At 43.5% G+C, this 54,523-nt stretch overlaps 2 protein-coding genes across 2 annotated transcripts; one reads left to right on the top strand and one right to left on the bottom strand.

Moving 5' to 3' along the window:
* Window positions 1-10,452: 10,452 nt before the first annotated feature.
* Window positions 10,453-25,859, top strand: LOC116517114 (matrix metalloproteinase-17-like). The gene is made up of 9 exons (XM_032229900.1): window positions 10,453-10,507; window positions 12,424-12,601; window positions 13,232-13,515; window positions 15,328-15,504; window positions 18,312-18,402; window positions 19,857-19,939; window positions 20,908-21,060; window positions 23,897-24,154; window positions 25,198-25,859. The coding sequence occupies exons 1-9, from the start codon at window positions 10,468-10,470 to the stop codon at window positions 25,488-25,490; spliced, it is 1,557 nt and encodes a 518-aa protein (XP_032085791.1). The 5' UTR covers window positions 10,453-10,467; the 3' UTR covers window positions 25,491-25,859.
* A 701-nt stretch (window positions 25,860-26,560) lies between these two features.
* On the bottom strand, window positions 26,561-38,069 carry CAPG (capping actin protein, gelsolin like). Its single transcript, XM_032229559.1, has 10 exons — window positions 37,910-38,069; window positions 36,518-36,552; window positions 34,405-34,577; window positions 33,771-33,925; window positions 32,700-32,867; window positions 31,718-31,867; window positions 31,065-31,157; window positions 29,477-29,609; window positions 27,566-27,654; window positions 26,561-27,328 (listed from the first exon to the last, which is right to left on the bottom strand). The coding sequence occupies exons 2-10, from the start codon at window positions 36,538-36,540 to the stop codon at window positions 27,263-27,265; spliced, it is 1,050 nt and encodes a 349-aa protein (XP_032085450.1). The 5' UTR covers window positions 36,541-36,552; window positions 37,910-38,069; the 3' UTR covers window positions 26,561-27,262.
* Window positions 38,070-54,523: the final 16,454 nt, after the last annotated feature.

Here is a 54,523-nt window from a genome sequence, read left to right as displayed (position 1 = left end):
AACGGGGCGAGAAATCCACCCCTGGTCTCACTCATCAAGGTTATGGTTGTCCCAAAGGTGCAAAAGTTTCCAAAAGCAACTGGACTTCGTTTCTCTTTGAAGACATTTGGTTTCTCATCCAAGAAGCTTCCGGCCTGCTTGATTTGCAATATCAAAACGTTTTGAGGGAGGCGAAGTTGCAAAGACCTTTTATGGACCTACATGTTCAAATAAGAAAATGCATATCTTGAATATGAATTTCCCTCCTCCTCCTCCTCCTTCAGAAACCGCAAGAACACTGCCTGCCTTTTCATGAGCGCCAGAAATCTCTTCCATTAAGTGTCCTGGGACCAAACATTGGAGAGTTTTTGCCAAGGGACTCCGATGTGGTTCATCCTTTCTGCACCCCATTGAGATCTGCTTCTGGAGTTTGTTAATGGGGCACTGTTAGCCTTGACACCCACTGCACCCACAGGGTGATATTATGGGTGCCATGGGTGTGACTCATCTTAACGCATGTGTTCTGGGCATGCTGCCACCTCTGTCCATTCAAGACACCCTTCTGCTAAATTTATTTTCAGCAATGTTTGGCCCATAATAATGAGAAGAGCTGCCCTGCTACCAACAAGACTAGAACTTCCCTGTGATGACCTGTCTCAGAATGCTCTCAGCTGGGTACCAAGAGAATGTTGAAGATTGAAGCTCACCCCTTCCTGGTGGTGCTTCCCTGCAGCTTTTTATTTAAACGAAAATGAGCAATCAGACTTCATAAGACTCAGAAGTGGGTAAAAGCTGAGGTGGCAAAATGTTAGTGAGGATGCCATGGCAGAGACTCCATTTCAGACCTCCCATTTCGGAGGTTTCCACCCTTCGTTTTTCTCTTGCTACATCCGTGGGGCAGGTCCCCCCAGATGCCAAAATCCGTGACCCGTCAAAACCGCGGTCCACAAAAGCGCGATCGACGAAAGCGCGCATTTGACGTCATCACAGCGCGACGAAAAAAATTAAAAATTGAAATAAAAATTAAATTAAAGCAAGCCGATTCACATAAAGGTAAGGGTTAGGGTTAGGTTAAGGGTTAGGGTTAGGTTTAGAGCGTTAGGGTTACGTTTAGCGTTAGGTTAAGGGTTAGCGTTAGGTTTAGCGTTACGTTAACGGTTAGGTTTAGGGTTAGATTTAGGGTTAGGTTAAGGGTTAGGTTTAGGGTTAGGTTTAGGGTTAGGTTTGGGGGGGTTAGGGTAAGGTTTTCGCTTTATTTTTACATTTTTTGATCACAGCGCGATGTTTTCGTCGCACTGTGATGACGTCAAATGCACGCTTTCGTCGACCGCGATTTTGTCGTCCGCGGTTTTGTGGTGGAACCGCCAAAATCATTCCGGAGCTCTTAATTTTACAAATTCGTTTTGCTGCCTTGAACAGCATCCATCCTTCCAATCATTTGAAGTAGGAACCACCCTTCGGAAGGGGTTGCCTCCATGTGTGGGGTACAGGGGCAGTTACTGCCCTCTTCTCCAGGTTTTTACTGCAGGTCTGCAATTGATTTGCTTCAAAAGCCCTTTGAAACCAGCCCCAGGGAGGAGGTGGGAGTGCGTGCCTGTGAATATCCTGTTTTCCATTGTGTGATCCTCTTTCCAGTGGTCTGCAGACTTCCCAGCTTCCCACGCTTTCATTAAATCTCAAGAAAAGACATTGGGGCGAGACACCTCCCATGGGGCTTTTTAAGCAATAGCGGTACTATCATTAAGGGGGTGCCCTACTTAAGAGGCTTTTGGGGAACATCTGCTATGGGGGAAAATTTGGGAACATTCACCCCATTTCTCTGCCTGTGTATTTTATGGAGAATTTTGGAAGGCCAGCTGAGTCCAAGTTCATTAGAAATGGTTTTACCTGGCAAAGGAACTGGGATTCATTGCCAGAACACAGCTTTTAATTTTTTCAGAGTTTTCTTCATTTGGCAGCGTTTGAATTGTTGGTTGTATTAAATACACTCCAAAAAAAAAAACACCAGCCATTTTCAGTATCCAAATTTATAATTGTACAACATTTGGGGACCAGAACCCACAATTTGTTAGAGATAGTCCTTGACTTACAATAGTTGGTTTAGTGACCGTTCGAAGTTACAACAGCACTGAAAAAAGTGAGCTATGAGCATTTTCCAAATTCACTTAACAACTTCCTTGCTAACTTAACAACTGTGGCAATTAAAATGGGGCAAAATTCATTTAACAACTGCCTCGCTTAGCAACAGAAATTTTGAGCTCCCATACCTGCATTAGATTTTTTTTTTTTATCCTTTATTCGTAAGTAGCTCAAAGTTGATAAAAGTTTCTTTGTAAGTAACCCACGTTGTGCCCAGAACTAGAGAAGATTCGATTGGAAGTGAACACCAACATATTTAGTTCCTCCACAGTCTGCCTGCTGTGAGGGTGGCTTTTCCCCCTCACCCCCTCTGCCCACCCCACTGCAGAGATCTGAGTGAGAAATAAGAGCCTCATAGTCTGTGTAACCATGGACACCAGCTCCAGTCTAGCTGGTCACAGCCGTCTCCCAACAGATTAATGGCCTCATTGTCGATCAGCATTGTTCTGCTTGGAGCTTACAGAGGCCCCGGTTGACCCCATCACCCAAAATAGCCATTCTGGACTCATCGCTTCCTAAGGGGATGCATCCTAGTGAAGTCTCTCCAGGGCCCAATTGCCTCTGCTTGGAGGTTAGCGGGCGTGGCCTTTAGCTGAAAGGAATGAAAGGACAAGCAAGATCCTTTATGATAAAGGCTGATTATCAAGTTGCAGGTCGAAAACAAGGATGGGGACCAACTATTGTGGAAAAGCAGACAGAACATTTGCTTTAGTGTTTCAGACCAAGACAAGGAAGAAAAGGAGAATCTGGGCAGCCAGTGAAGTTCAGATGAACTCCTGGATGAATGATGGAAAGAATTGTAGATAGAAAACTCAGTTGAGTTTAGAACCGAAAAGGTTCTGAAGGCAAGTCCTTTATTTTCTATGATATTAAGTTTTGAAAATGTAAAACTGTGTAGGAAGTTATCACCCAGCCCTCTCCCAGAAAAATGAAATACCCTAGGAAATATTGAAAAGGCAGAATATTTCTCTGTATGTGAAAAGGAAGAAACATGTTTTAAAAGACAGAATAGCTCCCTGTAGCTTCCTGCCGATCCCCACTTTGTCAATGGGCCATTAAGAAGGCCAAGCTAGTCAACCTTACATAATAAAGAGCTCTCCCCTTCAGCTCCAGGGAGATAGGATTAAGGCCTGATAATATTGGCCCTTTACCCAGCTCACCACATGGCATCTGAGAACTCAACCAAACCTGGATTCAAAACACAGCCTAGAGAGTTGCCCCTGCATGGCTCCATGGGAGACTGACAACCAATCAGAACACAAGCTCAAGATCAAAGGCCAGAGAGGGCATAAAACCAGGGACTCAGCATCTCAGTCCTGCCCTTCTCTCTTCTCCACCAACATTGAAGCATATGATCACCTTTTTTGTTCAGAACTCAAGCCATGTGGTCCTGTCCACCAATAAACCATCTTTCCAAGCAGCCTCCATGTCTCCAGTGTCTTTTTCCCCACTTGGAGCCAAACCCAGAAGGACATTTCTTTCAACAACTGGATGCACACAAATGCATGTGATCCCCAGTTCCATTGATTTCCAGTTCTTCAGAACCATGAATGTCTCAGGCCCACCCATCCTTTTGTCTATGGAGATTCTTCGTCATCCAGGTCATGGAATTTAAATACGAAGTGGCTTGAACACATTACCTGGATAATATTAGTTTGCATTGTTATAGAATCACCTTAAAGAAATGTTCTTATCTGGATAAAAGAATGTGGGTTCCAAAGGTGCTTTTTCAAGAGGCAACTGGATTTTGTTTTTTCCTTCAAGATGTTTTATTTCGTATACAAGAAGCTTCTTCAGAACTGAAGACGTTTCTTGGATGAGAAGCGAAATGTCTTCAAGGGGGAAAAAAAACAAGGAAGTCTCTTGAAAGGATGGGACACCCATCCTTTCTTTCAAACAAGAACATTTCCTTAAGGTGACTCTAACAATAGAAAGTAATATTATCCAGCCACTTCATATTTTAATTCCAGAAACTGAACACTCTCCTTCTTTTCCATTTTGAAGGCCGAAAAATTGAACATGGCTTTACGGAGGATCTTTTCTTGATGGTTTCCTCCAAATCTATCATTTTAAACCAATTGACAGCTTCATTTGGGCCTCTTCTCATTTCCATGGCTGTTGTTTTATTTATATAAATGATATGTAAAATTATCTCCCCTCAACCTAACAAGCCTCCAGAGACTTCAAGGGACTACATAGCCTTAAGGCTGAGAATTCATAACTCAAGACTGCTGGGTTGGGGACAGCAGAAGGAGAATATTCTGTTAGTTTTCCACTTCAATACATCAGTTGGCAAACTTTTTTTTTTAAAAAAAGCCGGATGCATTTGAGAGTCAAAGGCTTTTCCCATGCCAACAGCTAAATCATAAAGCACTTTGCAGGGAGGGGTGTTAAGCTGCCCCCCCTTTTCTTAGGGAGGATGTTCTCCTCTCCCAGTTTTTTTTTAATCTAGCAGAAAAGGTTGTACAATGCATTATTCTCTCCATCAGGGTCCCCTTCCAAATTCCATCACATTTTTGTTCCAGTGTCCAAGAAGACAGGAATGCACGTATGAGAATGCATAGAAGAAGAACAAGCAAGGAATAAAATAAAACTATTTTTAAAATCCTGCCCCTGCTTCCTAATGGCCAAATACATGAGATGCAGTGGTATTGGGAGGAGGTCGTGGGGACCAATCCTCAGCTCCCCACTGCTGTAGGCAACTCCTCCCTCCAGGGACACGCCCTCCTGCTCCCCCCTCTGCTGCCCCTCCCTGATGGATGGAAGAGACAAAGTTCTTGGTTAGATGGACGCCTTTGGGGAGCGGAGTCTTGCATCAGGTAGGTCAAATGCAGCAGGTCTGTAGCAAGTTGCCAAATGAGGTGGAGGGGTGTCTACGGGTGGGGATGCCGTCAGTGTTGTGGTCAAAGAAGGGGGCTCTTGAGTGAGTTACCAAATGCACAGGTGGACTGTTGAGAAAAAGAGGAACCATGTGGGTTTGGAAAACCAAGAGGGAGGGGGAGGGCTGGTTCTCTGAAGAGATCCAAGAGGGGAGAGGGGGTGTAAGTCTAAGCATGTTGTACAAAGTCACAAGTCCTTAAGTGCATGTGCTGCACATTCAGCAGGAGAAGGAAGGGAAGAAGAAGGAAGGAAGGAAAGGAAAGGAAAGAAGGAAAGGAAGAGGGAGGGAGGAAGTAAAGGAAGATAGGAAGGAAGGAAAGGAAGGAAGGAAAGGAAGGAAGGAAAGGAGGGAAGAAGGAAAGGAAGGAAGATTGTGAGTTGAGGGAAGGGGAATTAGAAAGATGGTCAGCAGCCAGAGGAACAGTGGAGAATAAAACAAAAAGTTTGCAAGTTGCTTGTTAACTTGGTCAAAAACAGATTAGAGGAATTGCACCCCTGACAGTCCCAGCAGAGCAAGGTGGGATGTGGATTCTTTTAGTCCTCTGGGAAAGATAAGTTTGTCAAAGGACACCTCCCTGCCCTAAAGAGAATCACTGCTGGTCTCTGCTTCCCGCCTCCCCTCCTGCCCCACCCCAGTCTCTTCTAAGGAAAAGTAGAACTGGAGCAAAGCTGCTCTTGGGGACTTGCTCTTCGGAGGATATTTGGACCGGTAAGTAGAAGCCCTCCTTCTTCAAAGCCAAAGATGGGAGAACATCACCTTCCCTCCTTCCTTGTAATTGCCAGCCTTTTTAGAAATGGGAGAGGCACTTTGGAAAATGGAGAGAAGGGGAGCCGGGTCTTGTTGAAATGTAAGCAGAATGGTCTTTTTTTTTTTAAAAAAAAAAGTTAATTTGTACATTTAAAAAACACTAGATAATTTCTGCCTGCTTGTTGTGTTAAACCAAACGCATGCTGTATTATCGTTTTGTGCCTTAGAGAGATTGCAAAATGTATGGACTTGGAAAGTCAGAATGACGGTGACAGGAATTAAAGACTGACATCGGTTTGAGGAGATGCAGACGGCTTCTGTTCCCTTGGAAGGTAGCCAGACCGACATCCTTGAGCCACTTTAACACAGCAGGCTCTCTAGCAGACAGGAATACAAGAGCACAGGCGGGATGTTTGGGCACAGCTGATGAATGAGGTGTTCCATTACTAAAGTGACAGTTTTAATTTAAGTCTCCTTTTACCCTTGTAGAAAATTGGGGATGTGGAGTCTGCATATTACAAAGAATTGGCTATCAGAGATTGCTTCCCCAGAGGGCAGGAATGGCATTGAATTTAAATCTGTAGTACCTCTCATGCCTACAAGAGAATAATTCCTCTCTTTGTAAACTTCATTCTGCTTTCCTTTCCTCTCCTCTCCCCTTTTCCCTTCCCCTTCCCTCCACAAATACATTACATAGCCCTTCCTCGTCTCCCCCCCACAACAAAATCCCTATAAAGCAGGGATATCCACGGTGGGGAGGGACAGATCACAAAAGAATCAAGATGCCACCTGCAGGATTCACCCCACCCTTTTCTATATGCCCCTGAAAGGGATGGGCTTCTAATGCACAAGCTGAACATCTTGCTCCCACCCCCCACCCCTGCTCCATAGATATTCCTTTTGTAAGCTAGCCATCTCCCAAAAGTCTAAAGAAATGGCTCTCTAGGTCAGAATTCTTTCAGCTATTATGACTTCCCTTTCTGGGTTGATTTTCCTTCTGGGTGACTGAGCAGAATGAAGCTCTGGGCTACAAACACTCTCTTTTGTATGTTTTTAAAAGATTGCTTAGGAAGCAGCACATACGCTCATTTTCGATTGAAAAACTCTATAAAGAAATAGAAGCAAAGTTGAAACTCAAAAGAAGCACCCGTTGGCCTATCAGCGCCCCTGGTTTCACTTTGCTTGGCTTTGCCTTGGATAATGATGCTGAGCGGGGTATACAAGGGTGGGCTAGTCACGGAGAGGGCACAAATTGGGTGCCATCATCTTGAAAACATGTAGCACTCATGCTCCACCACAAACGCTAAAGGCCAGGGGTACACCAGAGCCGTGACCCGACAAATGCGCGCACGACAAAAGTGTGGCGATAAAATCGCGGCGATAAAATCGCGACGTCATACACGCGCCCACAACAACGTGCCGACAAAACCGCGCCCACAAAAGCGCGATTTAAGTTAAGGTAATGGAAGCGCGATTTAAGTTAAGGTAAGGGTTAGGGTTAGGGTTAGGGTTAGGTTCAGGGTTAGGTTTAGGGTTAGGTTCAGGGTTAGGTTCAGGGTTAGATTTAGGGTTAGGTTCAGGGTTAGGGTTAGGTTTAGGGTTAGGTTCAGGGTTAGGTTACTTATTACTTGTTTGTTGAAGGCGCACTTTTGTCAGCGTGCTGTTGGCGCGTTTCTGCGCTCATTCATTGGCGCGATTTTGAACTCGCGGTTTTCTCACCATGGTTTCATCGGTCGCGGTTTTGTTGAGCGCGCATTTGTCAGGGAACTCACCAGAGCAATCTTTCTTAGATGAGTCTGTGTTTTCCATTGTAAAACAGCAGTTATATTTTCATCTATTTGTGTTTTCCGGCAGCAATGTTTTCAGTCAATCCTTGTGCTAGATAGTAAACTGTTCTGACCCCCCTCATCCCACACCAACACACACTCCGAGCCAAAGATAAGTTACGGCATTTAATTAACAGACAGACAGGTCCTTGGCAGCAAACCGGCACAGGCAATCTTGGGCAGCAATCCAGCACAGATAAGGCTTGGCAGCAATCCAGCCTGCCAAGCTCACAAATATGTTCTCCGACATTCGTTCCTGTGTTGACTTCTGCAAGAGGGGCGTGTGCACAAGCAGTCTTTTTATAGTCTGGAGAGGAGCCTAATGACCACCAGCTGAGTGCAATTACCTCCTGTAACTGCGCAACTGTTCCTTATGCCTATTAGCTCTCCGGTGCCGGGCATCCAGGAACAACTCACTGCTGGCATCCGGCTCACTCTCCCTTGCCTCCTCCCCACTGGTCCAAGGCTCAGGTGCCTCTTGGTGGCCAACCAGCCTCTCTGCGCCCTGCTCGGAGTCAGAACCCTGTCCAGGGTCCTCCACATCCTCGAGAGCCGACTCATAGGGCCCCTCGCTGTCGGAGTCTGGTGGCAGCTCCAATGGCTCCTGCTGGGCCACAACAGTAAACATTGGCTAGCTGCTAAAGCAAACATCCAAGCAAATGTCCTTGCACTTCAGCCATATTTCTTTCTTGCAGATTACCTGTTTCCTGCCATTTGTTTTGCTGACAAGCATTTCTCGGCCACCTTGGTCATAGGAAATCAACCTGAAAGAAGAACTTAAATGGCCTCATTAGTGAGATAGCTTCTTGAAATTCTGCAGAAGGGTCTGCAGAGTGGGGTCAACAAAGTCAAAATGGTGGGTGGTGATTGGCTCAAAGTCACCCAACCATCTTTCATGCTTAAGGCGGGACTAGAACTCCTGGTTTCTCAGGCAGCAACTTAACCACTACACCGCTGGCCTCTCTCGGCTGCACTGAATTCCTTGGGTAAAATAGAAGAAGTAGTTTCAAAAGAGATCTTGCTAGGAAGAAGATCAAATCAAACCTCAAATGATTAGTTAGGAAGGTTCTCACTTAGTTTTGCCATTGGCTAGTGATATAATAGAAGTTTTGGGTCAAATACAAAAAAAAAAACCCCACACCAATTCATGGAACAAACCTTCCTTGATCTCATTCTGAAACTGGAGTTGATTACATTTGGTTTTTCCTCCCCAGATAAAATAAACCAGGGAGGGAAAAAGGAATCCTTTTTTTTAAATTTTGTCCAGAATTGGAAGAGGTGGTGAACGCACCAAAACAGTGAGCAACACCTGGATGGAGGCTGGAAAAGTCTGTTTTCCTAAGAAATATCACAGGCAGCTTCAGCAACAGCATCTGGAGGAAAAGCAAAAGACAAAGCCACCTGCCACCTCTCTACACTGGCTTCTCTTCTTTCTGTTGCTGCCATCTTCCTCATCCTGCCTCGGTCCTGCTCCCATGCCCACCAACGAGAGTGGAGAAATCACCGTAAGTCAAACCTGAAGCGACTGAAACCTGGGGAGTTGTAGCATCCCAACCTTGGCAAATTTAAGACATCTGGACTTCAACTCCCAACATTTCCCATCCAGCTGCAGGAGTCGAAGCCCATACATTTTTAAGTTGTCAAGGTTGAGAAAACCTGTTCTAAAAAAATGGGTGCTCCTCAGGGGTGGGTTTCAAAAATTGTTCAAACCTACTCTGTGGGTGTGGCCTCCTTTGTGGGAGTGGCTTGCCGCCCATGTGACTGGATGGGAGTGGCTTGCCGCCTATGTGATCGGATATGAAGATGCCAACGACACTTGTCAGAACCACCTTAAACTACCTCACACACAGCACTGGCATGCATAAGAATATGATGTAAACTTGTTTTTTAAAAGGCATCTTTGGTTTGCGTTAAAACAACTTCAACACACGCAATGTTCTGATTGCACCAAAAACACAGTAGTCATCCTTACCTTTCACAGAGGCACTGAGTTTTATAAATATGAGCATGATAGTGTAGAATAATCATATCCAAGGACCAGTGGTGGGTTTCAAAATTTTTTGGAAGCTCTTCTGTAGGTGTGGCCTGCTTTCCGGGTCCACTGGTGGAACCTCTTCTAACCGGTTCGGTAGATTTGACGAACTGGTTCTACCGAATAGGTGCGAACTGGTAGGAACCCACCTCTGGTGCTCGTACAATGTGGAAAAGCCAAGCCAGCTTTGTGCTTCATCTCTTCTCAAGGTGGTTTGGGAACATTGATTAGAGTGTTTCTCAACCTCAGGAACTTTAAATATGGACTTCAACTCCCAGAATTCCCTAAACGCCAGACTTTCTGGGGAATTCTGGAAACTGAAGTGTATCTGTCTCAAGGTTGCTGGGACTGAGAATCACAGGGTTAAGAGAGTTGGCTTTCATTAAAAGTAGTGAGATTTTTCTCCCTTGAGAGCATCTTAAAATCAAATTAAAAGCCCAGTTGTTTGATAAATTAAAAACCTGGCATCTCACATATTAAATGGAAACTCTAAGAAATGAAAAATCAACAACTTTGTACAGAAAAGCATTCCAAAAACCTGGCTAAATCTTTCAAGGGCTTGGGCAAAATGCAGAACCTGCAATTTTGCAGCTAGGTATTTGAGAATTGGCCCCCTTTAATTTAGTGGTTTTTCTTCTGTGTAGGCAAAATAGCAGTATAAAACGGGAACAAATTAGTTTAGAGAGGCCCAGTTTAAGAAATGTATAATTCTCAGGAGTATAGGTGAGGATTATAGTACCTCATGTTTGCTATTGATTCTCTTTGTTTAGGAGTGGTTGATACATTATGGATACCTTCCACCAGCTGATCCTACTACAGGCCAACTACAAACTTGGGAAGCTGTGACAACAGCCCTTCATGTGATGCAACGTTTTGCTGGCATTGCAGAAACTGGGATTCTAGGTATAATGAAACCGAGAGATGTTAGTATTTTGCTTGTTCTCCTTGGGGATCCATGGTTTTGCAATGGATCTCTCTATCAACCCATAAATGAGAGAGGACAGTCCAACCTTCTGAACTTCAGTGAAAGATAGCAATAGCAGTTAGACTTATATACCGCTTCATAGGGCTTTCAGCCCTCTCTAAGCGGTTTACAGAGTCAGCATATTGCCCCCAAAGTCTGGGTCCTCATTTCACCCACCTCAGAAGGATGGAAGGCTGAGTCAACCTTGAGCCGGTGAGATTAGAACCGCTGAACTGCAGATAACAGTCAGCTGAAGTGGCCTGCAGTATTGCACCCTAACCACTGCGCCACCATGCTATGGTGGCACCCTTGAGAGACCCAGACACTTCCTGAATATATTCAGTGAAGAAGGAGGACTGAGTTTATACTTCTAGACAAAATTACAATAGTGGGTTTTCCATGGTGGGTTCTAAAATGAAATAAAATGAGGGAAACTATCCGGAAAAAATTATATGCATTAGTCTGTTAAGAAACAGATATCTTTGCCAGCTGTGACTCCATGGGGTGTAGTATTAATGCCTCGCCTAGGATTAGGGTTCATGTTTCATATACTGCTTTACATTTTCAGAATGTATTGATTTATTATTAATGTAAAAACTGCTGGTGACCTTCTACCACTGCACCATAGAGAGTGTTTTAACTTACTGCACCTGTATATGGTTTGCCAATTGCACAGAGGCAGATTGGACAGGGCTCCAAAGGGTTAATACCATTGCCCAGAGGATCATGGATTGCCCTCTCCCCTCTTTGGAAGAGCTTTATAGCTCCCACTGCCTTAAGAAAGTTCAAAACTTTCTTCAAGATCCATCTCATCCTGGGCCCCCCCTTTTTTTAACTATTACCATCTGGCAGACGGTACAGGATAATAAAAACAAGGACAAATAGGCTGAAAAGCAGCTTCTATCCCAGGGCAGTAGCTGTGTTGAATTCTACTGTATAGTGCAATATTAATGCAATATCGGGTTTTCAATTTCAATTATATAGCTTGTGAAGGATGTGTGTTTATGTTTTTATGTTTTTATTTTTATAGTTATAATGTACACTGAAGATGGCATTTAATTTCATTGTATGATGTGCAATGACAATAAACTAAGCTAAACTAAGCTAAACTAAACCAAACCAAACCAAACCAAACCAAACCAAACCAAACTAATTAAATTTATATGCCACCCATCTCACGGCTGGAGGTGACTCTGCAGAATCAGTGCATTTCAGGTCAAAGGACCCTTTGATGCCATCAGAGATTTAGGTTTCAGCCTTTATGCTAATGAAACTGGCCCCAACATTGCCTGTTTCAGTGGTGGGTTTCAAAAATTGTTCTAGCCTACTCTGTGGGCTTGCCGCCCATGTGACCGGATGTGAAGATGCCGACGACACTTGTCAGAACCACCTTAAATTACCTCACACACAGCACTGGCATGCATAAGAATATGATGTAAACTTGTTTTTTAAAAGGCATCTTTGGTTTCCGTTAAAACAACTTCAACACACGCAATGTTCTGATTGCACCACAAACGCAGTAGTCATCCTTACCTTTCACAGAGGCGCTGAGTTTTATAAATATGAGCATGATAGTGTAGAATAATCATATCCAAGGACCAGTGGTGGGTTTCAAATTTTTTTGGAACCTCTTCTGTAGGTGTGGCCTGCTTTCCAGGTCCACTGGTGGAACCTCTTCTAACCAGTTCGGTAGATTTGACCAACTGGTTCTACCGAATAGATGCAAACTGGTAGGAACCCACCTCTGGCCTGTTTCCAAGAAATTGAGGCAAGGCAAGATGAAAGAGACAGGGCAAGGACCGAAAGTTTAAATTTTTCTGAGCTTTTTCCGTTCTCTTCCCTTGAATTCTTGCAGATGATGCCACAAGGAGTCTGATCCGGATGCCCCGCTGTGCCTTACCTGATATTATGCCCAACTCCCCCCCAGAGCTTTCTTTAAAAGAGAGTGCAAGGAAGAAGCGATGGCAAAGGAGAAAAAGTCGGGGGAGGCCCAGTGCTGGTTCAGTTTGGACTAAAAGAAACATCTCCTGGAAGTAGGTATACACATGTAGGCCTAATGCAATGTTTCTCAACCTTGGCAACATTAAGAAGGGTGGATTCCAACTCCCAGCATCCCCCAGCCAGCATAACTGGAGTTAAAGTCCACCCATCTTAAAGTTGCCAAGGTTGAGCAACACTAACTTGGTGGGAAATTAGATCGAGAAAAGAATTGTACCTTGTAAAAACACCGTCGTTCAGTGCCAGCGTTCAGACAACTAGGCTAACATGGAAATGGGTAGCTTCTGGTTTATTGTGATTAGACGAACCTAGCAATGGAGTCTGTTAGCTAAGTGAATCCGGGCATCTTGTTAAGCCTTTATAAAGTCTATTTGTTTTGAGTGAAGTGTGTTATGGGAAGCCAAGTATTGTGTTTCATTAAACCTAGTTTAGGATACAATCCAATATTTTGACTACTCCACCAGAGTGGCACAGCATGATTAAAAGGTTCTTGAAGGAACCAGTTTTCTGGATTTGCAGAATGCCCTTCACCATAAATGAAGCAAATGTCCTTGGTTGACACTACATTCTCAGTCCCCCCCAAAACTAAACTTCAATTTAGTATGCTTTAGGAAAGCAAATTGTATTCCTGTTGCTTTCACCTGCAGATTTTATTTTTCTCATAGGGTGAAGAGCTACCCCCAAAGAGCTCGTCTCAGCCGAGAGACGATGCGAGTATTGATCTATTATGCCCTAAAGGTTTGGAGTGAAGCTATACCATTAACCTTTCATGAGGTTGGCGGCCACACTGCTGACATCTCTGTGGAGTTCCTCCAGCTGGATCACCATGACAGTTATCCTTTTGATGGACCTGGTGGGATGGTGGCCCATGCTTTCTTTCCTGGAGACCCCCAGAGGGCTGGCACTGTCCATTTTGATGGGGATGAAGAATGGACTTTCCGCTCACCAGGTGATTTGATTTTCAGGAGTAGTGGAGGAGTTAAGAACTGTAAACCTGTTCAAGTGTTTGCCTGACTGCCATGGAAGGCTCACATTGGATGTAGAATGAGGGCATGCATAGAATCCTGCCCTTGTCTTCTCATATTACAGCACTTTTATCTAATGGTCTGAAGGTCAACTATACTAGCCTTGGCTTGAATGTGAGTACACCCTCTGAGGGACCTGAAGGCTGCATGTCCTTTTCTCCCCCCATGCTGACCTCTCTATGAGTTCAAGTGAATGCCAAAAAGGAGCTACAATGAACTGAGGAGGAGGAGGCTTTGCTGAATTTGTGACATAGAGGTAGGGCAACTGTTCTGACCCCCTCCTCCGTCCAGTAATGAATGCTGAGACAAGCTTAACTGGAATGTCCTTTAATAGCAAAACCTCGGTGGCTGAAAGCCAAGCAAAACAAACAGATAAGGACCTTGGCAGCAACTCAGACAAACTCAGGCAGCAATAAACACAGATAAGGCTTGGCAGCAATCCAGCCTGCCAAGCTCCCAGTACTGTCCTCCAACATTCAATCCTGCGTTGACTTCTGCAAAGACAGCCGTGTGCACAAGTAGCTTTTTATAGTCTGGAGAAGAGCCTAATGACCACCAGCTGAGTATAATCACCTCCTGTAATTGCGTAATTGTTCCTGATGCCTAGTAGCTCTTCGATGGCGTGCATCCAGGAACAACTCACTGCTGGCCTCCGGCTCACTCTCCCTTGTCTCCTCCTCACTGGTCCAAGGCTGAGGTGCCTCCTGTGGCCAACCAGCCTCTCTGCACCCTACTCGGAGTCAGAACCCTGTCCAGGGTCCTCCACATTCTCCAGAGCCGACTCAGAGCGCCCCTCGCTGTCGGAGTCTGGTGGCAGCTCCAACGGCTCCTGCTGGGCTGCAACAGGCAACCATCAAACGGGGGGGGAAAAGGAACAGTAAAGGCAACATACACATTCCCTAATGCATTTTATGATGTGATGTAAACACATATCATTTATGATATGATGATCTCCTCACTATTTCATCTTTTTGGATAGCGCTCTTTCACCCTAGCCCAAGAAGAATTTGTCTTTCTGATTTCATGTGGGGAAGATTTGGTGGAAACCAGTGTTGAAAAACAAAAAGTGAAAATGAAACTATTGTGTTAGTCTGGCCCATTTGACTTTTCCTCCATCCACTAAGCAGGCTGAGAATCTTGTATCCAAAGATTCACCCTCTGACGCAACCGGGTCCCGTCATCTAGGATGGAGACCTAGGTTTAACTTTTAGGGCAAATCCAGTTCTCTGCTCTGGAGGACCTAATGGCTGAAATTTGAGAACCGTAGGAGAGGAGAATCTATGGAGTTTCTCAGTCATCCAGGTTAAAGTTGTTTCAAAAGTTCTTTTTCAAAAGGTAACTGGGATTTCTTTGTTTTTTCTTGAAGACGTTTCACTTCTCACCCAAGAAGCTTCTTCAGCTTCTTCACCCAAGTACTGAAAACATTTCTTGGATGAGAAACAAAACACCTTCAAGGAAAAACAAAGGAAGCCCAGGTATAGGAGCCATTTTAAGAGGAGGCAGCTATTATGCATAGGTACTTTTTTTATTCCTAATCTGGACTGAGCATTGTTCACAGCTCTCAAGATGCCATCAAAGATTCAACAAAGTGTGGACACATTACTTTGTAGGAAATGATTGGACAGGATTATATTTTTGCTGTCCTTCTGATTCTGTGCTGTGCTATTTGTGATTCCTTCTCTTATTTTGTAGACTCAGTCTGGATGCTCAACCAGTGATTTTTTATTGTTTGACAGATGACTTTGGCACCGACCTTTTTGCTGTAGCCATTCATGAGTTTGGGCACAGTCTTGGCTTAGTACATTCATCTTCCAAGCACTCAATTATGTACCCATATTACCGAGGACCGGTAGGAGACCCATTGCAATACCAGCTGCATATGGAGGATCATGCTGAAATCCAGAAGTTTTACGGTAAGTGCAATGACATGGCATTTTAAATAATCAATAAGATCGCACAGATTAGGCCTCCTCCGGATTCCATCTGCCAGCCAATGTCGGCTGGCGACCCCCCGAGGAAGGGCCTTCTCTGTAGCTGCTCCGGCCTTATGGAACGGTTCCACCACAAAACCGCGTTCGACTAAAGCGCGCTCAACGAAACCGCGTAGCTGACGTCATCACAGTGCGACAAAAAAAGCACGCTGCGACCGCTAAAGCTAAAATTAAACCCTAAACCTAAACCTAACCCCCCTAAACCTAATCCTAAACCTAATCCTAAACCTAACCCTTAACCTAACCCTAAACCTAACCCTTAACCTAACGCTTAACCTAACGCTAACCCTTAACCTAACCCTAAACCTAACCCTAACGCTTAACCTAACCCTAACCCTAACCCTAACCCTAACCCTTAACCTAACCCTAAACCTAACCCTAAACCTAACCCTTACCTTAACGTGAATCGGCTTGCTTTCAAAGCGCTATTTAAAGCGCCCTTTTTTCTCCGCAGTCGCTGTTGTCGCCCTGCTGATGACGTCAGCGACGCAGTTTAATCGGGCGCGCTTTAGTGGAGTGCGGTTTTGTCGTGCCACGTATGGAACGATCTCCCCGTGGAGATCCAGACCCTTACTACTCTCCCGGCCTTCCGCAAAGCAATTAAGACCTGGCTCTTCCAGCAGGCCTGGGGCTGTTGATTTATCCAGCCCCATTTTATGTTATGAATGTTGTGTGATTTTAATGTTTGTACTTTTTAATTTTTATATGTTCCCCTCCCTTCTTTTTCTGTAAGCCGCCCTGAGTCTTTTGAGAGTGGGCGGCATACAAGTCCTAATAAACTCACAAAAACAAACTCATGGCTGGGGGGGGGGGAGTTTCAACCTATTCTCAACCTGAAGGAAGAACAAGAAGCAATGGAGGGAAACTAATTAAGGAGAGAAGCAACCTAGAACTAAGGAGAAATTTCCTAACAGTGAGAACAATTAATCAGTGGAATAACTGTACCTATAGAAATTGCTCCATCACTGGAGGTTTTAAAAAGAGATTGGACAATCATTTGTCTGAAATAATACAGGTTGTCCTTCTTGAGCAGGGGATTGGACTAGAAAACCTCCCAGGTCCCTTTCAATTCTGTCATTCTGCCTTCTGAGTTAAGACCTTGCCCGAGTCCTTTGGATCAGGCAGACTTTCTCGACTTGGTCAAATAGATGCAATGGACTTTAACTCCTATTAATATCCACCAGCAACAGGCTTGACATCTAAGAACTCAGATAAAATACAAACCCAAAATCTTTCTACTGGGAATAATCAAAGGGAAATATACAAAGAAAATAAAGTACATATTAACACATATGCTAACTACAGCTAGAACAGCATTTGCCCAATGCTGGAAACAAAATAATACTCCCTCGGATGAATTAGTGATTAAAAAAACTTTGGATTGTGCAGAGATGGACAAATTAACACTGAAATTAAAAGATAAGAGTCGGAATATTATGAAATTTGGAACAATTGGTATAAATGGTTGCAAAACAGGAACAAAATTAATTAAGCCAAAAAACAATATATATAAATATATATAGAACTGTGTATAAAGGTGGGTAAATATAGAAGCGAAATATTATATACTTGTACAGGTATGATGACATAACAATGTTGATGTAATGACTGTAAGGTGTTGTAGAAGGGAAAAAATAATTTTAAAAAATCTGTCGTTAAGAACTCTGATAAAGACCAGATAAAGGAGATGTACTGCAATTTGTTTTAAAAAAAATTAAAAAATCTTATGAGAATAGCTAACTCTGAAGGTATTGCTTTGCGTATACAACCCACTCTTTAATCTGTGGATGGTGAAATGGTGAACAAGAACTGTGTGGTTCCCCCCCCACCCCACTACTTTTAATGTAAATTCATTATTTTAATATCCTTGATTCATATAATAATTAGTTATGAAGTAATAGAATGAATAATATTCATACTCATTATCAAAGTTGTTTGTAAGGTCAATCAACCAAGTTCCCATATTTGCTGTAGAATCACATTCAAATAGACAGTGGCTCATCACTCTATGTAAACATGTCGCTATCAGTTCTGGAATGGGTCCACCGCTTTTAATGAGGGACTGTGTGTTTGTGTATGAATGTGGGGTGTGGAGTGTCTGTATTTGACCAAGCAGATTGACAAAGTTCAATAGCCTTCAGTCTAATTTGCATTGGCCTTCTTTTCAACATTTGTCTGAACTGTCTATTCCAGGGCTGGGTTCCTGCCAGTTCTAACCTCTTCTATAGAAGAGGTTCCACAAATCTACAGTGCCGTTTAGAACCGGTTCCAGCTCCCTCCTGCCACCCGTCCGCACATCATCAAGATGAAGAGCGAGAGGAGGAATTCTGGGAGTTGAAGTCCACAAGTCTTAAAGCTGTCAAGTTTGAACACCCATGATTTTTTTTTTCTAAAGGGTTAGGGATGCAAGGGCCTTGTAACTTGACAGCTTTAAGACTTGCGTGCTTCAAATGCCAACATTTTGGTTGCTAAGCAAGAGCGTTGTTAAGTGAGTTTCACCACATTTTACAAGTTGGCCATGCCTACCCAGTCACATGGCTGGCAAGCCACTCCCACCCAGTCACATGGCCAGCAAGCCACTCCCATAAAGCAGGCAACACCTACAGAAGCGGTTCTAAAAAAATTTGAAACCCACCACCGGCTCTGTTCCCATTTTCTTCAATGTCTGCTATCAAAATTCTTCATTTCCCTTAATACATTTCCTTTGTTTCTCTCCTTTTTTTAACCAGGGAGTAAAGTTTTGCATTCTACAGAGAAGCATGACGTAACCACTCCATTGCCAGGCCTTCTCTCCTTATCACAGAGTTTCCCTGCAGTCAGGTTAGGTGACCAGTCTTTATACTGTTCATTTGAGAAGGGTAAACCAAGGTATATTTTTGATAGCTTCTGCACGGATCTGTTGGATGATCCCAGCTTCGGCTCCTCTGCAGCATCGGGTAAAAGATTCTATAGAAAGATGTAGATTAGACTTATGCATCATGTTAAGCACTGGATTGTCTGACCATGATCTATTGAACAAGCAACAATTATCGGGTTTTAGACAGCACGCTAAGTCCTAACCCAGCCATAATTTAGAAACCACAATGGTCTGCATATCTATGCACCATTTCTCTGTATCTTAAATATTTCTGTGATTGTAGGCACTAATGTTACAATTCTTTGCCTCAAATGTGTTTTACTATAGTTAATACGGGGCTAATTTGTAGAGATTCAGAGGTAACAGTGAAGTTACCTAGTTATTTATACTAGAGCTGTCAAGTAGGGCGACCAATAGGAATGCTTAGAGAGCCCGCGCTCAGCCAGCCATGCCTTAGCCAATCAGGCGCGGCTGAGCTGTTGCCGGCTGCCAGTCGTAAATCGAGGACTTGCGGCCAGTCGTAAGTAGAGGACTCAGCACTTATTTATAAATAAAAGTTGCTATCATTGTTAATATGGTCAATAACTTCTGTCTTTGTCTAACAAAGCAGTTTATATTTAAGCAAATGACACTTCCTAATGCCAGGATAGCATATTATATTAGATTAAGACTGAAGAAATCAGGTTATAATCCCAATTTAGCCATGATGCTCACAAAGGCACTTATACGGTGGGCATATGACCCTCTTTTGAGTTTGATATTTCAGCTTAATAAGCCAAGATGTAAGTAAGGTATTCTGACCACCGAAATAGGGTTTTGTTTTTCCATCCATTATGGCAAACAAACTAGGAAACCAAGCACTAAACATATTTTCTCCTTTGGTTAAAAAATGGGGTCTAGACCTGACTAATGATACCAGAACAAGCCTAGCTATTAAATCTGAAGCTGTTGAAGCCAAAGTGCTTTGAATGAAAGAGGGAACTAGTCAAATTCAGGTGAGATGCAGAAATGACTTCTGCCACTCAGCCTGATTCAATGTTGGGGGAAGGATAATGTGGGAATGTGATATTCATGTATTCTGCCTTGGTTTGTCTAGAGCAGTGTTTCTCAACCATGGCGACTTTAAGTCCTGTGGACCTCAACTCCCAGAATCCCCCAGCCAGCTGTGCTTAAAGTCGCCAAGGACTTAAAGTCGCCAAGGTTGAGAAACACTGCTCTAGAGGGAGATTTAATGGATACACTCAAAATCTACTTCATAATAGAACAATACACATTACTACGTTGGGGTAAAATGTATTTTCACGCTGCTGACGACACCTCCTTTTCCCTCTCAAATGAAACCAACACAGCGTTTGGGAATCCCGCTGTCTAAGTTGTTGTTTTACCTCCTCACCCCCTCCCAATATCCTTGTTCCAGACCAGGAAAAGGATTTCCTGACCGATGTACCTCCAACATCGATGCTGTTGCTCAGATCCGAGGAGAAACGTTTTTTTTCAAAGGTTAGTTACCTTGAAGCAACTTCTTCTTCTCAGGGGGCACAAGAGAGGCACAAAAGTGCTGTTGTGGGGTGGGGTGCTGAGCACACAGTCAAGGGATTCAGGGTTAGCCTCCTCTTTTTCATATTAACAGACAGGGCAAAACCATGTCTGCCATACCATACCTGTTCTGAACCCCCTTGTTTCACACCAAAGCACACTCCGAGCCAGATATAAATTACAGCATTTAATTAACAGACAGACAGGTCCTTGGCAGCAACACAGCACAGACAAGCTTGGGCAGCAATAAAAACAGATAAGGCTTGGCAGCAATCCAGCCTGCCAAGCTCATACAAAGTTCTCCGACATTCGATTCTGTGTTGACTTCTGCAAAGAGGGCCGTGTGCACAAGTAGCCTTTTTATAGTCTGGAGAGGAGCCTAATGACCACCAGCTGAGTACAATCACCTCCTGTAATTGCGTAATTGTTCCTGACGCCTAGTAGCTCTTTGATGGCGTGCATCCAGGAACAACTCACTACTGGCTTCCGGCTCACTTTCCCTTGTCTCCTCCACACTGGTCCAGGGCTCAGGTGCCTCCTTGTGGCCAACCAGCCTCTCTGCACCCTGCTCGGAGTCGGAACCCTGTCCATGGTCCTCCACATCCTCCAAAGCCGACTCATAGGGCCCCTCGCTGTCGGAATCTGGTGGCAGCTCCAACGGCACCTGCTGGGCCACAACACATATCTAATTTTTTTAAACTTCAATCTTGTCTTCACTGACTTGCCTTTTTTAAAAGGAGCCCCAAACACCCCGTCTTTCTAATTCCTTTGATTATCTTTTTGTAATTCTCCCTTATCCTTTTTGAATGCCTTCCATGGGATCATATTCATTCACGCCATGCCCCAAAACACCTGCCAGGAAAGGTGGTCACCTTTTAGATGGAAATTAATCTTCTCCTCTTTTTTCCCCCCCATTCCTGCACTGGCGGCAGATCGGTACTTCTGGCGCCTGTCCCAGAGTCGGCATCTCACTTCTCCCCAACCGGCTGTGATCCCTCGTTTCTGGCGAGGGCTTCCTTCTGCTCTGCGCAAAGTGGACGCTGTTTATGAGAGACCTGCAGATCATCGCATCCTCTTCTTCAGTGGTGAGAAGATCACAAGTGAAAAGTGAGCTGGTCGAAGGCGGTAGGATGTCCTGTTCCAGTAAAATGCGACATGCTTTTGAGCCCATGGCTCCGGCAGATGTACGCAGTGCAGGACCAAGCACAGAAGAAGCGGACTTATTTAATTACTTTAAAGCAATTTGTGTGATTTTCAAACACAAAACACACACTCGTCGACTTTATAATCAACTGCAGGCCCAGACAAAACCTGCGGAATAAGAAGTGATTTGTTGTTTCATCTCACCTGCAAGTAGTCCTTGCTAGCTTAGTGGCCTTTTGAAACCTCACCCCGAAAATGATGGTTATAATCCGTTTGTTTGCAGTGTCCTGTAATCATGGTAACCTTGATTTACAATATTTTTGCTGGGAAATTGTGTTTACTTTTTCTTTCAGGCAAAAAAATGGTCTCTAGCGAACAACGGACTTCCTTTATAACCGCTGCACTCATTTAACAACTGCCACAAAAAAAGGTCATAAAATTGAGCCCAGTTACCTGCTTAAGGACATAAAGTCATAAAATTGAGCCCAGTTACCTGCTTAAGGACATAAAGTCATAAAATTGAGCCCAGTTACCTGCTTAAGGACATAAAGTCATAAAATTGAGCCCAGTTACCTGCTTAAGGACATAAGGTCATAAAATTGAGCACAGTTATCTGCTTAAGGACATAAGGTCATAAAATTGAGCCCAGTTACCTGCTTAAGGACATAAGGTCATAAAATTGAGCACAGTTATCTGCTTAAGGACATAAGGTCATAAAATTGAGCACAGTTATCTGCTTAAGGACATAAGGTCATAAAATTGAGCCCAGTTACCTGCTTAAGGACATAAGGTCATAAAATTGAGCCCAGTTACCTGCTTAAGGACATAAGGTCATAAAATTGAGCCCAGTTACCTGCTTAAGGACATAAGGTCACAAAATTGAGCCCAGTTACCTGCTTAAGGACATAATGTCATAAAATTGAGCCCAGTTACCTGCTTAAGGACATAAGGTCATAAAATTGAGCCCAGTTACCTGCTTAAGGACATAAGGTCATAAAATTGAGCCCAGTTACCTGCTTAAGGACATAAGGTCATAAAATTGAGCCCAGTTACCTGCTTAAGGACATAAGGTCATAAAATTGAGCCCAGTTACCTGCTTAAGGACATAAGGTCATACAATTGAGCCCAGTTACCTGCTTAAGGACATAAGGTCATACAATTGAGCCCAGTTACCTGCTTAAGGACATAATGTCATAAAATTGAGCCCAGTTACCTGCTTAAGGACATAATGTCATAAAAGTGAGCCCAGTTACCTACTTAAGGACATAAGGTCATAAAAGTGAGCCCAGTTACCTGCTTAAGGACCTGTCAGGGTTGCTTTGCAAGTTGACAGGACCATCATGATCAGTGGTGGGTTCCAGATCCCGGTGCAACCGGTACGGTGCAGTGGGGCCCAGCGTCCTCCATATGCATATGCACAGCACACGCGCACATGCGTCCTTACCTCCGCGACGCCTCCATGATGCTCCAGCTGCTCGGCGGAGCATTGCGCAGGTGTCGTACACTTCATGCGCAGAAGTGGAAGCGCCAAAGAGCTCAAATACAGGTAAGGAGCTTGGGCGGGTGGATGGGACCTCTGGAGCACCGTACCTAAACGGTACCCGGTGCTCCCGGCAGGCACCAGTACACCCATACAGGGGCGTACCACCTGCAACCCACCACTGACCATGATGTACAACAGTAATTGCAGGCTCAATTGTGGTTGTAAGTCGAGGACTACCTGCCCAGCATCTTTTGACTAAAGCCTGGTCGATCAGTTCCACTGAGAGGTACCACCAATAAGAGGCTCCAGTGCTGCCCCCCTTTCAAATTCTTCTAAAAATGAAAAACCTTTGCATCAGTGGGAGGTGGCACCACTAATCAATGAGGGCGAGGGGTACCATATTCCCTTGAACTGGCACTGCCCACCAGCAAATTACCATATTCTCAATTCATCTTCTATTTGCTGCTCTAAGCCAAAGGATTTAACTGCTCCCTCAACCCTTCCAGTTGCTGTCAATCTGACCCATCTCTTTTGAGACAAACGAGTATATGAGAGAGAGAGACCGCCTCCTGCCGATTACCTCCCATAGACCGATTAGATCTCACAGGTTAGGTCTCCTCCGGATTCCATCTGCCAGCCAATGTCGGCTGGCGACTCCCCAGGGGAGAGCCTTCTCTGTTGCAGCTCCAGCCCTCTGGAATGACCTCCCCGTGGAGATCCAGACCCTTACTACCCACCCGGCCTTCCGCAAAGCCACCAAGTCCCGGCTGCTCCAGCAGGCCGGGGGGCTTGTGAAACATCCAGCCCCACGGAAACTGTGAATGTTGCCTTTTTTTAAAGTGTTGTCTTTGTCTATTTATCCCCCTTCCCCTGTCTATTGTGAGCCGCCCGGAGTCCTTCGGGAGTGGGCGGCATACAAGACAAATAAACTAAACTAAACTATATTTTCATAGTTGAACCTTCCTCAAACTGTGTGTTTTCCAGAAACAGGACTTCAGCCTATCGGGTAATGCAGAGACATCTGAGAGGCGAAGACCATACTGCCAAAAAGCATCTTGCTTGGGGGGGAAATTATAGAAATGTAGATGCTAGGCTGATTATTTGCTTTGTGCTTATTATCTCCTTCTCGTTTTTGTTATTTAAATGAGGCCAGGAGCCTAGTGGCATTAAGGGAGATTATTTCAAGTTTCTATTGCATAGGGCAGGCAATCCTGAATTCATGGTTTCAATAACAAGTTATTTCTGTTGTTCATACCATTCTTTCTCACTCTCTCTCTCTCCTTTTCTGATTCAAGGACCTCTCTACTGGGTGTTCAAGGACAATGGTGTGGAGGAGGGTTATCCTCGCCCAATCACCGACTTTGGTTTGCCCCAAGGGGGCATCAGTGGTGCTTTCTCCTGGCCTTCAGACCACAAAACCTATTTCTTCAAGGGTGATCTTCACTGGTGCTATGATGAGACCACAAGGCACATAGAGGAAGTCTCCCCTCTCCTCCAGGAATCCTGGGAGCAGTTTTCCTCGTCTGTCGACTCAGTCTTGACTGAAAGTGATGGTGAGTTGGGCTGTGGCCCTCCAGGCTGATCTTGGGCTGACTCAGAAGTTTCATTGCACGTTGAACTGGGCACCTGGGAATGATGAAATGCCACCCGGCTCTCCAGTATATCCTGTCCTTTCAAGATAATGCAGAACATACAGGTATTTTGCACAGAAGGTGCTTGAAGGAATATCCCATTAAATAAAAGATCCTGATTTGCAGGTATGGGTGAAACACGGTTTATACCATCAGGGGTTGGTGGATACATTTGGAAGCATATTTTGAGCATCATCACAATATAAGGTGTATACTGGTGTGGCCAGTGCTAAAGCACCTGTTTAATAGAAGGCAAATGTCCCAGGAAGGATACCTAGGAAGCAATCCATGGCAAACCAACTTCTGAAAACCTTTGCCAAGAAAACTGTAGTGGCTTCTCCAGGCCTTCTCTGATAATCACACCCAACCCGGAGGAGGCCCAACCTGTGCGATCTTGTTGGTCATTGGGAGGTAAATGGCAGGAGGCGGTCTCTCAGGTAGCCAGGTCCTAAACCATGTAGAGCTTTAAAAGTAACGACTAGCACCTTGAAGCGTGTCCGGAGACCAATTGGGAGCCAGTGCAGCTCGCGGAGGATAGGTGTAACATGGATGTATCTAGATACACCCCATATCGCTCGCGCGGCTGCGTTCTGGACCAGCTGTAGTCTTCAAACACTCTTCAGGGGCAGCCCCATGTAGAGGGGCTTTTGCAATCTTCTGATCAGCAAAGTCAATGGGGAAGCCAGATTCACTGAACAACTATGTCACTAACGTCACAACTGCAGTGATTCAGTTAATATCTGTGCCAAGAAAGGCTGCAAAAATGGGGCAAAATTCACTTAACAACTGTCTCACCTAGCAACAAACGTTGGGATCAATTATGGTTGTAAGTTGAGGGCTACCTGTATCACTTCTGCTCCCTCTTCCAAACCATTCTGTACTGTGTATTATTTCAGGGACATTTCTTGGCCTTCTGCAACTTTGCATCAAACTATTGTTGCTGTCACTTCTCTGTCCTGCTGCAGGAACACTCTATGTTTTTAAGGGCCAACAGTATTGGAAGTTTGACCAGGAGACCCTGCAAGTCCAAGCAGGATATCCTCGTTCCATTGCCACCGATTGGCTGGATTGCACCGTCGAACCTCTCAAGATGACGACTACTAGCCCTTCGTTGGGAGTGAAACTTCCACCCAACCTCCGAGGCCCTCAGCTGAAAATTGAGGAACGTGTGTGTTTTTGTGCTGCTTTTTGTGCCATTCCTTCCACTTTGCTCAACGTTTTGCCCTTGGCTCTCCTGACGCTGCAAGGACTTGCCTAACGTGGATGAGGAATATCAACCCGGGATTGCCCCGTGTATTTCTCCGTGACCACAAGTTGAGGCACTATCTCAGATTATCACACTGGACATCTGTGGCTAGACAAAAAGAGAGCACTCCTGATGAGACTGAAAGTGACAAGCCCTTGAGATGCAGGCTGAGGTTGCCCATCCTTCAAGGACTGGTGGCCTCACTTTGCTAGAACAGGAGGGCATTCAAGTCCTAACATGTGGAGAAGTAGGAACATGAGCTTAAAATAGCAGTGTTTGTATAAAATTATGAAGGAGCTGGGAGATAGACACTACGTTATCAGAATGTCCAACCACAAGGCAAAAGAGCTTTAGTAGATTCAAGGTAATGGAAAATATGGAGCTCCTTTTTTATGGAAGGAACCAAAGATATCTGCTCCCTAACTGGCCAGTTCTCTTTATATTGTAAAAGTTCTCCTTGGGCAAAAGACGAAACTTGTTTAGGGAAGGAAGCAGTGAAGTCTTTCCTCCCCCACTTGTTTTTTTTTTTTTTAAACTTCCAGCAGGCGCAGGAAGGAGCTGTTGCTTTTGACACTGACTCCATCAGCCCAGCTGTGGAATGATGCAATCTTGCTTGTCAGGGCTTGTCAAGCTAATCAAGAAAGCTCCACTGCAGCCTAGAACTAGAAAGAGAAAGACAGATGATTGAAAGGTGAAGAATGCCTAGAGGGTGGATAAGAGCACGGCCTTTGCTGTTTAAAGCAGGCATGACAGATGGAGCCAGATCCAACCTACCAGGCAACTTTTGATAGAGTGTAGACCTGAATGGAAACTTAACATGCCTGAGACTAGACAGGTTTCGGTCCTTGCTTCCGGCCAAAAGCATATGCATAGACTCCCTGCGGGACATCTGCCTCCTTCGCTGTTCTTTTTTTCTTGTCCCACCCAGGTTGATGGGGGAGGGGTGTTCCCTGGGTTCCAGGTGGGGAGAAAGACACAAAATCAAAAGTCATGGGAAAAGGAGGAAAGTTATTAAAACAAGCATGAAATTGCACAACTCTGGGTGTTCTTAGAGTGATTGATTGCAAGCTGTCACCAGCGATGGGAAAAAAAACCCCCATTGGCTTTGTTTACACAACACATCTAACTTGACAGGTGTGTTCAAACAAAATGTTAAACTTGGTTAGGATTAAGGCAGAGATGGTTGGTTGGGTCAAACTCGGTCGCTTTAGTTAGTTTATGATGCAATATATTATGTGAAACAGGAAAGATATAATTCAGTAAAAGGTATGACTCAAGGCACTGAATACAGCCAATGATGCAAGGAAGGAAGTAAAGCTATCATTAGATAGTAATAATCAGCACATTTTGTGTAAGACTGGGTTTTGCACCCAATAAATGTGACTGGCTTGGTTATGGTTCAGTGTAATGGGTGAAACCAGCCACAGGCTTTTCTTAACTCACATCAAAATGTTCTATTTCCTGTAGAGATGAGAATGTCCCATTATCACTGTCTAGACATAAAGAGGTAGAGGCTTACAATTGGGAGGAACTGGTTCAAAAAAGTAAGAGAGAGGATCCCTCCAGTTAAGGTTGCCCTACTGTGATCACAATACTGAAGACTGAAGTAGGGAAAGAGGAGGTTTCACCCGGGTTCAGATGCAGAGCTTCTGATTAAAGCGGGTTGGTCAAAGGCAGAAGGCAAGGAGGATTCGGTGGCTCCAATTCAATAAGGCTTGAATGGTTGATGGGGCAGAAAGGTACAGTCACAGAGTATTGCCAGCATAAGGTGGAGACTCCAGCTTTCACTTCCAGTGTGTAAAGAACTGTTTGAAGAGCAGACTTTCACGGCCCTGGGGCAGGATCTGTACCTGGAAACAGATTAAAAGCAGGTGAGATATGGAGAAAAATAAAGGAAGCATAGAACAAATCCTTGTCTACTTCTCGAGAACTCTTCAGATGTTTGAGTTACACCACTACATTGCTGTTCTCCTCCAGACCTTTCCCCCTAGACTTTCTCTCAACCTGTCAGTGGGCGTGTGTCGTTCTTTTATGAAAACCTTCTGGGCATTTTAAAGAAGGTTTGCACAAGCTTGAGGGATCCTTACCTGAGTATTCTGGGGATATTTCATTTGTGAGATGAAGTTCTCTGCTACTCTCAGAGCCGCTTGTTGTTCTTGTTCATTTGCTTTGAGGCCTGCAGACAGACAGGAAGGAGGATGATAACTTATAAGAGCTTTATAAGACCTTGGCCAGTGCTGGATTAGAAGAGCCAAGGTAGTCCTTTCAATGAAAGAGAAATGTCTATCATTGCCCATCACCTAAGTGCCTCTGCTTATATGCAGGTGAAAGGCAGAGCAATCCCTCTCTCCCTCCCTCCCTTTCTTCCTCCCTTCCTCCCTGTTCCATTTTTCATTCAGTAACTCAAGAGGGTGGCACCCATAGCATCCTTTCCTTTCCCTTTATTTTCCTCCATTCCCTGTGAAAGAAACTAGCCCAAATTCATCCAGAGATCTTCCATAACAAAGAATGGATTTGAATCTGGATGTCCCTATTACAGGTCCAATATCTTAATCACTATCCAATCATAGAAATCATTGCAAAGAAAAAAGAAAGGTGTGGTGCTGATGGCAGGAAAAAAATAAATGGAAGCTGACAACTCAGGGGAACATTGATCAGAATGTCTTCTGGTGTAGATGTTTCTCTTTTTTTCCCCCAATATATTTTTATCATTTTTACATTTAAAACAATGCAGCACCGCGAAGTCGGAGTGACCATACATTCACATTATATACAGCTAGTCACAACCATTGACAATTAGCCTACTTAATACATTATCAATCCTTCTGTCCAATCACAATATATACAGTTTGTTCCAGTCTTGTCACCTTGTCTTATACCAATCATAAAATCTATTCCAGGCTTAAAAAATATTCTGATTCCCCTTTATTTTTAAGTTCAAGAGTGAGCCTATCTGCTTCCGCACAGGCCAACACTTTTCTGATTATATCTAGCTCTGATGGTGTATTTTCTTTTTTCCAATATTGTGCATAAGTTATGCACGCCGCAGTTAGTACATGAATAATTAAATAAAGTATATCTTTCTTAAACCCCTCTGGTATTATACCTAGGAGAAAGATTTCCGGTTTAAACAAGATTTGGTCTCCCACCATTTGTTCTAACCATGATTGAATCATTTTCCAATAATTTTTTGCCTCATTGCACGTCCACCACATATGATAAAAAGTGCCTGGTGTTTTTTTACACTTCCAACAATTTGGGGCCAGATTTTTAAACATTTTGGAGAGCCATGCTGGAGGGAGATGCCATCTCTAGAACATCTTATAAAGGTTTTCTTTATACGCCGTAGCCATTGTTAACAATGGTGTAGATGTTTCTCAACTACTCTTCTACTCTTCACTGCATATATATACATACACACACCACACACACACACACACACACACAAACCAGAGGTGGGTTCCTACCAGTTTGCACCTATTCGGTAGAACCGGTTTGTCAAATCTATCGAACCGGTTAGAAGAAGTTCCACCAGTGGACCCGGAAAGCAGGCCACACCTACAGAAGAGCTTCCAAAAATTTTTGAAACCCACCACTGGTCCTTGGATATGATTATTCTACACTATCATGCTCATATGTATAAAACTCAGTGCCTCTGTGAAAGGTAAGGATGACTGCTGCGTTTGTGGTGCAATCAGAACATTGCATGTGTTGAAGTTGTTTTAACGCAAACCAAAGATGCCTTTTAAAAAACAAGTTTACATCATATTCTTATGCATGCCAGTGCTGTGTGTGAGGTAATTTAAGGTGGTTCTGACACGTGTCGTCGACATCTTCACATCCGGTCACATGGGCGGCAAGCCACTCCCACAAAGGAGGCCACACCCACAGAGTAGGTTCGAACAATTTTTGAAACCCACCACTGATACACACACACACACACACTTTGTATTTATGGTTCCAGAGAAGGCCCTGAGACATCGTATGAGGGGCATTACCTTTCCAAACAAAGATCTTTCCATGCTGCCCGTTGTCCAGGATAAAACAGTCATCTGTGATGAGTTGGTCTTGGAGGAATGGACTGGATTCGGAGACTTTAGTCAGACTCATTTTTCCCGTCATGTCAGAGACCTCAGGATTGAGAAGCATCGAATTTATTACACTTAAAGGAATCCCATAATCACAGGGCAGATGATATCTGGCTCTTGAGGTTTATGATGCTTTTTTTTTTAAAGCCAGAATTTTCCCATCCACCAACCTGGAGGAAGCCTGAGCATGGAGCAAATTCTGTATTCCCTACATGCTGGACAGCATTTTAAAACTGAATCAATGCATCCAGAACTTCTAACAGCTTAATATCCTGGGGAAAAGACCTCAATGGAACCTTTGATCCAGCTGTTAGCAGCTAAAAATTGTGGACAGAAAGCACTTTGAAGCAAAACCACACCCTAACATAGCATTCACTGATTTCATATTCTAAAGAAGTATCAGAAGAGTAACCCTCAGAATCAGTGTGGGAAACAGTTGAGAATTCTGAGAGCTATAGTAAAATTTGGGATTAGACAAATCTATAACAAATCTAAATCTGTATCAGAAAAGAATCTTTGGTCTAAGCAATCACGATTGGGCTGTTGTCAGGATTCCAGATCTCAGTGCAGTGTGGTATACTGAAACTAGATCAATTATAGTCTCTGGGCTTAATGATTTTAAATAGCAATAGCAATAGCAGTTAGACTTATATACCGCTTCATAGGGCTTTCAGCCCTCTCTAAGCAGTTTACAGAGTCAGCATATTGCCCCCAACAACAATCCGGGTCCTCATTTTACCCACCTCGGAAGGATGGAAGGCTGAGTCAACCCTGAGCCGGTGAGATTTGAACAGCCGAACTGCAGAACTGCAGTCAGCTGAAGTAGCCTGCAGTGCTGCATTTAACCACTGCGCCACCTCAGCTCTAAAGGACAAAGTCTATGTCTATGGATACACTCGCTTGAAACTGAGTTCTACCACCCATATCTCCTTTTGGAAATAATCCAGGGGTCCTCATAATGTGCCCAGAAATCATAAATATGTAACTAAAGTAAGCAAAAAATAAAGGCGGCTCAACTAATTGTAGGAAACAGCTATTTTTCCCCCCATTGGCACATTTTTTATTTCAAGATGAATGTGCGTTTACACACATCCAACCCACAGTCTGAAAATTGCAGCAAGTAAACGATAGAGAGAAAGTCATTTGGGGTTTATTTTCTTGTTGGGGTTTGTTTGCAAGCTTAATGTTTTGTGGTATGGCAGGGCTGCCTGGAAGACATCAGCCAGCCTTCTCATTCCAGTGGCATTATGGTCTTTGTGGCTACCCATCCTTTTAAAGGGACACAATGTCCAGTGTAGGATCATACTGGGGATTATAGATGATTAAACAGATAGTTAGGTTTTTTTAAAATTCAAATGTCCAACCATCAGCTGATAGGTTTCCCTCTCAAAGAGGGAGACGGAGAGGAGGAATGGATTTCAGAAGGTGCCTACAAGAGAACAATTTCCTGGAGATCCCATCCAACCTCAAATAAGGTTCTTCTCTGTTATTTTATTACCTTATACAATACTGCTGCAATAGCATTCTTCTGATCAGCCACAATATCTTCCTCAGCGGTGCCTTCTTTCAGAACCGGCTTAGGACCCAGTACCTGGAGAAATATGTCATGCCAATATCTCTTTGCACACAAGTCCCTCCTGCATCGGAACCTCAGTGCTATTCCTTGACATGGTCCAGTTCAAATTCAATGTTTGCCATGCAGCTGCTGCCAGAAACATCTTCCCACCTAGAAAGTACTTCTTCATCCATGTGCAACACAAATGCATCAGGGAAGCTGGTTCTGGCCCTTTCAAGCACTAAAATGTAGTACTTGGTATGAAAAAGTCAATACCATGAATTACTCTAAAACAGCAACTTTTGTCCTTGTGGACCATCTCTGTATGAAACTCCTTGCCAGATGCTACAGCGATCCACGGATAAAGAATATTTCATAACTTTTCAGAGACCTTTCGTACACCTTTCCTTGGAATCCTAATCCAGCCTTCTGATCCTGACTCATTTTTCAGATGAATTCTACAACTTCTATAATCCCCAGACAACAAGGAAAGGTGTGGTCCAACACATCTGGAAAGGAGCAGATGAGGAAATGGCCTACCTAGATACTAATTTGCATCTACCCTTCATACTCTTTGTTCCCCACAAAAATCTTACCGCCGTCATCTCAGCAGGTTCTTCCCCGTCCACAACAATCTCCATCTTTGCTTTTCCCTTCCTCTCAGTGTCTCGGATTGCTGTTGCAAAATCCCGAGCTTTGTTGCGCTCCAGAATGTTTGACTTCCCCCCATACCAGGCAAAGATTTTCTAAAAGGAAAAGTAGAGACCGACTAACATCCAGCCATCACCACCTTTTAATTTCCCCAACATGCATTCAATAGAAGTGTTGTGATTCGTGACCCGTCAAAACCGCGGTAGACAAAACCACGCTCGACGAAAGCGCGTACCTGACGTCATCAGCAGCGCGATGAAAAAAAATAAAAATAAATTAAATTGAAATTAAAATAAAATTAAAGCAAGCCGATTCACATAAAGTAAGAGTTAGGTTTAGGGTTAGGGTTTGGGTTAGGTTAAGGGTTAGGGTTAGGTTTAGGGTTACGTTAAGCGTTAGGGTTAGGTTTAGCGTTAGCTTAAGGGTTAGCATTAGGTTTAGCGTTAGGTTAAGGGTTAGGTTTAGGGTTAGGTTTAGGGTTAGGTTAAGGGTTAGGTTTAGGGTTAGGTTTGGGGGGGTTAGGGTAAGGTTTTCACTTTAATTTTAAATTTACCGCTCACAGCGTGATGTTTTCGTCGCGCTGTGATGACGTCACGTACGCGCTTTCGTCGAGCGCGCTTTTGTCTACCGCGGTTTTGTGGTGGAACCGTTGTGACTACAACTCCCACGATCTCCAATCCAAAGCCAGATTGGGAGATCTACCATTACTGGAGTCCCGCAGCAACCCTTCTTGGAAAATATATCCCATCATTTCCCTATATTAGCTTAGCCATGCATTGACTTTGGAGGATGCATTGAACTACAAGCTAACCACATGGGCAATATATATGCAACATGAGTCACAACGTCGCGAACACTACCATGTACTCTTGTGACATACTGCATATTCTTTTTCTAGCAGGTATATGTCTTCCTTCTTAGACTCACCTCTCCCAGGTCCAGGATGAAGCAATCACCCGTATTAAAACTGGTCCAGCTCAGTTCTCTTTCCACAGCCCGGATATTCTTTTTTCCTTTCACTTGATAGAGTTGGTGCCTTGAGTTTTGCTCATGGTTGGCCTGGGTTCTGGTAAAGGCCGACTCCACACCACCTTCCTATAGACCATAAACTGGGGTTGAGAAAGGGCTACAGAGGCTAGAATTTGAAGATAAGGGTCAAGAAAGTCTATTTGGGACTATAGGAGCATAGTATGGTAGCATAGTGGTTAAATGCAGTATTGCAAGCACACTCTGCCCACAGTCTGGAGTTTGTTCCTGACAGAGCTCAAGGTTGACTCAGTTTTCCATCCTTCCGAGGTCAGTAATATGAGGACCCATATTGTTGGGGACAATATGCTGACATTGTAAACCACTCAGAGAATGTTGCAAAGCACTATGGGGTGGCATATAAGTCGAAGGGCTACTGCTATTGGTATCATCAGGACATCAAGGGGAAAACTAGTGCTACAGAATGAGCAAAGTGTTAAAGAGCAGTGAAGATGGTGGTTAGCTGTAATCTACAGCTTTGAATGTGTGCCTTATCTGCTTAGAAACTAACAAAAAATAAATCAAATGCAAGGCTGGCTGTGAGTGATAGAAACCTTTTAGGATTTTTGACTGTTGTGTCAGGCGCAAGGAACCAGAACGTGAGTAGATCAAACTAGTTCGTGAGTAGATCAAACTAGTTTTATTACTGTTGTTTTCTCCAATTTACAAGAGAAGAAAAAACTAAGCTAAACTTGGAGGAAATGATGGAAAAGAAATTGAACGAAAAGAAAATAAATAGGGAACAGATTCCCAAGAAGTAAAAAAAGGGAAGATGTCAGCTAACTGGACTCACCTGGGCCAACATGAGCCTGATGGGGATTGAAGGAGATGTTGGTCTCCTACTATCTCCACAGCATAACTTTGCATGAGTGTAATTACAGGTACAAATGTTTAACTAAGGGAAAGTTCTTAATGTTTAGCAACAGTGAAAGAGGGTAAGGTCTATAACTGGAAAAACGAGTCTCCTTTCACCTGGTATTTGATGCCGTGGGGAAAGTACTCCATGAAGACATCTGATTCATTCCCCTGAACTTCCCGATACTGAATTGGCTTCTCTTTTGGGATGGAGTTGAGGTGAGTGGAGAGCAAAGCACATGCTCCCTGCTCATCCCTGGAGGAATTTTGACCTGAGACAAAGAGAGAGAGAGCATTACTTTGCAAGGAAGTAACCCAACTCCACCCAGCCCCTAGCCAGCTCCAGCTACCTCAAAGAGGGTTTTCTGTGTGTCAGAATCTTACATCCTACATTAAAACCCATTTTGGAGGTAATAAGAAGCCACTTCTGACAAGTTTTCATTCTTGCTAGGATATAGGGTTGCGTTGTATTGCAAGTTGTATGATCACAACACTCAGTTCAAGAAATTGGCCTTGAAGCAGGTAGAAATTGGCCTTGAAGCAGATATCAATGGCTTACAAAACATACTAAGCCTTATTATGGTTACTTTAAAATTGGTTGAGTATGTTGTGTGACCTCAGCTCTTAAGATCTGTGAAGCATATATTGTATGAATCCACCCAAATAGGGTTTATTCAGCAATAAGCTATAGAAATGCATCATCCTCAGATAGAATTTGTTGATTTAAGGATTATTTTGACCCTTTGCTTACCAATCCAAATATGCAGGTTGGAATGCTCATCTGGGCCATTATAAAGGACAAGGTATGAATCCCCAGAATAGAATATGCCTTTCATCTCATCTGGAACAGGAACTGGCTTCATTTTCTCCACACGCCAGATGTGCAGTCCTGGTTCTTTCGCCGAAACATCAAAGGCAGAGCCACTACCAAACAGAAGGTTGACATTTATTGAATTGGAAGAAAGAAAACAGGACAAATAGATATCTAGAAAAGGAACCAAGAATCAAGAGGGTGGGATGAAAAAACGTTGCAGTGCATTTGACTTCAATTTTAAAATAACAGAATAACAGAGTTGGAAGAACAGAACAGAACAGAACAGAATAGAACAGAACAGAACAGAATAGAATAACAGAGAGAAGGGACCTTGGAGATCTTCTAGTCCAACCCCCTACTCAGGCAGGAAACCGTACATCACTTCAGACAATTTTTTACATCATGTCAATCAAAACTGAATGCAGTATTCCAAGTGTGGCCTTATCAAGGCGTTATAAAGTGGTATTAACACTTCACATGATTTTGATTCTATCATGCAGCCCAGAACTGTGTTGGCTTTTTTGGCAGCTTCTGCACCCGGCTGGCTCCTATTTAAGTGATTGTCCACTAGGACTCCAAGATCCCTCTCACAGTTGCTACTATTGAGCAAGGTACCACATATACTGTAATGTGCATTTTATTTTTCTTGCCTAAATGTAGAACCTTACTTTTTTTCACCATTGAATTTCATTTTGTTAGATAGCGCCCAATGTTCAAGTCTGTCAAGAGCCTTCTGTATCTTGAGTCTATCTTCTGAGTGTTGGCTATTCCAGCAAGTTTGGTGTCATCTACAAATTTAATGAGTTCTCTATCTATTCTCTCGTTCAAGTCATTGATGAAGATGTTGAAGAGTACTGGGCTTAAAACAGAGCCTTGGGGTACTCCACTGCATAGTTCCCTCCATGTAGATGCAGTTCCATTGAGGACTACACGTTGAGTGCGGTTGGTCGGCCAGTTATGAATCCATCTGGTGGTGATGCTGGCTAACCCACAGATACCTTGAAGGTCTTCTAATCCAGCCCCCTTTTCAAGCAGGAGGCCATACCATTCCAGAATATCCTTCCATAAACCCCCAGCCAGCATAGGCAAAGCTGAAGAATGATGGGACTGAAGTCCAATAAATCTGGGGAGCTTCACCTTGGAGAAATCATAGGAGGGAAATCCAGGAGAAGCAACCTAGAACTAAGGAGAAATTTCTTAACAGTGAGAACGGAGCAGTTGTGGGTCCTCCATCACTGGAGGTGTTTAAGAAGAGATTGGACAGCCACTTGTCTGGAATGATATAAGGTCTCCTTGCTTGAGCAGGGGTTGGACTAGAAGACCTCCAAGATCCCTTCCAACTCTATTATTCTGTTATTCAGATGAAAGAAAAGTATCAAGAAGAGGAACTACATGTTCAGATTTACCTGCTTGCTTCCCTGTTTGTTTTAATATAATTTCAAGATTGAGCAGTTACAGTACATGGAAATGTTGCTTGATGCAATGAAATCTACTTCTTGAAGAACAAACAACATTATTTAAACTTTCTTTCCCCCAAACATGCTTTCATTGTAAATTTTCCCTTTGAAGAAATGCCAGTCATTGGGAACCTGAATGGAACATATCCTGATTATTACCCACTTTAGTTTCCGGTTCCAAATATTTATTTTCACACACACACCCCAAGTCCCCAAGTCCTTTCACTACAGAAGATACGTGCAAGAAAGAAATTGCAATCAAGTTGGGAATAATTTGTATGTGGCCTCAAACGAGACTAAGAACTTGTTTCAGACCAGAGCCTGGAAAGTTCTCTTGTAGGGCAGGAGAGCAGATGCAGTACTCACTGTATCCTTAACTAATGATTAACATTAATTCAATTTACACCCCACTTTTGAAACCAGAGCAAGGATTTTCAAAGTAGTAGATGGCTCTGAAAGTAAAACATAAATTTAAACCCAGTTGAAAGACCCCACAGTCTGATACAGACCACCTATAATTATTGTAATATTCAATTTTAGTTATGAAATGGTTATTGGATTGTGATTGGATGAGAATAAAAGTTATTCCTCACCTTTTGGGTTTTGCTGTGTACATGGTTCCAAGGATCTGGTGAGAAACAGCAAACATGATTAGGACTTTCATTAAATAGCAAGTATAGTTCATTGAATGTATGAGTCCTAGTTTGCAAAGAAGAAGAAGAATAGCAATAGCAATAGCAGTTAGACTTATATACCGCTTCATAGGGCTTTCAGCCCTCTCTAAGCGGTTTACAGAGTCATCATATCACCCCCACAGTCTGGGTCCTCATTTCAGCCACCTTGGAAGGATGGAAGGCTGAGTCAACCTTGAGCCGGTGAGATTAGAACCGCTGAACTGCAGATAACAGTCAGCTGAAGTGGCCTGCAGTACTGCACCCTAACCACTGCGCCACCTTGGCTGCCAAACTACCATGACAAGGAGCTGTGATCTTCCAAGACATATGAAAAGTTGTGGCATCCAACAGATACCATTATCACAGCAGGAAACAAGGAAATTAAATCACATTGACAAACAATAGTTTTAATTTTTGTGAAGCCCGCTCACAGAGGGGAAGAAAAGCAAGAATTTGCCCATGCTAAGAAGTAGGATGCTTCTCAGAGCATGGAGAAAGTAACACCTCCCATGTTAGCATTTTATTGGAACAGGATGAATGGATGAGCAGATGGATTGATAAGCAAATCATTTTCCTCTTCCGCCTTTTCCCATTCTTGGTCTTACAGCTAAAAGCTGCCCAGTGCAATGCTACTGTCCTCAGCTCAAATCATTTATTCATTTAACTGATTCCTCTCTTGCAGCTAAGCAGTTACAGAATTTAATGAGTGCTATTTGATCTATCTTACAATAAAGCAAGAAAAGATATCATGAGACAGGATTCCTTTTTTCCTCTTTGCTCAAGTAACCCTGAAGATCAGAGCTGAAGATTTGTACAAGAATTAGGAGCTGGGAGGTATTCCATGCCACAGTTTGTAAAAGTCTGAGAACTTTTTTCTAACAATTACTAATGGAAAGATAGAGGAAGTAAGTGCTCAAATTAAAAGCAGAGGAAATTGTCTTTTGCAATGTTGTCTAAGTTACTGTTTTAGAAGACCAGGCTAATTCTAGAAAGAATCAAGGCTTATGGAGTAATTCCCACCTTACTCCCTGCACTAATAAATTAATTCCATAATAAATGCCATATTTTCAGAAGTTTCCAGTGTTTAGTAGTTGAACAGACCAAGATATAAAAAAAAAGCCACCCAGAACAGCTGAATCCATCCAACCTAGCTGTTTGCAAAAATCGTTAGTTGGCCAATCTGAGGTTTAGGGTTTGTTTTTTTGTTTTTGTTTCTGAAATTACAGACTGAGCCAAGTATTTCAGCTTCACCTTTGTCACCCTCCTTAACATCAGCACACATGCCAAGAGAAAAAGATTGTATGCACTCACCAAGGCAGTCGTCGCTCACCAGCTCCCTGTAAAAACAAGGCTTTCCACCCCTGAAATGTGAAATTAGATTAGATTTCCTGGGTGGGGACTTTTCTCTCTCTAGCTGTTCAGTACCTAACTTCTTTGTGGCTGCGGGCGAAGGGGAGGGGAGAGGGAAGTGGCAGGCAGAGAGTGCCAGATGTGGTTAAAAGGAGGGTGACTCACTTTAGGCACTCATAACAGCCTTCCCGTCAGGCGCTTTCTGCATCATCCGTTGGGTTGTCTCTCGGGGCCTATCAACCTTCGTTATCTGCACAGTCTCTCAGGAAATGACTGTAAGAACGCCCTGAAGTATGTCAAGTATACATGAAAAGGCTCACCAAAGGAGGCAAGCTATAAACCCACTGCAATTTTTATGAAGGTATACCAGAGGCACAACTGGCTCGGGTTTCGATTCTTCTGTTGGATGCTGATATATCTTGGCACATTCTGCAAACCTGCGTTAGGAAGGAATCACAGGGTCATGAAAATATTTACAGATATTTAGGCCAAGGATACTACAAAGACTCCGTCCTCTAGAATTTCAGTTGTTTCTACTTCCAGATGCACCGGTCATTGTCCACAATAATGTTTCTGTTCTGTTTTACTCTACTCTTTTACTTTTACTCTACTCTTTTACTTTACTCTACTAAGAGCCAAGGTGGCGCAGTGGTTAAATGCAGCACTGCAGGCTACTGCTAGATCAGCAGTTCAGCGGTTCAAATCTCACCGGCTCAGGGTTGACTCAGCCTTCCATCCTTCCGAGGTGGGTAAAATGAGGACCCAGATTGTTGGGGGCAATATGCTGACTCTCTGTAAACCGCTTAGAGAGGGCTGAAAGCCCTATGAAGCGGTATATAAGTCTACTGCTATTGCTATTGCTATTGCTACTCTCTTTAAAACTGATCCCACAGCCAGGTACCAGCTTAGCTCCTTAGCATATTTTGTTTCCCAGGATGTCCCTTCTGCATCAGGCTTCTGATTCTCCTTCACTGTATAAGAGCACCTAATGAGAGTGAACAGGTGCAAAAATCCCACAATTTGGTGGTCTCCGCAGCTGATCTGGAAGGGTTAAAATTAATGCATGATGCTGTATTTTTCCTCAACCACAAGATGTCATCCTCTTCTCAAGGAAGGTATTCAAGTGGAGTAAACAATATGGAACTTTATGGTGGATGTAAGAGCAAACTTCAGTATCTTTAGTGAGTAGAGAAGACCAGACAGAATGTGGGTGGGAGTGAGGGTTAAGCACGTCATCAGTTTAGAGTTGTTGTGGTTTTCCAAGTCCAACCTCTCTTGAATTCTGTTGATCCTTATCTGGCACCAATTTAATGTTGAACTTTAGTTGTCCAGATTCTTGCGTATAGGTTTGAATAAATCTTCTATGCTGCAACCTTACAGAGTGTCCTGATCTTCCGCGCCCGAAGAGATATTCTTCTTCTTCGAATCCTCCTTTAATATCATGTTCTGCAGTGTAATGTCATCTACCCTGTGAGACATTGGGGTGGAGAAAGCTACCTTATTATGTCTTCGCAAGATTAATGATGGTGTTTGCACAACAGGATTAATCTAGCTACTGAGTTCATCTCTTTTCTGGGTTTCTACCAAACACCAAACCATAAATTTCAGGATGTCTGACTCCATACGTTTAATAAATGGGAAGGTGGATCCTTAAGTAGCCAAAACAGCAGCAATACACAGTAGAAAGGGATCAGAGAACTTGGAGGACTTCAAAGTTTGTAGGCAGAGCAATAGCAATAGCAATAGCAGTTAGACTTATATACCGCTTCATAGGGCTTTCAGCCCTCTCTAAGCGGTTTACAGAGTCAGCATATCGCCCCCACAGTCTGGGTCCTCAAGCAGTTGAACTAAAATGCACTAAAACGGGGATGGTAATTTTGTGGTTCACACACACATTTTGAATCCTGCCTTTCTGTTCCTTTAGCTCGGTCTTTATCCTTCCTCCACCGAATAAATGAAAATTTGCCCAGATGTTAATTGAAGTAAGCCCACCGCACACAATTTGTACACAGGCAACTGTGTTTGTTTTATTTTTTCGAATCGGTCGAGTTTCTGGTGACACTGCAACCTTTTGAAAGAAAAATGAGAAATGTTACTGCCAAACATTCAATTTCCTGCAGTAAACAAAGCTAGCTTTTTCTTTTCTTTTCTTCTCCTTTCCTTTCCTTTCCTTTTGAGATGCTGCAAAACAGACGTCAAGCAACAGCACTTCTTTTTTCAAAAAACCCTAGAGCCTAAAGCAACTGGGCTAGGAATGATGAGAATTGTAGTCCCAGGACATCAGATGAGATCGGTTCCACCACAAGACCGCGGAGGACAAAATCGTGCTCGATGAAAGCACGCATTTGACGTCATCACGGCGCGACGAAAACATCGCGCTGTGATCGAAAAATGTAAAAATAAAGCGAAAACCTTACCCTAACCCCCCCAAACCTAACCCTAACCCTAAACCTAACCCTTAACCTAACCCTAAATCTAACCCTAAACCTAACCGTTAATGTAACGCTAAACCTAACGCTAACCCTTAACCTAACGCTAAACGTAACCCTAACGCTCTAAACTAACCCTAACCCTTAACCTAACCCTAACCCTAACCCTAAACCTAACCCTTACCTTTATGTGAATCGGCTTGCTTTAATTTTAATTTTATTTCAATTTTTAATTTTTTTCGTCGCGCTGTGATGACGTCACATGCGCGCTTTCGTCGAGCGCGATTTTGTCCTCCGCGGTTTTGACGGGTCACGTATGAGATCATATTGTAAAACTCCATTTAGATTTCAATGTTGGACTCCGGTAATTTTCGCAGCAAAGCCACATGCGAGGTGAAGCAAAGGAACAGTAGTTGGACTAAGGATACACAGCTGACCCTCATGAGTTAATAAAAATTTTGAAACAGGTCTTCCCCGGCCTTTATTTCATTAGGACCTCTGCCTGCTCTTTATTCCCATTGGCAAGGTTCACACATTGTTCACTTTGCCTTTGAGGGTTGTGTGAACCCAACTGGTCTATTTATATGGTTTCATGTTTCAGGTTTCGTTTTATTTATATGCCGCCCTATTCCCAGTGGGACTCAGGGCAGCTCACAAACCCAAGAGGGGAAGGGAAACACAAGAACTACAAATACAAGCATTTAAAATAACCAACAGACACACAATCGAGAGGGGAAGGGAACTCATCAACCCCAGGCCTGCCGACACAGCCAGGTTTTAACGGCTTTTTGGAAGGCCTGGAGAGAGGTGAGGGTCCGAATCTCGGCGGGGAGTTCGTTCCAAAGGGCCAGCGCTGCCACAGAGAAGGCCCTCCCCCGGGTAGTAGCCAGATGGCATTGGCTGGTAGACGGAACCCGGAGGAGGCCAACCCTGTGTGATCTAATGGGTCTTTGGGAGGCAATTGGCAGCAGGCGGTCCCTCAAGTACCCAGGTCCAATACCATGAAGGGCTTTATAAGTGACGACTAGCACCTTGAAGCGTATCCGGAGACCAATCGGTAACCAGTGCAGCTCGCGGAGGATAGGTGTAACGTGGGTGTACCGAGGTGCACCCACAATCGCTCGCGCGGCTGCATATAATACACCAGTAGTGGGGTTCACACAACCCTCAAAGGCAAAATGAACAATAGCTCACAGCATTGAATACAGGGGAAGAACCAGTCAACCATCTGCTATTCAGAGGAAAACGTGGTTCAGTAAAGCAGGCTCAGATAGTTACACGTCTGAATGTAGCCTAAGAGTCTAATAGCTGACTCAAGTCACCCAGTGCAATTCGAAGAGACCTAATTGAACTCCCGGGCTCTTGTGCAGTTTAGAGATTCGACTCCTGCACCCATTGCAGCTCCTCTTTGCTTGTTCTCTGACTTCCAGCCAATGGATCTGCTCTTTATCTTGTCCTTTTTGACAGGCTGCCAAGTTGGATTTGCAAGAGAATCGAAGATTAAAAGCAAGCTGGAGCTCCATTTTCCCTTTTTACACACCACACCACACCACACCACACACAAACACACACACACACACACACGGGGGGGGGGGGAGAGAAGGAGAGGGAGAGAGGTGGGGGAGGCAGTCACACAGCCTCAGGCCAGAGCAAGTCTTTTCCTCCTGCACAGCTTGGAGGGAGGGAAGCGAGTGGTCCTTTGTGCAACGGACCACTGCCATTCACACCCAGAGAGCCTTCGGGGCTGTTGCTCCTACTTCGTGTGAGCTGCTCCTGTCTTCTACAGCAAAGGAGACCTGGATCGGGGCAGGCGGCCCCTCTGATCACTTTAGCGGATGTGCTTCTTTTAGCCCAGAACTCTTCCCGAGTCTGGAAGGGGCTAAGATCAGTCGCTATTGCCTTGATATCTTCTTATTCACATTCCAGCAGCTTGGCTGGAGAATCAGGAAAGAATTTTTTTTTTTGCCTGCCAATGTAAAAGCCGAACGTCTCCAGCCTTGGAAGGCATTCAGAGAAAGCAGCGTTTGTCTCTCATGTCTCCCCCCCATCCCATTTTGCATGCTCTCCTTTTCCTTTTTCTGTCCAGTTTAATAGAAATCAGGCTCAGATAGGTACACGTCTGAATGCAGCCTAAGAGTCTAATAGCTGACTCAAGTCACCCAGTGTAATTCGAAGAAACCTAATTGAACTCCCGGGCTCTTGTGCAGTTTAGAGATTCGACTCCTGCACCCAGAATAGAAAGGCTAGGAGAGACATGATAGCAGCAGTGGTCCAATATCTCAGGGGTTGCCACAAAGAAGAGGGAGTCAAACTATTCTCCAAGGCACCTGAGGGTAGAACAAGAAGCAATTGGTGGAAACTAATCAAGGAGAGAAGCAACTTAGAATTAGGGAGAAATTTCCTGACAGTGAGAACAATTAATCAGTGGAACAGCTTGCCTCCAGAAGTTGTGAATGCCCCAACACTGGAAGCCTTTAAGAAGATGTTGGATAGCCATTTGTCTGAAATGGTATAGGGTTACCTGCCTAGGTAGGTAGGATTAGAAGACCTCCAAGGTCCCTTCCAACTCTGCTATTGTATTGTATTGTATTGAACTGCAGCACTGGGACTCCAAACTTGGTTAAAACCTGCTTTAGGACCTTAAAAGTTGATTCAGAAACCATGGTTTACTGAACAATAGCAATAGCAATAGTTAGACTTATATACCGCTTCATAGGGCTTTCAGCCCTCTCTAAGCGGTTTACAGAGTCAGCATATTGCCCCCAACAACAATCCAGGTCATCATTTTACCCACCTCGGAAGGATGGAAGGCTGAGTCAACCTTGAACCTGGTGGGATTTGAACAGCCGAACTGCTGAACTGCAGTCAGCTGAAGTAGCCTGCAGTGTTGCATTTAACCACTGCACCACCTCGGTTCTTTAACAGTGTTTAATAAACAACTTGCTAAATCGAAGCAAACAGCCATGTAATGGCTTCACAGAATGACTATGGGCAGATAACACACTCAGAATATAGTGGGGGCTGCCAACCATTGGGATAGCTAAACAAGGCTTAGAGTCCCTTTGGTGGGGTGGTGAAGGCCTCAGCTAGAGGGACATGGTGGCTCAGTGGCTAAGACGCTGAGCTTGTCGATCAGAAAGGTCAGCAGTTCGGCGGTTCAAATCCCTAGCGCTGCATAAAGGATTGAGCTCCTGTTATTTGTCCCAGCTTCTGCCAACCTAGCAGTTCGAAAGCACGTAAAAAATGCAACCACCTTTGGTGGGAAGGTAACAGCATTCCGTGCGCCTTCAGCCACATGACCACGGAGACGTCTTTGGACAGCGCTGGCTCTTTGGCTTTGAAACGGAGATGAACATCACCCCCTAGAGTCAGGAATAACTAGCACATATGTGCAAAGGGAACATTTACCTTTTTAGAGTTCTAGTCCCACTTAGGCATGAAGCCAGCTGGGTGACTTTCAGGCAATCACTCTCTCAGAGGTCTAGAAAGGAAACAATGGCAAAAGGAGGAGGAGGAGGAGGAGGAGGAGGAGGAGGAGGAGGAGGAGGAGGAGGAGGAGGAGGAGGAGGAGGAGGAGGAAGAGGTGGTGGTGGTGGTGGAGGTGGTGGTGGTGGTGGAGGAGGAGGAGGTGGAGGAGGAAACAACTATAGTGATTTCCTTAACAACCATGGCAAAAAAATAAAGCATAATTTACTTAACCACCTTACTTAGCATGGAAATTCTACTCTCAGTTCTGGACATAAATCAAAGACTCCCTGTATGTGGATTCCAATCCCACCTTTCTTGGGACAATGGCAAATTGAGCTGTTGTTTTAATAGCAGGCAATAGAGGCCTTATTAGATAAGGACAGATAAGGGGATCTATCCTTAGAGCAGCCTTCTCTAACCCAAATACACATTGTATTTCACCTTCTATTGCCCAGTGATGTCCTCTGGTCTGTGGGGAGATTTTGTCCTGCATGTATGGAAGGCACCCAATTGAATAAGTTGCTTTATAGGATGCTCTTTATAGGATGCTCTCCCATAAACTATCCATCTGCTTTTAAAAAGGAATGACTGGCCAGCAAATCTAACAATGTGTTCATTATTAAAGACAAAATAATCAGCCTGGTTGAATCAGATGAACAAAATGTTCCATCGTGCTAGAGGCTAGGAGAAGCATTATGGGATTTTGGAAATTAACTCAGAGCACTTCTCCAAAGAATGGTCTGTTATTTTTTTTTTCCTTGTGGTTATTTTCATAGTTGAACTGAAAATGCCTTTGATCTTCCCTCTTGCTGGTTAATTTAACCTCCCTTTGAGCTGGATGAAGAAAGTTACTTCTCTGCTATTGTCACTGACAACATTCAACATCCAGGAGCAGAATATAGAATTGCTCCCTGCCCCCCATTACATATCGTACAACTGATGGAGGACAAACTAGTAGCTTTCCAGGATCTTCTGAACCACACAGAGAGCAGAAGATAGGTAGACACATTTCCAAGAGCAAAACATGCGCTTCAAATGAGTTGTTGTATCAGTCAAGCATTAAATAAGAACAGGACTCCTGTCTAGTTTTATTATGGAGCAAAAACAGCTGCAGGAAGTAGTAATTTAAGAAGCTGTGTTTGGAGTGGAAGTCACAAAGTTACATTTTCTTCCAGATAAAAGGGTAAACCCATCTTTTTAAGCATGCAGCGAAAGTAATATATATATATTCCCTTTGGCTTCCCAAATACATACATCTTATTTTAAGAAGTCTTGCAGTAAATATTTGACCCAAGAATCATTATCAATGATAATCTATTGATCACAATAAGCCTTCCCAGACATTGTGCCTTCCAGATGTGGCATCCAGACAACATGAATTAGGGAAGGATGCCATGTGTGTGGTTGTGGGTTGGTTGTTCATTGAGTACCAATGAATCAGCGTGTGGAGTAAGACTGATTTTGGAGTTGTGAAAAATCTACGAAACCCCGTTTTATTCTTAAACACAATTGCCAAATGGAGAAGTAGGCACCATCTCCTTTGCAAATAAAATTCTCCTAAAACTTGATGAAGATTTAAAGCATTCTTGCTATGGTCCAAACCCTTTTAAAAGCACTGCATTTTAAAATTTTACTTTGGGGGCTTGTATCTGGCTGCCAACAATAAAATGCAATTATGGCAGTCTATTTTTAATTTTAAGACATGTTTCCCATTTCTAACTTGTGGCAGCAATAAAATGTATATACTGTACAGTCTATGTGCCGTTTAATTTTGAGAGACGTTTTGCATTACAGATCCCAAAGTTCCAGAATTTCAGCTCTCCCTGTCTCTCTCATAACTGGTTACCACAATATATGAAGCAAATGTGTGTTGTATAGGAATTAGCTCGCTTTATGATCAAAAAGCTCTTGAGTCGTAGATCTTGATGACAGGGTATCACAAACCCTAGTCCTTTAGTCTGAAGAGCCGAGGTGGCGCAGTGCAGTACTGCAGGCCACTTCAGCTGACTGTTATCTGCAGTTCAGCGGTTCTAATCTCACCGGCTCAAGGTTGACTCAGCCTTCCATCCTTCCAAGGTGGGTGAAATGAGGACCCAGACTGTGGGGGCGATATGCTGACTCTGTAAACCACTTAGAGAGGGCTGAAAGCCCTATGAAGTGGTATAAGTCTAACTGCTCTTGCTCTTGCTATTTAGTCAAAGGGGCTTCTGTTTGAAAAATTGTTCAGTCCAAATGCCCTTGAAAGACAAAAAAAAGGCTAACGGGATAGCAGGTACATTAAGGTAGCATTTAACGAGGGCATGACATGTGCATTGCAATATCAGTGTGCAAATGTGGCAGTTAGGCAATTCATATCAGGTCCACAATAACCTCAAAATGCTTAGCAAAGGTACAATTCACACTTTCACTGGTCTTCCCTGCCATGATAATTGCATTTCTACTTAACCTACAACAATTGTTTCAACTTTTCCATCTGTAACACATGTCCGTAGCACCTGCCCTTCTAACAGATTAATGTTTTAGATTTCTATCTCACTTTTCCTCAAGGCCATATAGACATTTCTCCTGTTTTCCCCCAACCAGTGCTCTAGTCGAGGAGGGGGGGTTGAGTTGAGTGAGAGCCACAAATCATCCCATAAATTCCCACTCTGCTCCCATTTCTTCTTCCTCTTTGTGACGGTCCTTACTGCATATTTTCCACTTATAGAAAACAGTAGGAAAGTAACCACCCCCTGAGTTATGGCTTTAAGGAAGCAATGCAAGGAAATGTATCTGGGCTAAACTGCAGAGAGTAAGGAAGTGGGACTTGGGATTTCATTATGATCCCTCCCTCTCCTTCATATGTTGAGTACTGAATGAAAGTCCTTTGTTTAAAAAAATCTCAATGTCAAAGCACTTCTCTATTAGCAATAGCAGTTAGACTTATATACCGCTTCATAAGGCTTTCAGCCCTCTCTAAGCGGTTTACAGAGTCAGCATATTGCCCCCAACAACAATCCGGGTCCTCATTTTACCCACCTCGGAAGGATGGAAGGCTGAGTCAACCCTGAGCTGGTGAGATTTGAACAGCCGAACTGCAGAACTGCAGTCAGCTGAAGTAGCCTGCAGTGCTGCATTTAACCACTGCACCACTGTGGCTCTATTGTTGCTGAGAAAACTAGAGTGCTTCTCAACCGTGACAATTTTAAAATGTGTGGGCTTCAATTCCCAGAATCCCCCAGCCAGAAGCCAGGGGAATTCTGGGAACTGAAGCCCACACCTCTTAAAGTTGTCAAAGTTGAGAAGTACTACACTAGGAACTAGATTCGATTCAATTTTATAGACCATTCTGCAACAGTTCCTGGCTGTGTTTTATTATGCTTCTTCACTACCCATCCAGAAATTTAGAGGTCATAGCTCTTGGAAATGCCACAGAGTTTATTGGGTTTCTGTGTGGCTTCTTAGCTGAGCTCCTAAAGCATGGTTTACAAACCACAGTAGCTGAATTTGCACATCATCCTAAACCACCAACAGACAAACTACATTTCGACTTTGCACTGTGTGAGTCCAGAGTGTCAACTATTGCTGTGCATAGGTAATGTCTAGATCAACTTATTTTCCTCCTCAGATAGTGCAACAATCTGATACTTGTGCAAAGGATAGTAACCTGATCCAATGCTATCAATTCTCATCAGAGTGAAAGAGAGTTTAACTATCTCAGGATAGAAGATCAGTTGCTGTCCTGAAGTCGATGAATACAGATTGCAGAATTCCTCATCATGGACCTTCTTGACTAGGCTCTTGGGAGTTGAAGAGGCCAACCTTCGAACTATATGTTCTACTTGTAGGCATGTAACACCAAAAGATTGATAATACGTTTTGTGATTGCAAATCAAGAAGGAAAGGAACAAGTTGGCACAGATACATTGAGTCAGATGGAATGTTTTTCTCTTCCTCCACCCATCATTTGTCCTTTGTAAGCACCAGATGGGGGTGCAGCCAGCAAAGATCAACTGTAAATCAAGGAAGGACACATGTGGGAGCAGGAGAAGGAGCAAGGTGAAAAGCTGTGCCCCCCAAACTTCTAATACTTTGCAAAGTGCTTCAGAAACCCAGCTCATCTCATTTGTGGTCTGGGATGCTGGATTCAATGCCCTCTAATCTGTGCATTATTTCAGTATCTGCATGGCTTCTTTTCTCTCAGTTCTTCATTCCTGTATGTTTGTTTGCTTGGTTTTTCAAATCCTTTGAACTAAGAATAATAATCTATTCGGAGAATTGGAGGGAGGGAGGGAAGCAAGCAAGTTTTGAATTCTAGGAACTCTACCTAGAAGGAAAGGATTTGTTTTTATTTCCCTTTTATGCTTCCCATTCCAGAAAAATGTTGGAAAGAAATTGCCTAAAGCGACTTTTGACTCAGTCTGGTCACACTTGGAAAAGAGAACAGCTACACAGAGAAATGCTGGCAAACATAACACCAATTTTGAAAATAGGCTGGATTTGGCTCAGAGCTATGAAATACACATACACAGAGACACCATTTCCCCAAAGCATCCTATGGGAGACACAGCTCGGCAATGGCTGGAAAGGTAGCTGCCTCTTCCCTCCCAAGTACATGACCCAGAGCGGAACATGTGCAGCCCACTTAATGCTTCCCAGTGTGCACTTATTCATAAACACAAAGAGACACATCATGAGAATAAACAGGCCACTTTCTCGGGTAGCTCAGATAAAGGGGTTGTTTATCAGAATTCCAGAATGCAGAATCCTCGTCATGTTCCCCCTCCTAATTTGTATAAAAGTTCTCTTATAATTTGTTTTTTTTCCTCCAAAGGGTAGAAAAATGTTGATCACTACAGAGAGCAGCACCTTAATGAAATGTATGCACAGACACACACACAGACCCTTGCTGGACTACTCAGAACTCCATGTCAGGGTGGATCTCCTGGGAGAACTAAACACTAACCCAATTATCCTCCGATGAGTGGCTGCTGGTGCTGATCAGGAGCTGAAACAGAAGGGTTAAGTTTTTTCCATGGAGAACGAGCGATCTGCATGTACAGTTACTGGTTGATATGAATGTTCATCTGAATAGAAATCTAGAATAAGATTATTTAGTGTGTCTGTGTGTTCTGTGAGAGTCCTAATTTCTAACGTTCTAAAGAGATCTGGATGATTCCCAGCCTGATGACGTTCAGGAAGCTATTAAAGACTTTATTTTCCCAGGCGCTAGAGCAGGACAAAGGTTGAGTTCCAGTTGGATAGGCTTTTTTTTGGCTTTATGTCACTTCTAGGACTGCTCGGGATTCTTCTTTTTGTATTCTTTTTTCTTTCTTTCAATGTAAGCCACCCAGAGTTATTGAGAGTTGTGTGGCCTATAAACTGTGTATTTATATAAATATTGGTTTATGAGTTTTGTTTAGCAGAAAGGCCTGAAAATGCAGCACAGCTGGATTTGGCCATTATGAGAAAACAGAAGACGAATTTGAGCTGAAGAAGCTTCTTGGATGAGAAGTGCAACATCTTCAAGGAAAAAATAAAATCCAGCTGCCTTTTGAAAAAGCCCTTTTGGGAGAAGACAAATTAGTTTTTATAAGAGGCAAAAGAAACAATATGAATTATTCTCCAAAGTGAAAAGCTATTAGCCTTTCAAAATAAACTCTTGCATTTCAAACTTTACAACTTGGCAGAATGGCCTATTGTCCAGTTTTCCATGATTATTCATGGAATGAATGAATGGACTAATGAAGCCAGCAGTTTCCAGGGTCCTGTAAATCCATTCAGGCTTAGTAACATTTTAGGATAGCATTGAGGAAGACATTTGTTTATTTCCCTGAATTCTGGCTGTGTTGAAGCAACCTTCCCTGACTTCTTGACTTCCATATGGTTATGATGATAGCTGTCATTCTTTTCAGCATCACTAATTAAATGTGATAGATGTTACGTCCAACACATCTGGAAGGCTGGGTTAAGGCAAATCTTGCAAAGTGGATAACAATTCTGAAAAAAATCAATAAGGAAAAGTTACTTCAGACAATCCAAGAGGAAGGCAATTTTATGGTGCTGGAGGGTTGCCATGGAAGGAGCAATGATCTGAAGCAGGTGGGATTCTCATTCACATGAGTGATGTTAAGATTTGAGGGTTGTGGTTAAGGTTGGATTGCCCATTCCAGATTTACAAATTGATGAAAAACCAGCTTCTTCTTGGGATATCTGAAGGTCCAGCATTGAACAGAAAATTGAGCATCATCTAATCCAAATATGAATGGTGTATGACTCTAAGGGCAAAAGATTCTTAAAACGTTTGAGTTTTCCATTGGAAAAGATTGGGATTGCTCGAGAATCTTCTCTATATTTGGGTCTCAGTTCCCTGAGTAAATCATTTGCTTCATCTTTTTTGATTTTCACCTCTGGATTCCTCCTGTTTCATAATCTGTTTACATAATGTGTTGACGAAAGAGTTATGTTGTTCTTGGAAGCTTTGCCTGCACTCCTTCATAAAAAACACAATAATCCCCATTTGATTCTTTATTAGGCCTCCTTATGCAGAACACAAGTTTTGGATGGCCTCTGCATTCCTGATCACAAACTGAGCTTTGCAAACAAAAGGGGCACACCAGTGTGATGTGCTTTCAACTCCTGGGAAATCTGGGTAGCTTCCAAGAGAGACCCATTGTCAATTATTGATCTGGTCCCCCTTTCTTGTGTAGGAAGTTATCACCCAGCCCTCTCCCAGAAAAATGAAATATCCTAGGAAACATTGAAAAGGCAGAATATTTATCTGCATGTGGAAAGAAAGAAACATGTTTTAAAAGACAGAATAGCTTCCTGTAGCTTCCTGCCCATCCCCACTTTGTCAATGGGCCATCAAGAAAGCCAAGCTAGTCCCTTTACAAAGACTTCTCCACTTCAGCCCCAGGGGGATGGGATTAAAGCATGATAATATTGGCCCCAACTGACCAAATGGCAACTGAGAACTCAACCAAACCTGGATTCAAAACACAGCCTAGAGAGTTGCCCCTGCATGGGAGTCTGACAACCAATCAGAATACATTTCTTACACAGGAACAGGAAACAGAGAGGTGGGACTGAACAGGTTATAAAAAGCCTAGCAAGCCCCCCCCCCCCCTCAGCCCTTCTCTTCTTCTCCACCAACATTGAAGCATGAGATCACTTTTTCTGTTCAGGGCTCAAGCCATGTGGTCCTGTCCACCAATAAACCATCTTTCCAAGCAGCCTCCATGTCTCCAGTGTCTTTTTTCCCCACTTGGAGCTGAACCCAGAAGGACATTTTTTTTCATCAGTTGTTTCTTATTACTCCCTATAGTGCCAGAAAGAGGAATTTAGGTGTAAGTGCCCACATTGTCCCTGTCTATTGCTCTAGAGCAGAGTAGGAAATTAAAGGGGTGGAAAGATTTAGCCTGCCAAATGTCCCGCAGACATAAAAGTTACTCCCATCTCCACCCACAAAATACCTGACCTTGAGTCTCTTAAGTTCATGCCAACCTTCATTCTATAATATCACGTGTGACACTGCTTTTTATAACGTTTAAACTATCCACTTAATATCCATAAGACCATTCACATCCTAAGACAGACTTCCAATGAGCAGATTAATCTACTAAGATACTACCAAATGGCACAGTGATATTTCCAAAGCCACTTTGAACAACTGGAATAATATAATAAAAACCTCATGTTGTTTTGTAATTTCCAAGCAACTTTGGCAGGTTCTGAGCATTAACATTCCCATCAATGCCTCTTATCAAGCCAAATCAGTTATTTTCCAAAGCTTACACAATACTGCAGCACAATAGCTCATAAGGCTCCTCAAATCTCTTAGGTTCAGCTCCAATATCTCCAACTCTCGGCTTACGGCTCTTCTATCCTTTACAACTAATATTTATCTCTCATAAGGGGTTTTGTGTGCATTATTCTCCCAAATCTCAGACAGTTTCTACTGTTGTACCCAAAAATGACATCCTGATGAAGACAAAAGATATGCCCCCCCCCCCCCCGCTTTATGCACTGGATAAAATGGGAAGTTATAGCAGTCAGCCAGCACAAGGTGGTGCTATTTCCTTCTAAAGCCCATAAAAAGGGCTCTAACCACCGCCCACCTCTCTCTACCTACAATACCTACGTTTTCCATCCACCCCAAGTATATTCAAGTGAAGAAAAATGGAACAAAACATCTATGAAGCTCAATGTGTGAATTGCACTGGTGGAAATGTAAAACTATGGCTTGCTGCAAATCATGATATTTTGAGAACCATTTGATACCAGAAATCTGCTTAATAGGGGGTGGGGAATGGGGCGTTAGTTCTGATGTGATGGAAGAGATGAAAACCTTTGCACAAGAAACCTGACTACTGATCCTCTTTGAATTGTCTGTATGCAGGCAAGCTTAATACCTTACAAACTGCTGTCAATTTCTGAAAATGTGGGTCCCAGTCAGTGGTGGGATTCAGCCAGTTCGCACCTATTCGGGAGAACCAGTTCTTAACTTTCTAAGCAGTTCAGAGAACCGGTTGTTGGAAGAAATCTCCTTTTGTTTTTTTCCCCACTTTACAGGGCTAATCCTGTAAAGAAGGCAGGAAGGAAACATTCTGGTGTTGTTTCTAGCCTAATCTTTATTGTCCTGCTTACAGAAACTGCCTCTCCAGTTAACCCTTGTTACATTGTAACAGCTAAGGCGAAGCGCCCATCAACCTGAGTGATGTTGAGTTGGCCACGCCCACCCGGTCACATGACCACTGATCCCCACCTACCCAGCTGGTCATCAGGGCAGAGAACCGGTTGTTAAATTATTTGAATCCCACCACTGGTCCCAGTTGTCATAGTGGTATAGAAAACATCAGAAACATATAGAATGGACGACTTCTTTGGGCTGTCCCTTACAGGAACAGATGTTCAGTTTTGTATTTTGCTTCAGGGTCTCCCAAGGAAAAGAAGGCTGGAGTCTGATCAGATCTGATCAGAGCAAGATTTCCTTTCTGCATAATTCCTCTGTGCTCTTGATGTGCATGTTCAAGCAACACACCAGGGGCTGGATTTGCACAGCTTGCAAATATGTGTGTTGCAGGAATCCAGGTGTTTAGATTAATGCGTGGGTTGTATTTTCATAGGCATAAGTTAGATGTGTGCATCACATTCAGTCCTTATTCCTTTTAATTGGCGATATATCAGAAAGTAGACTGAGATCTACAGCTTCTCTTCCACAGCCAATGTCCAAGCCTTGATCAGCTGAGTCCTGCAGACACTCCCAAAAAATACAAGATAAAATAGCAAGACCCCATAAGTAGAATGGGCATGGCATAGCATAGCATAGCATAGCATAGCATAGCATAGCATAGCATAGCATAGCATAGCAAAACTGGAAGGGACTATTGGAAGAAATGTCCTTCTGGGTTCGTCTCCAAGTGGGGAAAAAGACACTGGAGACATGGAGGCTGCTTGGAAATGTGGGAAGTTATCATCCAGCCCTCTCCCAGAAAAATGAAATATCCTAGGAAATATTGAAAAGGCAGAATATTTCTCTGGATGTGAAAAGAAGCATGTTTTAAAAGACAGAATAGTTGCCTGTAGCTTTCTGCCCATCCCCAGTTAATGGGCCATTAAGATGGCCAGGCTAGCCCACTTTACATAATAAAGACTTCACCAGCAGCTACAGAAAGGCATGATAATATACTCAACTGACCACAAGGCATCTGAGAACTCATCAGAGCCTAGAGAAGTAGCCCCCTCCATAGCACCATGGGAGTCTGACAACCAATCAGAATACATTTCTTACACAGGAACAGGAAACAGAGAGGTGGGACTAAACAGGGTATAAAAAGCCTAGCAAGCCCCTTCCTCAGTCCTTCTCTCTTCTTCTCCATCAACATTGAAACATGTGATCACCTTTTCTGTTCAGGGCTCAAGCCATGTGGCCCTGTCCAACAATAAACCATCTTTCCAAGCAGCCTCCATGTCTCCAGTGTCGTCTTCCCCACTTGGAGCTGAACTCAGAAGGACATTTCTTTCAACAGAAAGATGGTTTTAATGGTGGACACGACTACATGGCTTGAGTCCTGAACAGAAAAGGTGATCACATGCTTCAATGTTGGTGGAGAAGAGAAGGGAAGGGAAGCAAAGAAGAGAAGCTGAGTCCCTGGTTTTATGCCCTCTCTGGCCTTTGATCTTGATCTTCTATTCTGATTGGTTGTCAGACTCCCATGGGCCCATGCAGGGGCAACTCTCTAGGCTGCGTTTCGAATCCAGGTTTGGTTGAGTTCTCAGATGCCATGTGGCGAGTTGGGTAAAGGGCCAATATTATCATGCCTTAATCCCATCACTCTGGAGCTGAAGGGGAGAACTCTTTATTATGTAAAGTGGACTAGCTCAGGCTTCAATGGCTCATTGACAAAAAGGGGGATGGGCAGGAAGCTGCAGGCAGCTATTCTGTCTTTTAAAACATGTTTCTTTTCATATCCAGAGAAATATTCTGCCTTTTCAATATTTCCTAGGATATTTCATTTTTCTGGGAGAGGGCTGGGTGATAACTTCCTACAGGACTTTGGGGGTCTTCTAGTCCAACCCCCTGCTCAGGTAGGAAACCCTAAGTCATTTCAAGTAAGAATGTGTGGGCTGCCTTCCCCTCCTTACTTGTATTCAATTCCATGTAGCAAAAAGTTGCTCTGGAATCACCAACATTTTG

Source organism: Thamnophis elegans, chromosome 13 (genome assembly GCF_009769535.1).
Source record: "Thamnophis elegans isolate rThaEle1 chromosome 13, rThaEle1.pri, whole genome shotgun sequence".
In the NCBI taxonomy this organism is placed as follows: Eukaryota; Metazoa; Chordata; class Lepidosauria; order Squamata; family Colubridae; genus Thamnophis; species Thamnophis elegans.
The sequence above is the reverse complement of the archived record's forward strand: the minus strand, read 5'-3'. Positions and strand labels throughout refer to the sequence as shown.

What these genes read in the sequence shown, in the direction of transcription:
- LOC116517114 (XM_032229900.1), top strand. Translation starts at nt 10,468, where the DNA reads ATGCAACGTTTTGCTGGCATTGCAGAAACTGGGATTCTAG. An exon ending in TGAAATCCAGAAGTTTTACG is followed by an intron (nt 15,505 to 18,311) that starts GTAAGTGCAATG and finishes TTTTTTAACCAG; the next exon opens with GGAGTAAAGTTTTGCATTCT. An exon ending in AGTCTTGACTGAAAGTGATG is followed by an intron (nt 24,155 to 25,197) that starts GTGAGTTGGGCT and finishes GTCCTGCTGCAG; the next exon opens with GAACACTCTATGTTTTTAAG.
- CAPG (XM_032229559.1), bottom strand. Translation starts at nt 36,540, where the DNA reads ATGTACACAGCAAAACCCAAAAG. An exon ending in AACCTGCTGAGATGACGGCG is followed by an intron (nt 31,158 to 31,717) that starts GTAAGATTTTTG and finishes ATATTTCTCCAG; the next exon opens with GTACTGGGTCCTAAGCCGGT. An exon ending in AAAGATCTTTGTTTGGAAAG is followed by an intron (nt 27,655 to 29,476) that starts GTAATGCCCCTC and finishes GTCTGTCTGCAG; the next exon opens with GCCTCAAAGCAAATGAACAA.